General features: G+C 46.1%; 1 protein-coding gene and 1 long non-coding RNA gene across 2 annotated transcripts in view; both read left to right on the forward strand.

Annotated features, from left to right (window-relative positions):
- Positions 1–32,665: 32,665 nt before the first annotated feature.
- On the forward strand, positions 32,666–56,629 carry LOC131185366 (ATP-sensitive inward rectifier potassium channel 12). Its single transcript, XM_058157834.1, has 2 exons — positions 32,666–32,821; positions 51,940–56,629. Exon 2 carries the CDS (start codon positions 52,044–52,046, stop codon positions 53,361–53,363), a length of 1,320 nt encoding a protein of 439 aa, XP_058013817.1. The 5' UTR covers positions 32,666–32,821; positions 51,940–52,043; the 3' UTR covers positions 53,364–56,629.
- A 6,295-nt stretch (positions 56,630–62,924) lies between these two features.
- Positions 62,925–71,329, forward strand: part of LOC131185374 (uncharacterized) — a 19,333-nt gene continuing 10,928 nt past the window's right edge. The window contains exon 1 of the long non-coding RNA XR_009152122.1: positions 62,925–63,219. This is a non-coding gene — a long non-coding RNA (uncharacterized LOC131185374). The remainder of the gene's footprint in view (positions 63,220–71,329) is intronic.

The following is a 71,329-nucleotide window of genomic DNA, read 5'->3' on the forward strand; positions in this document are numbered from 1 at the left end:
AACTAATCAGTGGAACAACTTGCCTCCAGAAGTTGTGAATGCTCCAACACTGGAAGTTTTTAAGAAGATGTTGGATAACCATTTGTCTGAAATGATGTAGGGTTTCCTGCCTAACCTAAGCAGAGGGTTGGACTAGAAGACCTTCAAGGTCCCTTCCAACTCTGTTATTCTATGTAAATACATGGGAAAATCCCATTGGGGGGCAAACCCCCTGAGGGTTGACAGGGTTAGCTCCGCATGAATTTGGAGAGCAAAATTGACATCACCAACTGAGGGCGCTGACTTTTTGAGCCTGCCATATCTACGTTCCCTGGCAAAATACATGGGAAAATCCCGTGGGGAGGAGGGGGGAAATCCACTTAGGGTTACGGTTAGCTCCCCATGAATTCAGAGAACAAAATGGACATTGCCAATGATTCAGATTGCATCGGTATGCTTAGGAGGGTGCTGTCTATGTGACACCAATTTAATGGCACATAAAACGCGATGGCTCTTAAGCTGACTCTTGTCGATGGAAAGGTTGGCAGTTCGGCGGTTCGAATCCCTAGTGCCGCGTAACTCCTGTGACTTGTCCCAGCTTCTGCCAACCTAGCAGTTCGAAAACACGTAAAAAATGCAAATAGAAAAATAGGGACCACCTTTGGTGGGAAGGGAACAGCGTTCCGTGCGCCTTTGGCATTGAGTCATGCCGGCCACATAACCACGGAGACGTCTTTGGACAGCGTTGGCTCTTTGGCTTTGAAATGGAGATGAGCACCGCCCCCTAGAGTCGGGAATGCATGTGCGAGGGGAACCTTTACCTTTTTTAATCAAATAACATTGACAGTCTTAAGAATAGGGAAGGTTTGTATGTATCTTTGGGCTATAACAATCTGGTTTAATATTTCACCTGAAAAAGTAGACCTTCTAGCACACGAATTTCCATTCTAAGACACTGAGCTGTTTATCTAAATCAGGAATGTCCAACCTTGGCAATTTTATGACTTGTGGATTTTTAACTCCCAGAATTCACCCTTCTTCCACTGATTTACCCCAAGGTGGTGCTGTTGGTTTATGTTGCATTTTGCTCGGGTCAAGGATATTTCTAAAATCTAATGCAATTGCAACGTCTCTCGTTTTTTTTCAAAGCCAGTATCTCATTACTGTCTTCACAGCACTTAAGAGAGGTAGATGAGACTGAAGGAGGGAGGGAGGGAGGAGGGAGGGAGGGAGGGAAAGAGGGAGGGAGGGAGACAGAGATGGGGGTGATAACGCAAGATAATTTGGGTTTTAGAGGCGGAATTTGGTGATTGTGCATCCGAAGTGCGTGTGTACAGCTATGCACAGGGTTCATTATTTTTTCCTATTCCAGTTCAGTTAAACAGAACGTCCCTTCTTGCCTTACCTTTAAATCTACTCAGGTGGATCTCCCCTTCAAATCTGGAAGAAGAGCTAAGAATATGCCACCGTGTGCAATTTTTCTTTTTCTTGCCCTGGGTTATTATTGTGACTTCTTCTCTCTCTTCCTCTTCTTCCTTTGTCGGCCCCGTTTTCAAATCGCTCCCAATTCTCTCTCAATACAAAAGAAAGCCACCGATGCCCCCTTCTGCACAGTCAAACCGCTGAAACAAATCAACGTGCCCTCAACCCTCAATGCCCAGATTCAGCTCCAATTTTAAGAACGCCAAGTGATCTCCGGCTGCGGTAGAGGATGATAAGACGCGACAATGGTGTTTGTTTGATGGGCCACAAAATCTCCCTTGTTCATGTGAATGGAAAGGAATGTGATTGTAGGGCTAATACAATAGAGCTTTGGTCCCGAAGGAGACCAGTTTATGGTAGGAGCAGTTCCTCCAACATCACAAGACCAAAGTGAAATCATTAGGCCTCGCAAGGGATGTATCAGCTTCTCGTTGTCCTCAACTCATCCGATTTAAGTTGAAGAGTGCATTCTTTGGCTGCTGTGTTTCGCTTGCTCAGGGCTGGGCAATGATTAAAACACACAAAGCCTTAAAAAGAATTGTCAACCTTCCCAACCAGTGGTAGGATTCAATTTTTTTTTACTACCGGTTCTGTGGACGTGGCTTGGTGGCCATGGCATGGCTTGGTGTGGCCCACCAAGCCACACCCACAGAACAGGTAGTAACAGAATTTGGATTTCACCACTGGTCTACTCTAATCCACTATGCAAGGACCTCCCAGAGAAAAGACTATCTCAACCATGGCAACTTTAAGGTGGGTGGACTTCAACCTCCAGAATTCCCCCACATAGCGTGCTTCAATTCTAGGAGTTGAAGCCCACCCCACTTAAAAGTTGCTGTCAACCTAGCGAGCTAGCTCCAACAGGAATCTCAACCAGATAGATTGATTCTTTTTTTTTACTGTAAAGGTAAAGGTTCCCTTCGCACATACATGCTATTTGTTCCCGACTCTAGAGAGTGATGCTCATCTCCGTTGCAAAGCCAAAGAGCCAGCGCTGTCCAAAGACCTCTCCGTGGTCATGTGGCCGGCATGACTCAACGACAGAGGCACACGGAACGCTTTTACTTTCCCAGCAAAGGTGGTCCCTATTTTTCTACTTGCATTTTTTATGTGCTTTCGAACTGCTAGGTTGGCAGAAGCTGGGACAAGTCACGGGAGCTCACCCCGTCACACGGCAGCACTAAGGATTCGAACCGCTGAACTGCCAACCTTTCAATCGACAAGGTCAGCATTTTAGCCCCTGAGCCACTGCGTCCCCCCCCCTTTTTTTAACTGTAAGGTTACAATAAAAAAGAATCTTGCAAGCCTGAAAGTACATTTCCCACCCTCATCCCCCCCATCTTTACAGGTCACGAAACTAGGGAGGGTCCCTTCTGAGATGTTTCCTACACTCCTGATGTGGGCTAAGCTGCCTCTTATTCAGCCATTCTACTGGTGGTGTCTCTTCCTCCATCTCCCAAGTTCATTCTCATGTACCATTATACTTGCTGAGGTTGAGAAACACGGTTCTCGGCCAGCGGTGGGATTCACATATTCGTACCACCAGTTCACCCCGCATGCGCACGCTCGCTTCCACGCTTGCACCCGCCTTCTGTGCACGTGCCTGGCCTTCCGCGCATGCGCCTGGCCTCAAAAATCCACGATTTCTGCTACCGGTTTGCTTGAACCGGTATCAACCAGCTAAATACCACCACCGTTCTTGGCTAAACACACCAGTTTCCTCCTACGTTTCTTCTTTTCCACTAATCAGGAATCCCGTTTCTCTTTTTTTCTGCATGGAGAAAAACCAAAGGCAGGTTTGGGGATGGCCGAAAGCACTTTCCTCTCCTCCTCCTCCTTCTGTGTGCCCAGAACTTTTTCATCCATCGCTTTGTGGGAAGCTTCCATTCTCACATGTCCAAATAGCTGCAGCTACGACCATGAAAACCTTGAAAAGGTTTTCTCTTACGGTCTGCGAGAAATCAATAGTTCCGTGGCATTTCTCCAAGAGCTGCGGAAGGAACGGAAAGTGAGGAAGCAGACGGGAGATGTTGGACTTGGAGAGGGTATTGATCCGATCTGGTGCGATGGCTCTCTAGAGATCCACTCAAGGAGTAACAAAATGTCAGACTTCCCAGGTAAACTAGACAGGAAACATGATCAGATGAGCTAATTCTACTGTACTCTACAGATTTCCCACCATCTCTAAGAAGCTAGAGAAGGTCCCTACTGGGTGTTTTTCCTCTGATCGCTTTGCAGCTGCTGCAGGCTATGTTTTCTCTTATATGACGCTTCCCTAAGTAGTATTTCTTGGCCTAGTCTCTCAAGGTCTTTCTTGCATAGGTAAAGGTAAAGGTTCCCCTCGCACATATGTGCTAGTCGTTCCTGACTCTAGGGGGCGGTGCTCATCTACATTTCAAAGCCAAAGAGCCAGCGCTGTCCGAAGACATCTCCGTGGTCATGTGGCCGGCATGACTCAATGCCAAAGGCGCACAGAATGCTGTTCCCTTCCCACCAAAGGTGGTCCCTGTTTTTCTACTTGCATTTTTTACCTGCTTTTGAACTGCTAGGTTGGCAGAAGCTGGGACAAGTCACAGGAGCTCACCCCGTTACACGGCAGCACTAGGGATTCGAACCGCTGAACTGCCGACCTTCCGATCGACAAGCTCAGCGCCTTACCTACTAAGCCACCACGTCCCTTCTTTCTCGCATAGCATGACACAAAAGACCACAAAGCCATTCCCATCAATTTGATGTTTTCCAAATATGTTGGCCTACAGCATCCTAGCCAGACAGTTCGGATCCAGTTCGGGTGAACCGGTAGTGGCGACCTGCCCACCCGCCCCGGTGGCTATGCTGTCCTATTTAGCTACGTTTTCTAAGCCACGGGCATGCGTGCAAGCTGCGCGAGAGAGCAAAGCGCGTGGACGGAGGCCCGCGAGGAAAGCACATGCTCACATTTTCGGTGCGCGGAGAACCAGTGGTAAAATTATGCAAAACCCACCTGTCATCCTAGCCCTTGGTGCCATTGACTGAGGATAGCTGAGACTTAACAATGCTCCAACACTAGAAAATATCTGAGCTCAGGGTTGAACCGTGGGGTCCTTGGTGCTCTCTGAGCTTGGTGGCTTTCTTGCAGATGTTTCATTAACCAACTAGATAACATCACCAGTACTAGTGATGGTAGGGGGTTGCTCTCTGCTTATATACAATAGCTTGCTCTGCCAGTGTTGGGTGTGCTTTTCTCCTTGGTACTTCCTCAACGATTGTTTTCTGCTTGATTGTTTGTCCGGTGTTAACCCCTGCTTATCTGATTGCTGGAGAGGATGTGCTCTAGTCTTTTCGTTTCTTTCTTTCTTTCATGACGGTCTTCAAAGGATGCTGCCCAAGTGGAATCCCCCCCCTCTTCCCCTCCCCTAGAGAACTCAGGATATGTTCAGAAGTCTCCCTAAAAGAAAAATAAAAGTGCTTTAAATCCTCCTTCCTATAGGATCTTTCCTGTTCAGGGGTGGGTTCTACTAGCCTTTACTACCGGTTCGCATCGTGCCCACGCTCGCTCCATTTGCGCATGCGCAGAAGCTTCTGCTCATGTGCAGATCTCTTCTGATGATGTTCGGGTCAGTGGGCGGAGCTTCCCACAGGTTTTACTACCGGTTCTATAGAACCGGTCGGAACCAGGGGCAACCCACCAGTGTTCCTGTTTGGATCTTGCATTTTAAAAGCATGACTCCGTGCATCTTAGACCCAGCAAACATCTCAGGACATGCTAGCCTGGAGCCGTTACCTTGAGAAAATCAGAGGCCTCCTATTTTGCAATCCCCAGATGAGAACGTTTATCCTTCTGCTGACAGCCGAGCCTTCGACATGATCACGCCAAATGCAGGATCAATAGCAATTCAGTTATGCTGTATTTTTAACCAGGCTTTCCACAGGGCGGGTTGTTTTGTGTTAAGTCCATTTAGTTGGCGCTCAGAGGCAGCGGGATGAAGCTAGAGAGGTTGTCTTAAAGGCACAGGAGGAGCGTTGGCTGACCCCAAGAAGCCTTGATGCTGGAAGAAGCTCTGAGAACATCTGAAATTACATCTGAGGAGGCTACACATTCCAGGAGTTCTTTATTAGAAGAGCTTATATCAAAGGCAGAGAGAGAGAGAGAGAGAGAGAGAGAGAGAGAGAGAGAGAGAGAGAGAGAGAGAGAGAGAGAGAGCAACAGAAGAGCTCGCGTTGTCTTCTGTGTGAATTTAGAACATGAAAGAACAGAGTTGGAAGGGACCTCGGAGGTCTTCTAGCCCAACCCCCCCTGCTCGAGCAGGAGATCCTTTATCATTACAGACAATAGTTGTTCAGTCTCTTCTTGGAAGCCTCCGGTGATCGAGCAACCACAACCTCTGGGAGCAAGTCGATTAATTGTTCTCACTATCAAGAAATTTCTCCTTAGTTCTAGGTTGCTCTTCTCCTTGGTTAGTTTCCAACCATTGTTTCTTGCTTTTCCTTTTGGTGCTTTGCAAAATAGTTTGCTCCTACAGCTTCCTTCCTTCTTTCCTTTTCATCTTCTCAGTCTGCTATTTTTGTTGAGTTGTATACCTGTGGGGGGGATTCTGCTCCACCTTCCACAAAGTTAATTCAGGGCCTGGGGCCTGGGGCAAGCAAAGAGAAGGGGCATCCAGGGGGCAGCTTCTCGCTTGGGTCCGAAGGAGACGAGTTGATTGAAGGCAGTACCCAGGAGGACAAAGGATGATGAGATTTGAGATCCATCTGCATTGCGCCGTGCGATGGGTATCATCACTGCCAATTAAGCACCAGGTGATTTGGCTTTGTTCTCTTCTGACAACAGAGTAGAGTTTACGTCAACTGCCTGATCTTCGGACCTTTCGTCGTGAGCTTAAAAAATATTTATTCATTCAAGCAGGACTGGCATAAATAGTTGATTTTAAATTGGGGTTTTAATAATATTTTAAATTTTTAAATGTTTTAATTATCGGCCGTATAGTAATAGTTCATTTTAAATTCTTTTAATTGTATATATTCGTGTTTTTATTCTGGCTGTACACCGCCCTGAGTCCTTCGGGAGAAGGGCGGTATAGAAATTTAATAAAATAAATAAATAAATAAATAAATAAATAAATAAATAGAGTTGACAGCCGCTTTCGGGCAGGGGAAATGATCTCTTCTTCCAGACATCTGAATATTTACCTATCCTGGCCAGAAGCAAGAAGTTTAATATTTGGCTACCTCCAGTTGGTTCCTATAAGGACCAGATTGCGTAGGAAAGGGGTCGGCAACCTGCGGCTCTGGAGCCGCATGTGGCTCTTTCATCCCTCTGCTGTGGCTCCCTGTTGCCGGTTGGCGCCACGATTTTGAGAGGAGCTTCTGGTTGGGGGTGGGGAGCACGGGGTGCCAAGAGGAAACTCTATAGCAAGGGGCAGGTTTTCCGGTCGGCTCCACATTTGATAGGACTTTTGGTTAGAACAGGTAGAGGAAAAAGGACACCAAGGTAAGGAGGAGACTCTATGGTAGAGGAACCGGACTTCCGGTCAGCTCCAGAATTGAATGGGGTGCTTCCGGTTAGGACCTTTGTGGCTCTAGGAGTGTTTAAGGTTGCCGACCCCTGGTGTAGAAGAAGACCAGGTAGACCTATTTTCCAAAGCACCTGAGGGTAGGACGAGAAGCAATGGGTGGAAACTAATCCAGGAGAGATGCAACCTAGGACTAAGGAGGAAGTTCCTAACAGTGAGAACAATGAACCAGTGGAACGGCTTGCCACCAGAAGTTGTGAATTGCTCCAAAAACAGGAAGTTTTGCAAGAAGAGATCGAACTGTCATTTGTCTGGAAGGGTATAGAGTCTCCTGCTTGGGCTAGAAGACCTCCAAGGTCCCTTCCAATTCTGTTCTGATATAACTGGTCCAGAAACAGCAGATGCTGGCCCTCAGCCCAGACCTGCCAGGGAGAGGGAGAGAGAGAGTGGGAGGGAGGAGGAGGAGGAGGAGGAGAGAGAGGGTGGGAGGAGGGAGGGAGGGAGGATAGGGAGAGAGAGAGGGGAGGAGGGAGAGAGAGAGAGAGAGGGGGGGAGGAAGAGGGGGAGGAAGGGAGGGAAGGAAAGAGAGAGAGAGGGTGGGAGGGAGGGAGAGGGAAAGAGAGAATGGGAGGGAGGGAGAGGGAGAGTGGGAGGGAGGGAGGGAGGAAAAGAGAGAGAGAGGGAGAGGGAGAGTGGGAGGGAGGGAGGGAGGAGAGAGAGGGTGGGAGGGAGGGAGAGGGAAAGAGAGAATGGGAGGGAGGGAGAGGGAGAGTGGGAGGGAGGGAGGGAGGAAAAGAGAGAGAGAGGGAGAGACTCTGTGAATACTATCCAGAGAGTGGTGACTGAGGCTGGGCATGGATACGGTAATTAATAGCAAAAAGAAATCAAAGGACCAGGCAGAAATTCTCTTTCTCTCTCTCTCTCTGTGTCAGACTTTCCTTTGTTATATTTAGTAAGTTTCAAGAGGAGAAGCCGTGAGAGGCAGGCGAGGTCTGGGCTCTGCTTGCGGATGGGATTTCAAAGGGAAAAGCCAACATTTTCCTTCGAAATAGAGACCCGGCCCCTGTTGCTTTGTGCTCGACAAATAAGGCGTAAATAATTTAGCATCCTTGCTTTCTTGCTTGACAAATAAGAAACTGCAGGCCTTTCTCTCTAACCTGCCCTCCCCCAGCCCCCCCCAAAAAAGATTTTTAAATCTTTTTTTTTTCCCCTCCTCCTCCTTCTTACAATTGGATTTCAACAGTAAAAGCAAAACGTTTGACTTTGGAGTCGTAAAAATATCTCCTGTTAAGGTATCTTGGCTTTCAAGCACCGGTATCGATTAATAAATGGGTCCTTCATAGCTCTTGGCATGTCTAAACTGGTTTAATTTGAATGCCCATCATTTTATATATATATATATATTTGTTTTCTGAGGTTTTCACGGGTGTTTGTATATAGGTCTTTGGTTGTTCGGGTTTTCTCCCGTGTAAAATTGGAAGTGTCTTGGCGTGTTGACGAAACTCATTCGTCATCTTCAGGCTTCAGCTGTGCTTCTGGGAGCAATGTGTGATCGCAGCTGTTTCTTCCACATTGCTCCCAGAAGCAGAGCCTGAAGATGACGAATGAGACTGTCAAACGCCGCCAAGACACTTGGCATATATATATTTGTTTTCTGAGGTTTTCACGGGTGTTTGTATATAGGTCTTTGGTTGTTCGGGTTTTCTCCCGTGTAAAATTGGAGGTGAAGCCTGAAGATGACGAATGAGACTTCACGAACGCCGCCAAGACACCTCCAATTTTACACGGAGAAAACCCAACAACTAAAGACTATATATATATATATATATATATATATATATATATATATATATATATATATATATATATATATATATATATTCATCATCTTCAGGCTTCAGTGCTTCTGGGAGCAATGTGTGATTGCAGCTGTTTCTTCCTTTTTAACTGCTAGTGGGGGTTTGAACTGATTGGGTGGGAGCTTGGCTGTGCTCTGATTGGATGGGGGCTTGTTTGTGCTCTGATTGGATGGGGGTGTGTCCTGTTTGGGTGGGGGCTTGGTTGTGCTCAGATTAGTTTGAGTTGCAGGGGGATTTGAGCTGGTGAGCTGCATTGCTGTTGTTTGGCTTCGTGTTTGTGGTCGTGCTACATATTCATAGTGGGTGTCAATCTGCTGCATGTATGGATTGGAGGGGTTTGAAATGGCTAATGTTGCAGCTGTGGTCTGGCTTCTGGTCCTTGGTCGTGCTTCATGATCAGTGTGGGTTTGGGTCTGCTTTCTGGGTGGATGTGTGGTGGTGACATCCTGTGTGGACCTCGTGAGTGTGGGTCTGGTATCATTCCTCGTGTTAGGGACTCGTTTGTCAATAAGGGCGGGTTTCCAAATGGCTGGTAGGCGGGAGGTATCATCTCGTTTGTTCATGCTGTGTGGGCGTTTTTCTATCTTGATGGCTTCTCTGATTATTCTGTTATTAAAGTGTTCAGTTTTAGCGATAGTTCTGGTCTTTTTAAAGTCAATATCGTGTCCTGTGGCTTTAAGGTGTTGGACCAGGGAAGAAGTTGGTTCCTCTTTTTTGACTGAGTTCTTGTGTTCTTCAATGCGTGCACTTATTCTTCTGTTGGTTTGTCCAATATATGTGGTGGGGCAGGCGGTGCATGGGATTTCATATACTCCTTGATTTTCTAACTCAATTTTGACTTTGGGGTTTCTTAGGATGGTGGATATTTTTTGGTTTGTGCAGAATGCTGTCTTGATGTTGTGTTTGTGGAGGATCTTGCTGATTCTGTCTGTGGTGCCTTTTATATATGGGAGGAGGGCTGTGCCGTTTTCTTGTTCTCTGTCTTGGATTTTAGTGGGGGGTTCTTTTTGGATTAGTTTGGTAATCTTATTTCTCTGGAATCCATTGGATGTTAGTATGTTAGTGAGAGTGTGTAGTTCGGTTTTTAGGTGTTGTTCATCAGCTAAGCGTTTTGTTCTGGAGATGAGTGTCTTGGCTACGGAGTTGATCTGTGCTGGGTGGTTTGGAAACCACCCAGCCATTTGTAAACCTGCCCTTATTGACAAACGAGTCCCTAACACGAGGAATGACACCAGACCCACACTCACGAGGTCCACACAGAATGTCACCACCACACATCCACCCAGAAAGCAGACCCAAACCCACACTGATCATGAAGCACTTGATTTACTTTCAAGTGTGTATCATAACCTGGCTTTGTTTTAGCATACAGCCCATCTGTTGTGACTCGTCCTCCCTCCTCTCCTCAGCTGGGCCCCTCCCGTCTCCAACCAAACCTTTTATCAGACTCCGAGTCTGAAAATGAAGATGAATGGCCTGTCATGCCTCCAGCCCCTGGCCTTGGCCCCATGCCCGGAGAGGATTCAAGGAGTGAAAGGAGAAGCCCAATAAACCTCACTCATACAGCGTGTGTTCCTTTGGCTCAGCCTTCAGAGCAGGAAGCCAGCCAGGTGGTGGAATTACCCGGGCCTACTCCCTCTGACCCCTCCCTTTCCCAGACGCTGACAGCAGATCCAGCTGAAGACAATTCAGTGTGGGAGGACCCTAGCTTCCGGAGATCTGAGAGGCGACGCCAGTAGAGGGAAGGGTGGGGCAGGCCTGGATAAATGCTGAGTCATGGAGCCACACCCCACAGCCTATATAAAGGACCTGCTTTTGGCATTCCAACCTTGAGTCAAGCAAAGTCTTATCTAGTTTGCCGATATCGGACCCTATCGCTGAAGTCACAACTTGGACTCCTGCCTCCCCTGATAAACCTCGAAGGAACTTGGCAAGCTGCAGAGGCTTCGTTGCCAAGTTTGTTACGGACTTCCTTGACTCGTTCGTCAGAGTGGGGGTGGGACATGACACCATTAAATAGGGCGGCATAATGCCAGGGCAGGTGGGTGAGCCCACCTGCAGGCCACCACTACCGGTTTGCCTGAACCGGTCCAAACTGATCCGAATACCACCTCTGGTGAAAACCGGTCGTAACTCCCTTTTTTCAACGCCGTTGTAACTTTGGTCACTAAACGAACCGTTGTAAGTCGTGGAGTAGCGGTATAGCTGAGCTCCAAATGGCCCAGATAAAACCAAAGCTGGCGTTTTAAGAGATTTCATTTGCTAGCTGCTCTCCTCTAGAGTGAAGATGAAATGAAATTTATTAAGGGCGTGCCACTGGCATCGGAGAGAGAAAATGCTAAAAATAACATTAGTTGAATGCTAAACATAACAAGGCCCTCATTCTGGATCCCCAACATGTGGAATCATGTCTGTTCCGTTGTCCAGGTGGCAGAGGGCAGAGAGTGACAAATTGGCATCGCTCGGATTCAGTTTTAGCAGAGGGTGGCAGGAAAAGGAGGCGAAAGCTACAATGAAAACAGCCGGAGGGGGGGAAAAAAAACACCTATACAGGTAGTCCTTGATTGATGACCACAATTGAGCCTCCAATCTCTGTGTCTAAGTGAGACGTTTGTTAAGTGAATTTCACTCCACTTTACGACCTTTCGCGCTCACGTTCTTAAGCGAATCATTGTGGTTTTCCAGCTAGTTGTGGTCCGTCAGCAGCCTACGGAGCTGGCAACGGAGTCGGACAGTGATGAGGCTGAGGTGAGGCCAGGGCCATTGGGAAGAGAGGTGCGGACTCCAGAGCCTCCAGAGACTGATAGTGTGAGGCAGAGGAACAAGAGGAGCCTGAGAAGAGCTGCCAGAAGGCAAGAGCAGCTCAAGCAGAGAGGACAACTCAGGAGTAAGGCCAAGAGATGATTGGCCCCTCCCATAAGGCTTAAAACAGACCAGCGTTTCAGCTTTGCCAGAAAAAAACGTTGTAGCTGCGTCTTCTGCTTCATCCTCTACTTCGTGTACGTCTTTGTTTTTGTAGCTTCTGGACATTTGCCAGGAAGGGCCTTTGGGAGTTTGCCTAATTGCACTAAGGTTTGTGAGATAACTGAGGAATTTGTGTTGGGAGGCATTTGTTTTACTTTGAGTTGAACAACGCTGGGAATGAAGTAATTCCCAGCTGTTCAAATAAAGTTTGTTTTTCCACGGACTAAGTTTATTACCACCTACTTGGGACTGGGTCGCAACAGTAGCATGGTGGTGAAGTGCATCTAGCTTTTCCATTGTCCAAAGATCGGAAAAGGAGATTGCGTCTCTCTCTCTCTCTCTTTCTCTCTCTCTCTCACACACACACACGCAGAGGATACTGCAACTGTCATAAATAGGAGCCAGTTGCCAAGGGTCTGAATTTGGATTGCTGCCCCAGTCGTAAGCGTGGGAAATGGTCCTAAGTCAGTTTTTTCAGTGCCGTTGTTGCTTTGGGCGGTCGCTAGAATAGAATAGAATAGAATAGAATAGAATAGAATAGAATTTTATTGGCCAAGTGTGATTGGACACACAAGGAATTTGTCTTGGTGCATACGCTCTCAGTGTGCATAAAAGAAAAGATAGAATAGAATAGAATAGAATAGAATAGAATAGAATAGAATAGAATAGAATAGAATAGAATTTTATTGGCCAAGTGTGATTGGACACACAAGGAATTTGTCTTGGTGCATAGGCTCTCAGTGTGCATAAAAGAAAAGATACGTTCATCAAGGTACAACTAAATGAGCTGTTCTAAATCGAGGACGATTTGCAGTGGCTAAGATATAGGAAAATATAAGCTTGTTTGTGGCTGAGGGCGTAGCGCCAGTTTGGGCCTGTCGATCAAACCATGTTTTGATTTTGCACAAGTCCAATGTGGGACTTTTCTAAAGCAGTTCAATCGAGTTTTTTTATTTATTTTTATTTATTGTTATTTATTGTTATTTATTTTTTATTTGCATTTATATCCCGCCCTTCTCCGAAGACTCAGGGTGGCTTACACTATGTCAACCAATAGTCTTCATCCATTTGTATATTATATACAAAGACAACTTTTATTGCCCCCCCAACAATCTGGGTCGTCATTTTACCTACCTTATAAAGGATGGAAGGCTGAGTCAACCTTGGGCCTGGTGGGATTTGAACCTGCAGTAATTGCAAGCAGCTGTGTTAATAACAGACAGACTTAGTCTGCTGAGCCACCAGAGGTTCAACCAGAGTTGAACCAAAAAGGGAAAGGCCGCGCTGTCAGCATCACAGATAGAAAAGTGGGGGGATCTTACACGAAGTAATTGACAGGCACGGTTCAACGAAATCCTAAGTGACCTCAGAATGAAGCTCATAGACACCCGAGCAGGTTGTCACCACCTGGTAGGACCCTTTGCCGATGGGCGCTGGGGAACAGAGAGCTGCTCAGTTTTGTTTTTTTACTTAAAAAATTAAATTAAATTTCCTCTGAAAACTAAAGCATGAAGTTAATGAGTTTCTTCATTAGGCAAGAGATGTGCAGCTGTCTCTGGTACCAAGTGGGTGATGAAGTCATGAGATTTAATTTTAGGAGGGAGTGGGAAAGGGTGCTATGAAGTCGTCTATCCTTCCCTCCGTCTCTCCATCCATCCATCTCTATCTATCTATCTATCTATCTATCTATCTATCTATCTACCTACCTACCTACCTACCTACCTACGGTATCTGTATCTGTCTGTCTGTCTATCTATCTATCTATCTATCTATCTATCTATCTATCTATCTATCTATCTATCATCACCCTCTATCTATCTACAGTATCTATCTATCTATCTATCTATCTATCTATCTATCTATCTATCTATCTACCTACCTACTGTATCTACTGTATCTATCTACAGTATCTATCTGTCTGTCTGTCTGTCTGTCTGTCTGTCTATCTATCTATCTATCTATCTATCTATCTATCTATCTATCTATCTATCTATCTATCTATCTATCTATCTATCTATCTATCTATCTATCTATCTATCTATCTATCATCACCCTCTATCTATCTACAGTATCTATCTATCTATCTATCTATCTATCTATCTATCTATCTATCTATCTACCTACCTACGGTATCTGTATCTATCTATCTATCTATCTGTCTGCCTGTCTGTCTGTCTGTCCATCTATCTATCTATCTATCTATTTATCTATCTATCTATCTATCTATCTATCTATCTATCTATCTATCTATCTATCTATCTATCTATCTATCTATCTATCTATCTATCATCACCATCTATCTATCTATCTATCTATCTATCTATCTATCTATCTATCTATCTATCTATCTATCTATCTATCTATCTATCTATCTATCTATCACCTATCTATCTCCATCCATCCATTTCTCTCTCTCTCTCTCTCTCTCCATCCATCTATCCCTCCATCCCTCCATCCAGCCATCCACCCACCCATCCCTCATCCTATATCTCAGCTCCGAGGGTCCCCACCCCCAGCCTCATTCAACTCACAGAAGCAAAATGGTCTCAAAAGATGAGATCAAGACTTACTTTCCAACGAAGCATGAAAAGGAAATAATAAATGTGTCTCGTCACTTCAAAAATATAATTAACCCAAATAAGAGATTTTTTTCCCAAAAAAAAAAAAAATTTAGGGCCCCGCCAAGGAGCGTTTTATTCTTAGCCGAACTGGGAGATGTGTGGCAGCGCCATTAATTACAGAAGACCTCACGCTGTGACCGTCTCCCATTTCGGAGCTCACAATGGGTTTATCATCCTGACATCCTGAATTTATTTTTGGGGCAGCAAACTTTCCTGGAATATGGTGGCACACTCAGGGCTGGGCTGCTGGGGGTTCGGGAGAACCTCTAGCTAAGATTCTGTGCAGTTCGGAGAACCCCCAAATCCCGCTCCTGGCTGGCCCCACCCACCCGACCCTGCCCCTCCCAGGAGTCCCCAGGCAGCCCGTTTTGGATGCAGGTAAGTGCAGGGCGCGCACGGAGGCTCGGGGAGGGTGAAAAACGGGCCTACCGGAAGTTTGGGAAGGCCAGAAACGGGCCCATTTCCAGCCTCCAAAGAGCCTGGGGAGGCCGTTTTGACCCTCCCAGAGACTTGAGGAAAGCCTTTGGAGCCTGGGGAGGGCAAAAATGGCTCCCCCCGCTGGTGCAGGAGGCCAACTAGCCACACCCACAATGGCCACGCCCACCCAGCAACTGGGCAGAGAAAACCCCTTGCTAAAAATTTTGAAGCCCATCCTTGGGCACACTGAATATCCACCTGCACGCAGCTAAGAGAAGGGGCTCCAGGGATTATCATGGTAAAAACTTATATAATAAATCCTTTTCCCAAATCAAACTTGCCTTAAAATTTATCTCGGGCACATATGGAAAGACTCAGCCCCACCCTGCTCTTTCCAGCAACTCATGTAATCAATCAATCAGTCTCTCGAGAGGCCAACTTCAATGCAAGAGATTTCAGTCAAGGTGCAATTAAATAATCAACCCATCAATCAACCAACCAACCAACCAATCAATCAACCAATGTACCTGAGATGCCAACTTCAACGCGGGTTTTTTGGGAAGCCAATGACACAAAACGGTGACACAAAATTCTGCATAATTGCCCTATTTGTCAAGGTATACATACAGGTAGTCCTTGACTTGTCAGGGACACGGTGGCTCAGGGGCTAGGACGTTGAGCTTGTCGATCGAAAGGTCGGCAGCTCAGCAGGTCGAATCCCTAGTGCTGCCGTGTAACAGGGTGAGCTCCCGTTACTTGTCCCAGCTTCTGCCAACCTAGCAGTTTGAAATCAGGTAAAAAATGCAAGTAGAAAAATAGGGACCATCTTTGGTGGGAAAAGAACAGCGTTCCGTGCACCTTTGGCGTTGAGTCATGCCGGCCACATGACCATGGAGATGTCTCCGGACAGCGCTGGCTCTTCAGCTTTGAAATGGAGATGAGCACCGCCCCCTAGAGTCAGCAACGACTAGCACGTATGTGCGAGGGGAACCTTTACCTTTTTTTAGTTCTTGACTTATGACCACAATTGAAGCCCAAATCTCCATGTCTAAGCGAGACAGCTTTTAAAGCGAGTTTGGCCTTGTTTTACCATCTTTCTTGTCACTGTGGTTACAAGAAAGTTAGGTGAATCACTGGACTTGTTAAGTTAGTCACACGTCGTTAAGTGAATCTGGTTTCCCCACTGACTTTGCTTGTCAGAAGGTCGCAAAAGAGGAACACGTGACCCCGGGACACCGCAACTGTCATAATTATGAGTCAGTTGCCAAGCACCTGAATTCTGATCACGTGACCATCGGGAGGCTGCAGTTGGATGGGGAGAAACAGACTCAAGCTCAATCCCTCCAAGACGGAGTGGCTGTGGATGCCGGCACCCCGGTACAGTCAGCTGCATCCGCAGCTGACTGTTGGGGGCGAGTTAGTGGCCCCAAAGGAGGTGGTTCGCAACTTGGGCGTCCTCCTGGATGGACGGCTGTCCTTTGATGAACATCTGGCGGCCGTCTCCAGGAGGGCCTTTTACCAAGTCCGCTTGGTCCGCCAGTTGCGTCCCTTCCTTGACCGGGATGCCTTATGCACGGTCACCACGCCTGGTTACGCCTCGGTTGGATTACTGCAATGCTCTCTACATGGGGCTGCCTTGAGGTGCACCCGGAGGCTGCAGTTAGTCCAGAATGCGGCTGCGCGAGTAGTAATGGGAGCCGCTCGTGGCTCCCACGTAACACCACTGCTCCGTAGTCTGCACTGGCTTCCTGTGGTCTTCGGTGCGCTTCAAGATTTTGGTTACCACCTTTAAAGCGCCCATGGCTTAGGACCCGGTACTTACGAGACCGCCTGCTGTTACCCTATGCCTCCCACCGACCCGCACGCCTCATAGAGAGGGTCTCCTCAGGTGCCGTCCGCCAAACAGTGTCGGCTGGCGGCCCCAGAGTAGGGCCTTCTGTGGGAGCATCGACGCCTGGAATGAACTCCCCTGGCCTCGTCAAGTGCCTGATCTTGGACCTTCCGTCATGAGCTAAAAACATACTTATTTATTCAAGCGGGACTGGCATAATAGTTTGATTTTAAATTGGGGTTTTATTAATATTCTTAAATATTTTAAATTTAATTTTAATTATTAGCCGTTTTTGTAATTTTGCTATGTTTTAATTTGTTTTAATTGTACATATTTTGTATTTTATCTCCGGCTGTACACCGCCCTGAGTCCTTCGGGAGAAGGGCGGTATAAAAATTCAATAAATAATAATAAATAATAATAATTGTTATTAAGCATGAAAAAATGGGATTCTTTGGGATTCCTGTAAGGCAGCCTTGAACCCCACTTTAGAATTGCAGGCTATGGGGCAGGAAGGAGTGTCGATTGTCAACGAAATGAGGAATCGCACCCCAAATTGGGGCAAACAGCTGCAAGGGGAAAAAAGAAGACTTAAGCACAGGGAGAACAAGAAAAGGTTTTGGGGAATGACAGAAAGAGACACGTTTATTCTTAAACTCCACAGCAGAAAAATTGATCCCGAAAATGGGACGCGCAGCTGGCAATGAGAATGATGGCTTTAGAATAGAATAGAATAGAATAGAATTCTTTTTTAAAAAAAATAATTTTTATTAAACAGGTTTTTAAAACAGAGCAAAATTTTTTACAATTTTCTTTTTTTCCTTTTTTTAAAATAATTTTTATTCAACATTTACATCTTTAACATCTTTGTTACATTTCTAATTTACCAATTTTCTTATTTGCAGCATTTTTACATCAGTATACATCTCTTATATATCCCTTTCCCCCCCCTTACTTCAATTTACCTTTGTCTATACATTTAGTTCTATTATTCATTTATACATTTTAGTATATCACTGTACTAAAATACAATCTATTTACAATTTATTTTGACAAAATAAAATAGAATTCTTTATTGGCCAAGTGTGATTGGACGCACAAGGAATTTGTCTTTGGTGCAGATGCTCTCAGTGTACACAAGGAGAATAAAATACTTTCATCGAGAATAAAAAGATACAACACTTAGTGATAGTCATAGGTTACTAATAAGCTATCAAATCATACTAGGAAACAAATAAAAACAATATAAATTAAAAGATGGAAGCAACATGGTTATAGTCATAGGTGGGAAGAGATAGGTACTAGTAAGGAAGAGAAGAATAATAGTAATACAGTCTTAGTAAATATTTGGACAGTGTTGTGGGAATTAGTTGTTTAGCAGAGTGATGGCATTCGGGGGGGAAACTGTTCTTGAAAAATATAGCATTGTAGGATGATGTGTTGGTTTAGCTGGCACATGCGAACGTTGACCGGATCCATCCCTTCTTAGCTTTATAAAGGTTGGACAGATATTGCCACCTAACCGGGTGTCCTCAAAAGGGAAATGGGACCTCATGCACCACTCTCTAAACCAATCCACACATCTTCACCTTCCCAAGGTTGAGAAACACCAGACGTGTCTTATTTAACCTCGGGAATTTGAAGATGTGAGGATTTCAACTCCCAGGATTCCACAGGGAGCATGCGAGCTGGGAAATTAAAGGAGTGTCAGGGTTCCAAGTAACTCCCCCAGCGAAAGAAAACTCCAAGGCTTGAGGTTCCTCAAAGTTCCTTTTTATTGAAGATGCCATATTGGCACATCTGGGAAAACCCGGATCTGAAAGTTTCCAGGTTTTCCCCACCCAAGTGAAAGTTCAAGTCACTGCCCAGCACCTTCGTGTCCATCCCATGGTCCAATCATCCACCGCCCAAACTGGAGACAACCTTCCAGTCATCCGACTCCAGGTGCCGGGGCAAGGTGACCTTGACTGTCTGAGAAAAGAATGTTATTTTGACTACATATCACCCGTGCAAGGCCCAAATGTAAAAGATGGCTTCTAGGTCTGACAAGCAGTTCAAGTTACTGAGTTGGAAAAGAAAACTCGGATTTAGACAAACTTTGTTTGATTTCATCCTATCCTTCCCCTCCACCCCACTTACTGCCTGTTCTCTGGGATCCATTTTAGAAGATGCTTGATGAGTAAAGATGACCTTGACTTGGAGTGGCAATAAAAGGAGTGGGAGAGAGGACTAAAGAAAGCCAAGCCAAGAAAACGAATATTGTCCTGTGGAGGACAGATTCTTTTAACTCCCCGGGTGGCTCCTAAAGGGCCTGCTTGAAGCGAAGAGTTTGTGTGGGGGGGTCTTTTTCTGACTCTTGTGTCGCTAATGGCTCAGCGGCAGGTCAAGTGGCTTGTAAGTTCATCAACGAGAGATCTTCGTTAGTAATTGGCATTCTGCAGGAGAGAGACACCAAATGAACTCCTAAGAAGAAAAAGCAAAGAAATAAACCCACCCTCTCTCCTTTCTGTGGGACTCAGCCGAAGTGGAGAAGGGGGAGGGAAGCTGTGGATTGGTCCAAAGGAGACCCCCCCACCCCACAAGCCGTGGAATGGCTTGAGGTTCGAGCAGATGCTCAGACACCTTTTAGTTATTTCATTTCTTTTAATTTTTATTTATTTTATTTTGTCACAACAGTATACGCAAACATTGACACAAAACAACAACACATCATATAGAATAGAATAGAATTTTATTGGCCAAGTGTGATTGGACACACAAGGAATTTGTCTTGGTGCATATGCTCTCAGTGTACATAAAAGAAAAGATACGTTCATCAAGGTACAACATTTACAACACAAATGATGGTCAATATATCAATATAAATCATAAGGATTGCCAGCAACAAGTTATAGTCATACAGTCATAAGTGGAAAGAGATTGGTGATGGGAACGATGAGGCGATTAATAGTAGTGCAGATTCAGTAAATAGTGTTGAGGGAATTATTTGTTTAGCAGAGTGATGGCCTTCGGGAAAAAACTGTTCTTGTGTCTAGTTGTTCTGGTGTGCAGTGCTCTATAGCGTCGTTTTGAGGGTAGGAGTTGAAACAGTTTATGTCCAGGATGCGAGGGATCTGCAAATATTTTCACGGCCCTCTTCTTGATTCGTGCAGTATATAAACATATATATAAGCAAAAGTATGCAACAACTATATTAATTGGATATAACAAAAGGAAACAATGGGACAGGAACGGTAGGCACTTTTGTGCTCTTATGCACGCCCCTTTTAGTCCTCTTAGGAATGGGGTGAGGTCAATAGTAGACAGGTTTTGGTTGAAACTTTTAAACTTTTAAAGCAGAACGGACCGATACGGGTTAGAAAAACCGATCAGCACAACGGTTCAATGGTCTGGGTTTGGCCAAAGAGGTCCTGGTGTTGACCAGGAACACCAGGTGTTGGGGGCCTAGAATGGTTCTTCGGTTATAACAGATTAAAGCATCGGAGAAGAACCAGAAGGAGACTCAACTTCAGAAGCTGGTCTGCCCTCAGACCGACGGGGTGACCTTGATGGAGTTTTCCTGCGGTCACCCAAAGTGCCAAAGCCCCTATCCTGCATCATCTCAGATGGAGAGGAGAGTCTTGAGATGCCTCAAGCAAACCAAAGTTCTGTTTTGATCCCTCCCTCCCTCCCTTCCTTCCTCACTTCCTCCTTTCCTTTCCGTTCCTTCCTTTCCCCTTTCCTCACTCCTTCCTTCTCCTTCATCTTTCCTTCCTTCTTCCCTTTTCCTTCCTTCCTTCTTTCCATCCTTCCTTCCTTTCCTTCCCTTCCCCTTTCCTCCATTCTTCCTTCTCCTCCATCCTTCAACCTTCCTTCCTTCTTCCCTTTTCCTTCCTTCCTTCCTTTTTTTTTTAAATTTACATTTATATCCCGCCCTTCTCCGAAGACTAAGGGCGGATTACATTGTGTATTTCCTTCCTTCCTTCTTTCCTTCCCTTCCCTTCCCTTCCCTTCCCCTTTCCTCATTCCTTCCTTCTTCATCCTTCCTTCTTCCCATTTGCTTCCTTCCTTCTTTCCATCGTTCCTTCCTCACTTCATTTCCTTCCCTTCCCCTTTCCTCCATCTTTCCTTTTCCTCCATCCTCCATGCTTCCTTCCTTCTTCCCTTCTCCTTCATTCCTTCTTTCCTTTCTTCCTGCTTTCCATCATTCCTTCCTCACTTCCTCCTTCTACCCTTCCCCTTTCATCCATCCTTCCTTCTCCTTCACCCTTTATCCTTCCTCCTTTCCTTCTTCCCTTCCCTTCCCTTCCCCTTTCCTCATTCCTTCCTTCTCCTTCATCCTTCCTTCTTCCCTTTTGCTTCCTTCCTACTTTCCATTGTTCCTTCCTCACTTCCTTTCCTTCCCTTCCCCTTTCCTCCATCCTTCCTTCTCCTCCATCCTCCCTCCTTCCTTCCTTCTTCCCTTCTCCTTCATTCCTTCATTCCTTTTTTCCTTCCTTCCTCCTCCTTCCCTTCCCCTTTCCTCCATCCTTCCTTCTCCTTCACCCTTTATCCTTCCTCCTTTCCTTCCTCCCTTCTCCTTCCTCCCTTCTTTCCTTCTTTCCTTCCTTCCTTCCTCACTTCCCCCTTCCCTTCCCTCAACTGCTCATAGTAGCTAATCCAGAAGAAAATGTCTGCCTTTCTTTTGAATATCTTTCCTTCCTTTACAGAAAGAAAAAGGGACACTTTTTCCTCCTTGAACTTCCAACACCCACGAGGAGGGTTGTCCTCCCTGTTCTCAGCTGATGACTTTCCTCTTCCCTTTAAGTCCTCTTTCAATGGTCCGTCAACTCCTCTGGATGCAGCTGTCTAAGTTCCTTGAGATCCTCCCTGGGACAGAAATAAAACTCTCTCAGAGGAGATCAGCAGTTCTGGACACAACGTATTTCCTGAACAGAGTCCTGCTGGCTTTTTCCAATGGTCAGCTGGCAATGAAACGCTGGGCTTTGCCAGTATTATATATTTATGCTTGGAAACGGGCAGGGAGAAAATTCTTTGCTCACCAGGCCACACTGCTTGGCTAGAGGGTGGCCAACACCTGTCTCCTTCTGCTGGGCTGTACTGAAAGTCCAACTCCCCAAAATCATGCACAGCTTGCACTTGCCCTCGCATCCTGGACATAAACTGTTTCAACTCCTACCCTCAAAACGACGCTATAGAGCACTGCACACCAGAACAACTAGACACAAGAATAGTTTTTCCCCGAAGGCCATCACTCTACTAAACAAATAATTCCCTCAACACTGTCAAACTATTTACTGAATCTGCACTACTATTAATCGTTTCATAGTTCCCATCACCCATCTCTTTCCATTTATGACTGTATGACTATAACTTGTTGCTGGCAATCCTTATGATTTATATTGATATATTGACCATCATTTGTGTTGTAAATGTACCTTGATGAAGGTATCTTTTCTTTTATGTACACTGAGAGCATCTGCACCAAGACAAATTCCTTGTGTGTCCAATCACACTTGGCCAATAAAATAAAAAATTCTATTCTATTCTTTTATGTAAGTCTCTAAAATGGAGGAAGGGTGTGGACACAGAAGAACGGGGTGGCCATTGCTTCGTTTCCTGTCCTTTTGGAGAGAGGATAAGGAGATGTGTGTCAGTGTGCCTGTGTGTTTGTTTGTGTGTGCTTAGCATTGCCTGGAAGTGTGCAAACAGGAGCCATTCCTAATAGAAACAAGGGCTTAAAAATGTGCCCCATTCATTTTTCATGCGGGTATAGTGCAGTGGTGGGTTTCAAATTTTTTTTTACTACCGGTTCTGTGGGCGTGGCATGGTGGGCGTGGCATGGCATGGCATGGCTTGGTGGGCGTGGCTTGGTGGGCGTGGCAGGGGAGGGTGCTGTAAAATCTCCATTCCCACCCCACTCCAGGGGAAGGTTACAGCAAAATCCCCATTCCCTCTCCACTTCTGGGGGAAGGATACTGCAAGATCCCCATTCCCACCCCATTCCAGGGGAAGGATACTGCAAAATCACCATTTCCTCCTGATCAGCTGGGAATTGAGAGGCAGAGAATAGATGGGGGAGGGGCCAGTCAGAATTTTTACTACCGGTTCTCCAAACTACTCAAAATTTCTGCTACCGGTTCTCCAGAACTGGGCAGAACCTGCCTGAAACCCATCTCTGGTATAGTGGTGAAGATGCTGGCCCAAAAATCTGACTAGATTGTGAATTCTAGTCTCACCCTAGGCATGAAAGCCAGCTGGGTGACTTTGGGCCAATCACCAGGAGATGTTGAGTTCTAGTTCTGCCTTAAGCACAAAAGCCAGCTAGGTGACCTTGGGCCAATAACCAGGAGATGGTTTCTATTTAGAAAGACTGAATTTGATAGCAAGGAAACTGTCAATGCAGAAAGTTTTAATATATTATATAACGTTATATTTGTTTTGTATTTTCATGTTTGATGTATGTGTATGTCTTCTTTCACTTTTTTTCTTTTTTTCTTTTCTTTTCTCTGTTTTTGTCTTTTTTCATTAGAATAGAATAGAATAGAATAGAATAGAATAGAATAGAATAGAATAGAATAGAATAGAATAGAATAGAATTTTTTATTGGCCAAGTGTGATTGGACACACAAGGAATTTGTCTTGGTGCATATGCTCTCAGTGTACATAAAAGAAAAGATACATTCATCAAGAATCATAAGGTATGGAAGGGAAAAGAAGAGAAGAACGGAATAGAATAGAATAGAATAGAATAGAATAGAATAGAATAGAATAGAATAGAATAGAATAGAATAGAATAGAATTCTTTATTGGCCAAGTGTGATCGGACACACAAATTATTTGTCTTTGGTGCATATGCTCTCAGTGTACATAAAAGAAAAGATACCTTCATCAAGAATCCTAAGGTACAACACTTAATGATAGTCATAGGGTACAAATAAGCAATCAGGAAACAGTCAATATCATGTTTTTGGTTTAAAAAATGTAAAATAATAAATAAAAACTATTTTTTAAAAAAAAGAAAAAAGGGGAGATCTTGTATGAAGAAATTGAAATCCTAAGTGACCTCAGAACGAAGCGCAAAATTGGAAAGCAGAGAAAATACCTTTAGAAGAAGAAGTAATTAAAAATTTTTTTAGAATGTGCAGATTCTAGATTAACTTCGATAATTAAAGAAAGAGAGGATTCAGAATATTTTAAGATATGGGATCAATTTTACCATGGCTGGAAAAGAGATATAGATAAACATATAATTTTACCATCGGCTGGAAACGAGATATAGATAGACATTAATAGTTATGCAAGAGAATGGTATAGTTAGAATCATGTGTTTTTGGAGAAATGTTGTTCAATGTGAATGAAGACGGAAGAAACAACAAAAACACGAAGATACGGAGAAAACACCGAGATGTCACATGGAAGGGATGACTGATGTATTATGTGTTTGTGTATAAAATTTAAAAAAATATTTTTTTAAAAAAGAATGAAGCTCATAGACATAAATCCTATTAACAAACCAAGTTTCTTCCTGTGAGATAGTTCTCACAGGGTTGGGGACAGGGTGGGGGCTATAAACAAGACATTTCCCCCGAGAGTTAAGCTAAGGAGCAAAACAGTTGCACCCAACAAAGCTGTAGGAACAGAACGAGTTCCTTGTGAAGACATCAGGGACGTCTTCAAGTGGGCTAAATCCAGTTCTTTACTCATAGCTGAATTCCAGACTCTTCTCTCCCCGCTCTCAGATATTAGCGATAAACCTTGACGTTGTTTCGCCTGTTCTGGAATTCCTGTTAGGTTGGCTGTTCAAACACTTGAGATTTTTGGGGGCAGATTTTCGTCCCTTACACCATCACGTTTCTCTGGCTCTCACTGAGGACCGCTCCAAGTCCCCTGGGTAGCGAGATGGCTATTATTATGACTGCTGGACCCAGTTACATAAAGTATTTATGTCTCGCCCGGTAACCCAGCTGACCCCGAGCGAGCTGGATGATTTGATGAGGTTGGCACAGCCTGGGAAGGATTTCACTGGAGATCATCTGTTGTCTCTGTGGCCTTTTTTTCTTCTTTTTTTAAAAAAAAATGATTCTGGCAGGAGCTTTACGGTGATCAGTTGGTTTCTGGATCCTTGTGAAAAATCTTGCTCTGATCCTTTTTTTTTTTTTTAATACACCAAGGTTCAGTTCAAGAGGTCACTTGAATGTATGTTTCTGGGATCACCAACATTGTCCTAAAATCTGTCCATAGATGGATGTCTTTCTTGGCTCCTCCTCTTCCTCTTTCCCTCCTCCTCTTCCTCCTCCACTTCCTCCTTCTTGTCTTTCTCTTCTCCTTCTCCATCTCCTTCTCCTCTTCATCTTCATCTTTCCCTCCTCCTCTTCCTCCTCCTCCTCCTCTTCTCCTTCTCTTTCTCTTCTCCTTCTCCTCCTCCTCTTTCTCCTCTTCCTCCTCCTCTTCTCCTTTTCTTTCTCTTCTCCTTCTCCTTCTCCTCCTCCTCCTCTTCCCTTCCCTTCCTCCTCCTCCACCTCTTCCTCCTTCTCCTCTTCTCCTTCTCTTTCTCTTTCTCTTCTCCTTCTTCTCCTCCTCTTTCTCTTTCCCTCCTCCTCTTTCTCCTCTTCCTCCTCCTCTTCTCCTTTTCTTTCTCTTCTCCTTCTCCTTCTCCGTCTCCTTCTTCTCTTCCTCCTCCTCTTCCTCCTCTCCTCCTCCTCTTCTCCTTTTCTTTCTCTTCTCCTTCTCCTTCTCCGTCTCCTTCTTCTCTTCCCCTTCCCCTTTCCCTCCTCCTCCACCTCTTCCTCCTCCTCCTCTTCTCCTTCTCTTTCTCTTTCTCTTCTCCTTCTCCTCCTCCTCTTTCTCTTTCCCTCCTCCTCTTTCTCCTCTTCCTCCTCCTCTTTTCCTTTTCTTTCTCTTCTCCTTCTCCTCTTCCCCTTCCCCTTTCCCTCCTCCTCCACCTCTTCCTCCTCTTCCTCCTCCTCCCAAAAAGCCATTTTTCAAAATGAATTTCAGCTTTCCAACATTATCTTTAGTTCTGGGGCGTGGCGGGGGGGAAAGCCCACATCCTTCTAGCCAGTCATTTTGGATGGACCCTGTTAGGCCAGACAGAAATGGCCCCCAATGGGCTCTTCACACTCTAACATTGTCTGGATTTGTGCTGCTTGTCAGCACAACGGCACCCTTGGCATGGCTTTGGCCACAGACACAAGAATAGAATAGAATAGAATAGAATAGAATTTTATTGGCCAAGTGTGATTGGACACACAAGGAATTTGTCTTGGTGCATATGCTCTCAGTGTACATAAAAGAAAAGATACGTTCATCAAGGTACAACATTTACAACAAGTGTCTTGTTGTGCAGTGCTCATTTTGTTAGATGTTAGATTTATAAAGTTTACACTAAGGCAAAGTGCCAGCTTTAAGAACATATGAGACCATCTGAGGCAATAAAACCGCAGTACACAATGTATACGTTACATCTTAAAGTACGGCCTTAAGTACTATTAGTGGGAAATAGTGACAGTCCCAAACCGTAAATCCAATAGCTCACCTAATTAAATTTTCATCAGGCCCCGACAGTCTAGAAAAATGTATTCCTTCATGCCAATATTACAGGAAACACCTCCTCCTTTTTAACATTCTGCCTCCTTCTAATCAACTGGACAATTCAAGAACCTCTTCATTTGCCTTGGCACAAGCAAGAATTACTACCCTACCCAGCAGGGTTCTCCAACCTTGGAGACTTCAACTCCCAGAATTCCTCACCAGCCATGAGGAATTCTGGGAGTTGAAGTCCACCGGTTGTAAAATGGCCAAGGTTGGCGACCCATTCCTACCTTTAAGATCACCATTTTTGGAAAATAGTGCAGGGGTTCTGGAGAACCGGTAGTGGAAATTTTGAGCCGTTCGAAGAACCGGAAAACACCACCTCTGTCTGGGCCCCGGAGTGGGGTGGGAATGGAGATTTTGCAGTATCCTTCCCCTGCATTTGGGGTGGGAATAGAGATTTTGCAGTATCCTTCCCCTAGAGTGGGGTGGGAATGGAGATTTTGCAGTATCTGCCTGCCACGCCCACCAAGCCACAAGTTCACAGAACCGGTAGTAAAAAAAATTGGATTTCACTGCTGAAATAGCAGAAATCAACAACTTCAATGAACCTCAAATAGCAACTCCCATCTTCTCACTCACTTAACCCCACCACCCAGGGGTGAGCTCTATTTACCTTTACTACCGGTTTGGATTGTACCCACACTGTTCTGCGCATGCGCAGAAGAGTTTTGATGACGTTTGGGTCAATGGGCAGACCCTCCCGGCGGTTTTACTACTGGTTCTATAGAACTGGTCCGAATTGGGGGAGGGCAACCCACCACTGCCACCCCCACCCCCCCAGGCATATACAGATCTTCTAAAATGACCTTGAGATCCAAGGATCAGTGACCATGCCATCTCTAGGCCTGGTTTGGGAAGGAGATTCCAGAAAACCAACATGGGTTCCGGTAGAGATTCTCCTCAGGTGTTCCAAGGTTTTTTTTTGTTTTTTTGTTTTTATTTGCATTTATATCCCGCCCTTCTCCGAAGACTCAGGGCGGCTTACACTATGTCAAGCAATAGTCTTCATCCATTTGTATATTATATACAAAGTCAACTTTTATTGCCCCCAACAATCTGGGTCCTATTTTTACCTACCTTATAAAGGATGGAAGGCTGAGTCAACCTTGGGCCTGGTGGGGCTTGAACCTGCAGTAATTGCAAGCAGCTGCTGTTAATAACAGACTGCATTAGTCTGTTGAGCCACCAGAGGCCCTGGAAGGTTGAAACGAGGTTGAAACGAGGGCAACTAATCCAGGAAGAGACCATCTCACCTTCCACCTTGGAAGTTGGCGGAGCAAAATCTCATTTTACCAAAACAAAATAATGCAGAATGATTCTAGCAGTGGGGCTGGACAGCTCCTTAGAGAATTCTCCTTCTCTAAGTCGGGAGAATTCAACCTTGACAAAATCCATGGTAAGAACCCAGAGGGATGGCAGGAATTTGGCTCCTTTCAGTTCTGTTTTTCTAAGCGATGGAGATTCCACCTAAAACTGGTTGCGCAGATCTAACATCATCTGAACTTTATATTTCCTAACGTATCCACTTCCTGAGGGTTGGTTGCAGTGGTGAAATCCAATTTTTTTTTACTACCGGTTCTGTGGGCGTGGCTTGATGGGCGTGGCAGGGGAAGGGTACTGCAAAATCTCCTTTCCTACCCAACTCCTGGGAGAAGGATACTGCAAAATCCCCATTCCCACCCCACTGCAGGGGAAGGATACTGCAAAATCTCCATTCCCACCAGGAGAAGGATACTGCAAAATCCCCATCCTTACCCCACTGCAGGAGAAGGATACTGCAAAATCTCCATACCACCCCACTCCAAGGGAAGGATACTGCAAAATCCCCATTCCCATCCCACTCCTGGGGGAAGAATATTGCGAAATCTCCATTCCCACCCCATTCCTGGGGCCAGACAGAGGTCGTGTTTACCGGTTCTACGAATTACTCAAAATTTCCACTGCTGATTTTCCGAACTGCTCAAAATTTCCACTGCCAGTTCTCCAGAACCTGTCAGAACCTGTTGAATTTCACCCCGGTTGGTTGTCTTCTTGCAGGCGTTCCAGTACCATGCTAGGCAACATCATCAGCGCTCAAGACTGTGGTGTTCACAGCACTAAAGACCCCACTGTTCAACTCTGAGCTACAAATCTTCTCCTCTTTTAGCATCCACTTCCCTCAATGTTTTTAATCTTGGGTTTATTAACGTGGATTAACAATGGCGGCCGACAGCTTGGGATCGCACAACGGAATCAGCACCAAGAACTTTCCTCCAGCAAGAATTCCCTCCATGAAAAATATTTGACAATTGCAGAGAAGGCTCAGTTGGGCCTCAGCTGGTATCCATCGGCTTTGGCAGGAAACTATGGTAGTCTTGTTCAGCGAAAGAAAAACCTTGCATCTGTGTCCAGGCATTTTGGATAGACCATGTTAGGCCAGACTTGGATGGCCTCAAGTGGCCTCTTTGGGCTCAAATATTGTCTAGTTTTGTGCTGTTTGGCAGCACAATGGCACCCTTGGCGAGGTCTGGGCCACAAACACGACTCCCTTGACGTGCAATGTTCATTTAGTTAGATGTTACTTTAACAGATTTTAACAAATTAACAGAGTTGGAAGGGACCTTATAAGTCATCTAGTCCAACCCCCTGCCCAAGCAGGAGACCCTACGTCATTTCTGACAAATGGCAGCCCTGTCTCTTTCAGTGATGAAGCTCCCACAACTTCTGAAGGCAACTTCTGTTCCATTGGTTGTGTTCTGTTTCCCTCCCCCCAATACTCCCAGCAAAGAGTCAGTCAGAGGCCTCCTTTTCTAATTTATTTACATAGATAAAATATCCTGGCCACGTCTACCCACGGGCCTGCCAAGTTTCTGGAGATAACGAGGAAATTATAGATAAGGCCAGAATTACTCACGAATATATTCTTCCCTCCATTGATACAGATTGCCCGCGCAAATTCATTGCTTTGTCCAAGACAAAAAAACAGGAAGTCCCGCCTCCTATTTATAGTCTCTGCAGATGTCACTGCATGACAATCATTACTTGGCTTTATCCCAACGCTGCTTCTGCTGCGCGCCGGTCACGTCTGCGCAGTCTTGCATCACTCCAAAACTGTTCTTGGGGCATTGCCAAATCAGAAGAAGGCTCCAGAGAATCAGGCCTTGCCGGCCCCTCCTCCTCCCTTTGAGTGGGTGCCAGGGAGGGAGAGGGCTCAAGAGAAGCAGGGCTTGCCAGGTCTTCTCCCTCACTTTCTGAATCATCCGAGTCCAGGAGTCCAGGTCCAGGAACCTGGGTCACAACAGGTTGACTGTTCTTACTGTCAGAGAGTTCCTCCTTATTTCCAGGTTGAATCTCTCCTTGTTCAGTTTCCATCCATTATTCCTTGTCTGGCCTTCAGGGGCTTTGGAAAATAGCTTGACCCCTCCTCTCTGTGGCAGCCCCTCAAATATTGGAAGACAGCTATCCTATCTCCCCTGGTCCTTCTCTTCACTAGACTAGCCATGCCCAGTTCCTGCAACCGTTCTTCATATGTTTTAGCCTCCCCTAATCATCCTGGTTGCTCTTCTCTGCACTCTTTCTGGAGTCTCAACATCTTTTTTATGGTGTGGTGACCAAAACTGGATGCAGTACTCTAGGTGTAGTCTTACTAAGGCTTTATAGAGTGGTGTTAGTACCTCCCTTGGTATCCCTCTGTTAATGCAATTTAGGATTGCGTTGGCTTTTTTGGCTGCCGCCGCACACTGCTGGCTCCTATTTAACTGGTAGTCCACTAAGACTCTAAGATCCCTCTCTTGTCACTGCTATTAAGCCTGGTTTGGTTAAAGTTTAGAGAAAAGGACTTTTGCATCACCTTGCTCTTCTCTCCCTTCCGCTCATTCAAACAGTTTCGAAGACAAACATGAGGTCAGTCCTGGGTTCAAATCTGGTGCTGCATTTAGTTCTCCTAGTTTTACATGGAGGACCTGCTGCAGGATGAACAAGAATAATATAATATAATATAACAACAGAGTTGGAAGGGACCTTGGAGGCCTTCTAGTCCAACCCCCTGCCCAGGCAGGAAACCCTACACCATCTCAGTCAGATGGTTATCCAACATTTTCTTAAAAATTTCCAGTGTTGGAGCATTCACAACTTCTGCAGGCAAGTCGTTCCACTTATTAATTGTTCTAACTGTCAGGAAATTTTTCCTTAGTTCTAAGTTGCTTCTTTCTTTGATCAGTTTCCACCCATTGCTTCTTGTTCTACCCTCAGGTGCTTTGGAGAACAGCCCGACTCCCTCTTCTTTGGGGCAGCCCCTGAGATATTGGAAGACTGCTATCATGTCTCCCCTAGTCCTTCTTTTTATTAAACTAGACATACCCAGTTCCTGCAACCGTTCTTCATACGTTTTAGCCTCCAGTCCCCTAATCATCTTTGTTGCTCTTCTCTGCACTCTTTCTAGAGTCTCAGAACCAATGCAAGCCATTCCCAGTCAGGCCAAGAGTCAGTCCTGGGGGAAACGAAACATTTTTGGAAACGTTTTTGTAAAATCTTTTTGCCAAAAAAGAGTTTTTAAAAAGGCCTTGGCATTGTCTCTCCTGCTCTCTTAAGCGAAGGAGGAAAATCAATTCCTTCTCCTTAGCCTTTGAAATCTGTAATTGACAGTAATTGACGCTTTGTAGCTGTAATTGACTATAATTGGCATTTTGTGGCTCTGCTGCTCAGAGCTGTTATTTATTTATTTCCCCTCCTCTCTCTCTCTCCTGACAATCTGTTGATCACCTGACAATCAATGCTAGTAATCCCAAATCTGGCATTTTTTCAAATTAACGTCTTTTCAAGGATCATCCCTTAAGGGAAAAGCCACCAGCTGCGGGAACATACCACCAGATGAGCTGCCTTTGGGGAAATAAACCAGGAGGGCTAGAAACTTGATTTTTTTAAAACAACAACAACAACAACATTTTAATGACGGATGAATTTCACCCATCAAAAACTCATCTGAATGCTTTGACCAAAGGGCAAATAAACTTCTCAGTGGACAAATAAACCAGCTATAAATTCCCCATAAAAGCTATCCAGTTCTTCAAAGAACCGGAGGATGCAACATTGATTTTTATTTTTTATAGCAGAAAGCAGAGTTGAGCGTAGTATCTTACCTGTATTTGCTAGCTGTCCAGATTGTAACAATACTTAACAGCTGCCTCCATCTTTATTCTATCATCCTGGGATGGAATGAGGTCTTTCTCTAAAACATTTTGGGGAGACCAATAGAAATACAATAACCTTTTAGGACCTCTGAAGGAATTCATTGGTCAGCCAAGCTCAGCTTTAACAGCACGATGGGGCTTAATTTAATTCTCCCCCCATCTCCCGGTCGAAAAATGCTCAAGTCACACAGCTCCCCTCTGCTCCTCCTCTCTAAATGGCAGAAACTGGGCCTCCTCTGTTTTCAGCAGTAATTCTTAGAAGACGCCACACGTTAACGAAAATAGAACTCCGGAGCTGAGCAAAACCACTGGTCTTTCTGGCAGAGATCATTGGCATTTTCAGAATAGGATCCAAAAAGCATTCACAGCCAAGGCGTTTTCATAACCGAGAGAGGGGTACACTGGAATCTCCCCAATCGAGAAAAAAATAAAACGAGATCTTGCAAAAACCTGACTTCTGGGAAAAGCTAAGCTGTGTGGTTGGAGGTATGTGGGGACATCTGGAAGCAAAGCTGAAGGTGGAAGGTTAGACGGAGAAGCTAAAACAAAACCTACAATAGAGGCACCTTTAGAAGTTTCCCAGAGTTGCCTTGGAGTTGAAGAAGGAAGCTGCCTTGACTTTGAGGGGGTCTTCAAAGACCTGGAGAAGCTGCTATGCTCGCACATAAGCGGTAGGAGGGAGTGAAGGTTCGCGGGAGAAGCTTTGCTCACACTGGTTGCCGGCTCCATCAAGAGGCTTAGAAGGGAAAAAGCGATCGGCATTAAAACACAGCCTCTCTCCCCGTCTCGGTCTCTTCTCTCTCTCTTCTTGCAACAGCTTCAGTCTCCAACAGCACCAAGAGGAGAAGAAAGTGGCTACAACTCTGGAGTAGGGAGAAGCCGAGCACCGCTGCTGGGTGACAGGCTGAGATGTCCAACCACGATTGAAGTGGAATCCTGAAGGAGAGTTTTGTCCATCTCTGCTGGGCTACTTTGGCGCCTTCCCAACCTGAGACCAAGAGGGTACATACAGCAAGGAGTTTGGCATGAAAACCTTCCTCTCTAATTGGAATTCTCTTGGATCTGATCTTTTTTATTATTATTATTATTATTTTCCCAAAGCAACTGTATCGACAGCTGCTTTTTAAAAAAAATCCGTTTCTTTCCCGCTCAGGGAGGGAAAACTTGGGGGGGGGAGTGCTATTGATTTAATTTTCTTTTTCCTGCTCGCCTACCCCCCCCCACCCCCCCCCACCCCCCGGCCCGGTCTCCATTCTTCTGCTGCTTTTGGAAAATTTGGATCCTGATGTTGCTAACGGAGCGCTGGATGACCTGCCCAAAGGGCAGAGCTGAAGGCCGGGACTTATGGGACGTGAAGGAAGAGCTCGGGATCCCTTCTGGATTGGAACTTCAAGAAAGGATGGGGGGCCCCAGGAAATCTATGCAGTAAAAGGTAAGTGAGAAACGGGAGCTCAAAAGTCTTTGCTGGGGAGATCGGTCGATAGAAGCCATGTGGGGCCCGTAACTAAGGAGGCAGGGAGGAAAAAATGGTCTTTTCAGCCAATGCTTGAGAAGGAACTCCAAAACACTAGAAAAAACGCTCAAAGTAGCACCAGAATAACCAGAGTTGGAAGGGACCTTGGAGGTCTTCTAGTCCAATTCATGCTCAAACGAGAAGCCCTATAATATTTCAGACAAATGGCTGTCAGCCTCTTCTTAAATGCCTCCGGGGTTGGAGCCGCCACAACTTCTGGAGGCAAGCCGTTCCACTGATTAGTTGAGCTGGGATGACAGAATGGTAGACATTATTATTATTATTATTATTATTATTATTATACAACTTATTTGTTCATCTCGCAGGACTGGATTAGTTTTAAAATTCGTGGGTTTTAAGGGTTTTAAATGGGTTTTGAATGGGTTTTAATGGGTTTTATTATTTGCTAAATTTTAATTATTAATTTGAATAAGTTTTTTAGTGGTATTTTAATAGTATTTATTTTGTAATAGTACTGTCATTTTATCTGGCTGTAAACCGCCCTGAGTCCCTCGGGAGAAGGGCGGTATAAAAATTTAAATAATAAATAAATAAATAAATAAATAAACTAAAACACAGTAAAAAGTACAATATACAATTAAAGCCAATTTTAAAAAACCTATTCAATTTGGCCCATTAATTAAAATACACAGTAAAACCATAGAAAACCCCATTAAAATTAATAATAGATTTCTATTTTATGCCAGTCCTGCACGGAAGAACAAGTACGTCTTCAGCTCGCGGCAAAAGGTCCGGAGGTCAGGAAGTTGTCGAAGTCCTGGGGGAAGCTCATTCCAGAGGGTAGGTGCCCCCACAGAGAAGGCTCTCCCCCTGGGGGTCGCCAGCCGACATTGTTGGAAGGGACCTTGGAGGTCTTCTAGTCCAACCCCCTGGCCAGGCAGAAGACCCTCTTGAAGACCTCCAGTGTTGGAGCCCCCCACAACTCCTGGAGGCAAGCCGTTCCACTGATCGATTGTTCTCAATGTCAGGAAATATCTCCTTAGTTCTAGGATGATTCTCTCCTCTCCAAAGCGATCTGATTCGAATCTTAGGTTTGTTTAAAAGAAAAAACAGAGCGAGGATGGCCTACTGCGATGGTTCAGAGGTTGGCCTAGGACTGGAGAAGCTCAGATTTGAATTCATCTTCAACCATATCGCAGTCTGACCATCCCTCGAGCCAACCTCGTCTCGCGGAACTACGGTTAAGGCTCTAAATGTAGGTCCCCTCTAATGTCTCTTAGAATGCATCATAAATCATCTGAAACCCCACAGCCAAGCCATATGTTTTATTCTGACCAGGGCGGAGACCTCAGCTAGCTCCGTGTCTTAAAGGAAATTTCCTTTAGCCTGTGAGTTGGCGAAAAAAGAAAAAAGTCTGCCAGGAAAAAAAACAAAACCCCGAGAACTTCTGTCGTTGTCTCTGCTTATTCTGCCTCTTCAGCAAGAACCTGAAGTAGTGATGTCCTTCGTGTCCTTACGAGGAACGAGATAAGGAAAGGGGTGGGTGGCTGGGGTGGGGGGGTGATGCCTTCTCATTTTGGTTTCCTTCTTCTTAGCGAGCATCACACAGCCGTTCAGGGAAAACCAGCCAGGCGTCCGTCTCCTCCTTCGCACGTGGTGGGAGAGGACGGGGCAAGTGTGGGCAGATGCTTCAATAATGGGTTCCGGCCACCTGTCAAACTGCGGTTGATTTCTGACCAGGGTTTTCAATGTGGTCCTGAAAAGAGCACTTGATTCTACAACCTCTGGTGGCTCAGACTGTTAAGACAGTCTTTTTATTAACAGCAGCTGCTTGCAATTACTGCAGGTTCTAGTCCCACCAGGTCCAAGGTTGACTCAGCCTTCCATCCTTTATAAGGTAGGTAAAATGGGGACCCAGATTGTTGGGGGCAATAAGTTGACTTTGTATATAATATACAAATGGATGAAGACTATTGCTTGACATAGTGTAAGCCACCCTGAGTCTTCGGAGAAGGGCGGGATATAAATGCAAATTAAAAAAAATGAGGACCCAGATTGTTGGGGGCAATAAGTTGATTTTGTATATAATATACGAAAGGAATGAAGACTATTGCTTAACATAGTGTAAGCCACCCTGAGTCTTCGGAGAAGGGCAGGATATAAATGCAAATTAAAAAAAAACCCAAAATAGTCCACTGGGCGGACTGTTTTAGCCTCCGGTCCCCTAATCATCTTGGTTGCTCTTCTCTGCACTCTTTCTAGAGTCTCAACACTTTAGATTAGAAAGTTCTCCTCTGGTATTGCGCTGGCCAGTGGCTCTATAGATGTCCACTGGGAGGACTATTTGGGCTTGAAAGAAGGAAGTGAATTGAAGCCGCCATCAATGAAAGACCTGGATCCTGGAGAAGAAGGCAAGAGAACATCCAAGCTGGCAGGTAGAGGCCATGGCTAGGAGGACTTCCCTCCCAGTACTCAGAGAGTAGACAAAATGGCAACACCATCTTCTAATTAAACCCTAAGAGTACAGCCATGAGAAGTGGCTGTCTGGATGCAAAGGGATTGGAAGAGTTTAGGAAGAGGTGGGACAACCATTTGTCTGAAGGGTTTTCTGCTTGAACAGGGGGGTTGGACTAAAAGACCTCTAAGGTTCCTCCCAACTTTGTTATTCTGTTATCTTCTGTTAAGTCCTGCTCCACTCCCCTTGTAGATAGAAGCAGAGTAGAACCTATAATACCCTCAACACCGAGTAGTAGAATTCAATTTTCTTTTTCAGTTTAAATTGACCTTCCCTACAACGCGGGAATCACATCCTCAAAAAATGCTATATCTCCGTGTTAAAGGAGTCTGTGTTTTAGTACTTTAGAATAGAATAACAGAGTTGGAAGGGACCTTGGAGGTCTTCTAGTCCAACCCCCTGCTTAGGCAGGAAACCCTACACCACTTCAGACAAATGGTTATCCAACCTCGGTGGCTCAGACTGGTAAGACAGTCTATTATTAACAGCAGCTGCCTGCAATTACTGCAAGTTCAAGCCCCACCAGGCCAAAGGTTGACTCAGCCTTCCTTCCTGTATAAGGTAGGTAAAATGAGGACCCAGGTTGTTGGGGGCAATAAGTTGACTTTGTATATAATATACAAATGGATGAAGACTATTGCTTGACATAGTGTAAGCCGCCCTGAGTCTTCGGAGAAGGGCGGGATATAAATGCAAATTAAAAAAAACAACCTCTTCTTAAAAACTTCCAGCGTTGGAGCATTCACAACTTCTGGAGGCAAGTTGTTCCACTGATGAATTGTTCTAACTGTCAGGAAATTTCTCCTTAATTCTAAGTTGCTTCTCTCCTTGATTAGTTTCCACCCATTGCTTCTTGTCCTGCCGTCAGGTGCTTTGGAGAATAGTTTGACTCCCTCTTCTTTGTGGCAGCCCCTGAGATATTGGAACACGGCTATCATGTCTCCCCTAGTCCTTCTTTTCATCAAACTAGACATACCCAGTTCCTGCAACCATTCTTCATATATGTTTTAATCTCCAGTCCCCTAAATATCTTGGTTGCTCTTCTCTGCGCTCTTTCTAGAGTCTCAACTCTTTAAATTAGAAAGTTCTCCTTTGCATTGTGCTGGCCAGTGGCTCTATAGATTTCTAGTTTGTCCTAATCCCACCAACCAATAAGAGCCAAGTCAAGCCAAATCCTTGATCATATCATCAACCACATCCTTGATCAGACTGGATCAGGCGTAGGGGAAGAAGAAGAATGCTACCTAGAAAGTGGAAAGACATCTCTTAGGTGGCTCTTTATGGCCTAAGGATGAAAAAGAAACCAAAACCCTTAGAAGGACACGAGGATCAGTCCTCAACTCTTAAGTTATCTTCTCTAAAGTCATTTGCATTCTCTGTGTAACCTCACATGACCCTAAGGTTGCAAGCTTGCTAAACCATCAAAGAAATACCTCATTTTCTTCAGCAGATTACAGATTAACAGAGTTGATCTGTTCTAACCCCCCCTGCCCAAGTAGAAGACCCTAGACCATTTCTGACAAATGGCAGTCCAGTCTCTTCTTGAAAGCCTCCAGTGATGAAGTTCCCACAACTTCCAACGGAAACTTCAGTTCATTCGTTGATTGCTTTCACAGAATTTTTTCCCCTTATTTCTAGGTTGAATCTCTCCTTGTTCAGTTTCCATCCATTATTCCTTGTCTGGCCTTCAGGGGCTTTAGAAAATAGCTTGACCCCCTTCCTCCTCTCTGGGGCAGTCCCTCAAATATTGGAAGACTGCTATCCTGTCTCCCTTGGTCCTTCTCTTCACTAGACCAGCCATGTCCAGTTCCTGCAACCATTCATCCTATGTTTTAGCCTCCAGTCTCCTCATCATCCTGGTTGCTCTTCTCTGCACTCTTTCTAGAGTCTCAACATCTTTTTTATGGTATGGTGACCAAAACTGGATGCAGTATTGCAGGTGTGGTCTTACTAGGGCTTTATAGAGTGGTGTTAGTACCTCACTTGATCCTGATTGTATCCCTCTGTCAATGCAACTTAATGCAACTGAATATTTTTCAGTATCCTACTCCTGGAGTGGGGTGGGAATGGAGATTCTGCAATATCCGTCCCCTACCACACCCACCAAGCCACGCCCACAGAACCGGTAGGGAAAAATTTTGGATTTCACCCCTGCCCTATATACATTTCAGACAAATGATGCTACTATGGTCTCTTCTTAAAAACCTCCAGTGATGGACAGCCACAACGTCTGGAGGCAATTCTTTCCACTGATTATTTTTTTTCACCGTCAGGAAATTTCTCCTCAGTTCTAGGTTGCTTCTCTCCTTGATTAGCTTCCATCCGTTGCTTCTTCTCCTGCCTTCAGGTGCTTTGGACAATAGGTCAACCCCTTCTTCTTTGTGGCAGCCCCTCAAATATTGGAAGACTGCTCTCATGTCACCCCTAATCCAGAGGTGGGATTCAGCAGGTTCGGACCAGTTCTGGGGTACCGGTAGCGGAAATTTTGAGTAGTTCGGAGAACCGGTAGAAAAAAAATTCTGACTGCCCCCCCCCCATCTAGTCTCTGCCTCCCGAGTCCCAGCTGATCGGGAGGAAATGGGGATTTTGCAGTAACCTTCTCCTGGATTGGCATGGGAATGGAGATTTTACAGTATCCTTCCCCTGGATTGGCATGGGAATGGAGATTTTACAGTATCCTTTCCCTGGAGTGGAGAGGGAATGGGAATTTTGCAGTATCCTTCCCCTGGAGTGGAGAGGGAATGGGGATCTTGCAGTATCCTTCCCCTGGATTGGGAAGGAATGGAAATTTTACAGTATCCTTCCCCAGAAGTGGATAGGGAATGGGGATTTTGCAGTATCCTTCCCCTGCCACGCCCACCAAGCCATGCCATGCCACGCCCACCAAGCCACACCCACAGAACCGGTAGTAAAAAAATTTGAAACCCATCACTGCCCTAATCCTCCTTTTCATTAAACAAGGCATACCCAATTCCAATTTGACTAAAAAGCCCTCCGAGAAGAGAAAGCCACGAGGCCAATCCCGTCCCGTCCCATCCCACTTCCCCCGTTGCTCACTTCCATTCTTTAATTTGCAAGATGAAAGAATTGGGAGGGCTAATTTTAATTCAGGAGACACCCATTGCTAACCTCTGTTACAGCAATGAGGAGACCAACGGTTCTTTGGAATACTAAGCGCAGCAATTTTTTTAGAAGGGTGTCATAATAACAAGCATGAGAAATAATTTATTACATATTAGAAATTTTCTGACAGCGAGAACAATGGATCAGCGGGACAGCTTGCCTCCCAGAGTTGCCTGGGAGGTTTTCAAAAATATATTGGGCAACTATTGGACTAGGAGAGCCAAGGGCTGAGATGGCGAACCTATGGCACGCGTGGAGCCATACTGGTGGCTTCAGCTCCGGTGCACATGTGCGCGCTGCCCAGTGTCGTGTCCCACTCCTCCGCTGACGACCGGGTCAGGGAAATCCGAATCAGGCGTGCCTCTGCAGCTCTGCCAAAGTCCTAGCAAAGTTCTCAAGGCAGGCAGGAGACCAGAAAGTGACTTCAGCAAGATATGTTTAGACTTTGCCTGACTCAGAGAATGCCAGAAAGCAGATCCTTTATATAGGCCATGGGGTGTGGCTCCATGACTCAGCACTTATCCAGGCCTGCCCCTCCCTTCCTTCTGTTGACGCCGCCTATCAATTCTCCTGAAGCGAGGGTCACTCCAGTCTGCAGCTGTTGGTAATTGACCTTCCTCAGGCTCACATGCTGTGGGGGAGGGGGAGGGGTCTAGTTGCTCCATTTGCCTGGGCATGGAGCCAGAGCTGGGGATTGGAGGTACTTCTTCCTCTTCAGCCTGTCTGGGCATGGAGCCAGGGCTGGGGCCGGGAGGCATACTAGGACATTCCTCAGCGTTCGGAAGCAGATAAGAAGGCCCCGGCCGCGGTGAAAGCGGGCGAGACACAACACCCAGCTGATTTTTGGGACTTCTGGGACCATCAGAAGTAGGGAAACAGACTGTTTCCTGCATCTGGAGGGCCTGGGGTGGGTGGGGAAGGCCTGTTTTTTTGCTCTCCCCAGGCTCCAGAGCCTCTCTAGGAGCCTGGGGAGGGTGAAAACGGCTCTCCAGAGGCCGGAAAAGGCCCATTTGCTTACTTCCGGAAGTAAACCTCCCGGTGTGTGGGGGGGGAAAGCCATTTTTGCCCTCCCCAGACTCCTAGAGAGGCTCTGGAGCCTGAGGAGAGCAAAAATCGGGCCTACCGGGCCCATCATGTGCCAAAACCGTGGGGAGCATTGGGGGGGGTTGCGTGCGCATGCACAGGAGTGGGGCGCATATAATTATAGGTGTGGGCACGTGTGCGCGTGACCCCCCCCCGCTCCCCCTGCTTTTGGCACGCGATAGCAAAAAGGTTAGCCATCACTGGCATAGGGTCTCCTGCCTTGAGCAGTGGGTTGGACTAGAAGACCTCTAATGGTCCCTTCCAGCCCACAGAATCTTTACTCTAGTCTTATTAATAAGCATAGAAAACCTCACATCCTTGCCAAGCTCTCCCAAGCTTTGATATAAACTTCCCAAACTCGAAATGTGCCTTCAAAGTTGTATCCAAACCTTGCAAGTTTGCGCAAGCCTTTCAAACAAACAGTCGATGTGCCGTTCCCTTAATCATTCCAAAAATTATTTAGCCAAACTGCACGGCCGAACAGTGTATTTCTTTCCGGATCAGCCGAGTGTCGAAAAGGAGCACTAATTTTAAAAGAAGGCAGGGGAGGGGGGGTGTGGTGGTGGTGGGGAGAAGAAATCACACCCAGAAACAAAATAGCGTGCTGCAAAAATAGTAGCATATTTGCACAAATAAAGAATGTTATTTTTTTCAAAAAAAAAACAACAAACCCTACCACCCTCTTCCTTCTGAGTTATATATTTGGAAAGTGCCAATGTAATATTTTCACCCCGGCTTCCATGTTTGCAGCAGGGGCTGACAAGAATAGCTTTTATCTTTAGAAATTGGGTTCTGGGAGAGTAACACCCTGGGCGTTCATTTCAGAGCCATTAAATCAGCGAGGGTGTGATTTTTTTGCACGAAAGTTGTAAAAATTGTCTGCGCCCCCTCGCCAGCCTTGTGTTTTGATTCCGATTCTGGTTCCAGGCCCCTGCTATGTAAGGAGTGCGAGAGCTATTTTTTGCCCGTCGGTTCTTAGAAAGAAATGTGATGGGTTTATTTACGAGGTGTGTACACCGGGTGCCAACGTTGAAAAGAAATAGGTCATGTGAAAACTTGAGGCTTTTGTGCGGTTCCCAATGTTGTGTCCCGCTTCGAAGGGGTGGAAGGCCGTGGATGGAAGCCACTGAGGTCTAGAGCCTTTCTAAGTCTGAAATTTGTTGCCGGGCGAGCAGCCCCTAAGATGGAAAGTGCAGAAGTTGTAACTCCAACGATTTTAGACGTTCTGCAAAGAAAAAGCTGCTGTTTATAAGTGGTCCTTGGCTTACGACCCCAAGGGACTCCCAAGTTTCTTTTGCTAAGCGAGGCATTTGTTCTGGAAGTTTTAGCACCTTTCTCCCCCGCGGTTGTTAAGTGAATCGCTGGAGCTGTTCACTTAGTAACGCAGTTGTGAAGTGATTCCACCGTCCCCTTTGACTTTGCTTCTCCGAAGGTCGCCAACTGGGATCACGTGACCCCAAGACACTGCAACCATCATAATTACATGCCAAGCCAAGTTGCCAAGCATCTGAATTTGGATCACGTGACCCTTGCAGCTGTTGCGATGGTTGTAAGTGTGAAAAATGGTCATAAGTAACTTTTTCCAGTGCCTTGTAACTTCGACCGGTCGCTAAACGAATAGCTATGAGTCAGTGGTGAAATCCAAATTTTTTAACTACCGGTTCCGTGGGCGTGGCTTGGTGGGTGTGGTGTGGCTTGAGGGCGTGGCAGGGGAAGGATACTGCAAAATCTCCATTTCCACCCCACTCCAGGGGAAGGATACTGCAAAATCCCCATTCCCTCCCCACTCCTGGGGGAAGGATTTTGCAAAATCCCCATTCCTTCTCCACTCTGGGGCCAGCGAGAGGTGGCATTTGTCGGTTCTCAAAACTACTCAGATTTTCTGGTTCTCTGAACTGCACAAAATTTCCGCTACCGGTTCTCTAGAACCTGTCAGAACCTGCTAGATTTCAAGAACTACCTATATCACTTTCTAAGCCATTTGCAACAAGACCTATAGGTTTGCAGATCAGCTACCTGAATGCTTAGCACAGAAGTTTACTAACCAAAATAAAATGAATAATAAATTGCACCAAACAGCAGAGAGATGTCTTAAAGGCCAGCACGCTGGGGTTAATAATGCTTGAATAAATGCAGTAGGCTTTAACATTTCACAAGATCTTTTTTTTTGTGGGGAGGAGAGATTGGTTATTATTGACCACACTTTCCTCTTGTCCTTTAGCTAATTTTAGCCCAAAATCTATATATTTTAACCTGCTAGAGTAGATTAGGCCAACAGAGACTTCAAACTGTTCTGTAGCTGTGGCTTGTTACCCCACCTTTCAAAACCATCCTTAACTGGAATTGTCCGGAATGAAAACCCAGGTTACCAAATTAGCTGGAATGGGTTGTTTGCACACGACAGTTAAAAAAACAGAGCAAATTCTGCTTTATAAGTCCCGCTAGATAAGTTCATAACCGGCTAACAATCCAAGGCCTTTGGAGCAGTCAAGCTGTCAATCATCTTGATAGACCAGGAAAGAAATCAAAATGGCAAGATCCAAAATATAACTTCATCAAGGGGGAGGGGGGAGAGAATAAAGATATTAAATCTGAAGCAACAGAATAGTACGGTTTCAGTTAAACCACCTTTTCTCTTTATTAAATAAAGTTTTATCTGGTTTTTCATATTGTCCTGCTGGGAGACATTTTTCTCTCCCTAAAGATCCGCTAAAAGACACAATCACCTGTTGAAAACATGTGATGGACACAAGCTCCTGTTTCAATGCAGATCCCAGCTAATTTATTTATTAATCAAATTTATACACCAGCCATCTCACCTAAGCTACTAATGGGCTTACTGCAGTGGTGGGTTTCAAAGTTTTTTACTACCGCTTCTGTGGGTGCGGCTTCATGGGCATGGCATTGCCTGGCTTGGTGGGCGTGGCTTGGTGGGCGTGGCACGGGAAGGATACTGTAAAATCCCCATTCCCACCCCACTCCAGGGGAAGGATACTGTAAAATCCCCATTTCCTCCCGATCAGCTGGGACTCGGGAGGCAGAGAAGAGATGGGGGCGAGGCCAGTCAGAATTTTTACTACCGGTTCTCCGAACTACTCAAAATTTCCTGCTTTCTAGCGAATATGAATCGCACGGCACAGCTAATCGTCGGAAATACCGGTTCGCCAAACCGGTAGATTTTATCACTACCTGTTTGCCCGAACCGGTGTGAACCGATAGGATTTCACCACTGCTCCAAAGAGGAAAAAAAACAGTGCAGAGAGCGCTAGCCCATTACTGCTGACTCAGCAAGAAACTCCGACTTGCAATCGAGCTGCCAGTGTGCTGGAGCAGCAGGTCCGCTTTTAATGCTCCAGGAAGGAAACGCTCGTGAGGATACGGTGAAAGAGAAAAAAGCATCGGAGCTATTTTGGGGCCCCCCGGAAATGCAGACCGAGCGATCGGTGCCAAAAAAAGTTTATCCTACACCTTTGGAGGAAAACCAGGCGTAACACGAGTCAATGGCAAAGGAATTTTGCAAGACAGACCCTTTTCAAACTAACAATAGAATAACGCAGTTGGAAGGGACTTTGAAGGTCTTCTAGTCCAGGGGTCTCCAACCTTGGCAACTTTAAGACCTGTGGACTTCAACTCCCAGAGTTGGGGAGTTGAAGTCCACAGGTCTTAAAGTTGCCAAGGTTGGAGACCCCTGTTCTAGTCCAATCCCCTGCTCAAACAGGAGATCTAGACCAGCGGTTCTCAACCTGTGGGTCAGGACCCCGTTGGGGGTCGAATGACGATTTGCCAGGGGTCGCCTAAGACCATCGGAAATATGGGAAGTACACTTGCGAGTCGAAGAATCGCGCTCCAATGGTTGACTCCACAAGCCAGCTGCAGGCTCTTCAAATCGCTAGCCGAATTCGGCTTCAGGAGCGATGAATTAAAAAAGAGAGAAATCTTTGCTCTGATGTTTCCCTCTCAAGCCAGCTGCAATCACTCCCAATCGCTAGCCTAATCTGGCTTCAGGCGCGATAAACTTAATAGGGGAGGAGTCTCCGCTTTAATGCCTCCGTCCTCAAGGCAATCGCAAGCAGTTCAGATCGCTAGCCGATACGGCTTCAGGCGCGATAAATTCAAAACGAAAATAATTTTATGGTTGGGGTCGCCACATCGTGGGGAATTGTATTAAAGGGGTCGCCACATCGTGGGGAATTTTATTAAAGGGGTCGCTGCACTATAAAGGTTGAGAACCACTGATCTAGACCGTTTCAATGAATGAATGAATGAATGAATCCATCCATCCATCCATCCATCCATCCATCCATCCATCCATCCATCCATCCATCCATCAATCCATGAGAATAGAGCTGGAAGGGACCTTGGAGGTCTTCTAATCCAACACCCTATTCAAGCAGGAGACCCTAGACCATTCCAAGACAATGGCTGTCCAATCTCTTCTTAAAAACCTCCAGTGTTGGAACATTCACAACTTCTGGTGGCAAGTCGTTCCACTGATTAATCTTTTCATTGTGATACAGGTAGTCCTTGACTTACAACCATTCGCTTAGTGGCCGTTTGAAGCTGAGGAAACGGCGCTGAGGAAAGTGACTTACAACTGGTCCTCACAATTACAACAATCCTGACCATCATGTGATCAAAATGTGTGGCCGCTTGGCAACCAGCATGTATTTATCACAGTTGCAGCATCCTGCATGATCTCCATGTGGTGATCTTCCCACCTGGTCAATGGGGGGGGGGGAGGCGGGTGGAAGGAGGAGGAGGAAGATGATTCACTTAACGACTGCATGAATCACTCAACAACTGTAGGGATTTGCTTAAGAACAGTGGCCAAAAAAAAAAAGGTTGGAAAAGCACTTAACAACCGATTTGCTTAGCAATGGAAATTTTGGTCCCCTACGTGGCTGTACATCGAGGCCTCCCTACTACAGGATGGAAAGCTACATCTGGGGGTGTTTGCAATAGAAAACATCCTATTTACTTACCTCGACTTACTGTCAGGATGCCCTAATTAAATCATGAGCCTCGGGCCAAGCTTCAAAAGAAATCCAGTTATTTATTAGGAGGTTCATGTCCGCAGCTCTGACCCCACGTAATTTACGGCCCCAATCATGATCCTGTTTCCCCCCCCCCCCAGGGTGTGTCATCAATCACATTCGCCAATGGAGCAATTTCCCGGGTTGTAGAAATCACTCCTTTCTGGCCGCTGTGGGTAACCCTGGGAGACAGCCTTGAGAGAGAGATGTCTGGAATGTGCTCCTGTCTGTCTGCCCTGCTGCTTCGTCAGTTTCCCATCCCTGTTGCCTATGGACACTCGAGGGGAGGCCAGGGATGCTTTGCGAGTTGCAACAGTTCCTTTAGTGACCGTTCGAAGTTACAACGGCAGTGAAAAAAGTGACTCACAGCCGTTTTTCCACACTTACGACCGTTGCAGCATCCCCACGATCACGTGATCAAAATTCAGACCTCTGACCACTGACTCATATTTATGATGGTCGCAGTGTCCCTGAGGGTGTGCGTGTGTCACACGATGTCCTTTGGCAACCTTCTAAACAAGCAAAATCAATGGGGGAAGCCAGATTCGCTTAACAGCCATGTTACTCATGTAACAACTGCGGGGATTCACTTAACAATGTTGGCCAGAAAGGTCGTAAAACGGGGCAACGTTCACTTGACAGCTGTCTCACTTGGCAACGTCAATTTAGGGCTCCGTTGCGGTCGTAAGTCCCGAACTTCCTTTGCTTTGCTGTTTCTCCTGAGCTTCTGAAGGGTCTGTCTTCTTGTTGTTAGCTGCAAAGTCATGTCTGACCCATTGCGACCCCATGGACAACGTTCCTCCAGGCCTTCCTGTCCTCTACTATCCTCTGGAGTCCATTGAAGCTCACGCCAACTGCTTCAGTGACTCCATCCAGCCACCTTGTTCTCTGTCGTCCCCTTCTTCTTTTGCCCTCCATCGTTCCCAGCATTCGGCTCTTCTCCAGGGAGTCCTTCCTTCTCATTAGGTGGCCAAAGTATTTGAGTTTCCTCTTCAGGATCTGGCCTTCTAAAGAGCAGTCAGGGTCGATCTCCTCCAGGACTGACCGGTTGGTTGGCCTTGCAGTCCAAGGGACTCGCAGGAGTCTCCTCCAGCACCAGAGTCCAAAGGCCTCCATTCTTTGGCATTCTTCTTGGGAACTTTCAAAGCTTGCCTGGTTCCTGGGAACCTGTTGCACTGTTCTTAACCAAGGCAGCCTTCATGAAGGAGACAGCTCAGTCGGGGGGGGGTTTGTTGTCCACATTGTGCATCCTGTCCCACTGACACACAACCCTGAAAGCCCCCCCTCCCCTCCCGCTTCACAAACCCGGTGCTGCCAACCTCGAGCCCTTCATCATCTCCTCCCAGAAACCTGGTCCAACCTCCGCCAGCAGATCAGCCCTTTCAAGCGCTGTCTTTTGGGATCTGCCCCTTTCTCCTTGGAAATCCAACAAAAGAGGGGTGCCTCGTTCTCCTGAAACCCTGCAATTATGATCTCTGCCTCCCCCCACTCCCCAAGCATTTTCTGCAACACCCACCGCCAGTTTTAGATCCTGAACGCGTTGGGGTGAAGAGTGCCTCGTGTCTTCCTTCTGTTTCTTTTTCGACGGAATAATTTTTTTTTCCTTCCTGGGGGATCTTTATTTTATTTTTTATTTATTTAGTTTGTCAAACGCATACGAGGTAACAGGAATAGAATAGAATAGAATTTTATTGGCCAAGTGTGATTGGACACACGAGGAATTTGTCTTGGTGCATATGCTCTCAGTGTACATAAAAGAAAAGATACGTTCATCAAGGTACAACATTTACAACACAATTGATGGTCAATATATCAATATAAATCATAAGGATTGCCAGCAACAAGTTATAGTCATACAGTCATAAGTGGAAAGAGATTGGTGATGGGAACTATGAAACGATTAATAGTAGTGCAGATTCAGTAAATAGTCTGACAGTGTTGAGGGAATTATTTGTTTAGCAGAGTGATGGCCTTCGGGAAAAATTGTGTCTAGTTGTTCTGGTGTGCCGTGCTCTATAGCGTCGTTTTGAAGGTAGGAGTTGAAACAGTTTATGTCCTGGATGTGAGGGATCTGTAAATATTTTCACGGCCCTCTTCTTGATTCGTGCAGTATACAGGTCCTCAATGGAAGGCAGGTTGGTAGCAATTATTTTTTCTGCAGTTCTAATTATCCTCTGAAGTCTGTGTTTTTCTTGTTGGGTTGCAGAACCGAACCAGACAGTTATAGAGGTGCAAATGACAGACTCAATAATTCCTCTGTAGAATAAGTCTAAACATGATTATGAATACATGAAATGGGTACAAATAAATGGGGACAGTAGGACAGGGATGGAAGGCATGCTGGTGCGCTTATGCATGTCCCCCCTCCACCTTTACGGACCTCTTAGGAATGGGGTGTAGTCAACAGTAGACAATCTAAGGTTAAAATTTTGGGGGTTTGGGGAAGAAACCACAGAGTCGGGTAGAGCATTCCAGGCGTTGACAACTCTGTTGCTGAAGTCGTATTTTCTGCAATCGAGTTTGGAGCGGTTCACTTTAAGTTTGTATCTTTTGTGTGTTTGTGTATTATTGCAGTTGAAGCTGAAGTAGTCATTGACAGGTAGGACTTTGTAGCAGATAATTTTGTGTACTCCGCTTAGGTCAGACCGAAAGTGGCATAGTTTTAGGTTGTCCGGGCCCAAAATTTCAAGCCTGGTAGCATGAGGTATTTTGTTGTGAGCAGAGGAGTGGAGGACTCCTCTTGTGAAATATCTCTGGACTCTCTCGATTGTATTAATGTCCAATATACAGTGTGGGTTCCAGACAGATGAGCTGTATTTGAGAATTGGTCTAGCAAAGGTTTTGTATGCCCTTGTTTGCAGTACAATATTACCGGAGAAGAAGCTACGCAAGAGTAGATTAACAACTCTTAATGCCCTTACAGTGAGCTCTGGCGCTTAGATCATTTACAATGAGTACTCCAAGGTCCTTGACAGAGTGAGGGTCATCTACAAGGTCATATCCATCCAGCTTGTATTTGGTGTTTTCTCCAAGCATTTTCTGCAACACCCACCCCCAATTTTAGATCCTGAATGCGTTCAGGTGAAGGGTGCCTCGTGTCTTCCTTCTGTTTCTTTTTCGATGGAGTATACAGTATATTTTTATTTTCCTTGCTGGGGGATCTTGTGTGCAGAAGGTGCTTCTTGCTAAAGACTTTTTCATTTCTTTCTTTCTTGTGGGGGATCGATTAAACCAGATCCAAGGTCCTTGGGGGGAGAGGGAGGAAGGGAGTAATTTCCCCATGTCCCTGCTATAAGAGGAAGCCATCAAATTATACTTCAGGAATTAGAACCGATCAGATTTCAGGCTGTCCAACGATCAATGGTTTTCTAGGAATTGTTTCAATATTCATTATTTTTTTGGGGTGGGGAGGAGATCTCTGCAAACTTCCATTTAAAGGCTATGTATGCATTTCAGGGGATCCTAAAGGGAAAATTTAAGGGATTTTCCTAAAGAGAAAATTTAAAATTAAGGGATGCGGTGGCTCAGTGGCTAAGACATTGAACTTGTCGATTGAAAGGTCGGCAGTTCAACAGTTTGAATCCCCGGTGCCGCGTAACGGGGTGAGCTCCTGTTACTTGTCTCAGCTTCTGCCAACCTAGCAATTCGAAAGCAGGTAAAAAAGGCAAGTAGAAAAACAGGGACCACCTTTGGTGGGAAGGGAACAGCGTTCCGTGCGTGCGCCTTTGGCATTGAGTCATGCCAGCCACATGACCACGGAGATGTCTATAGACAGCGCTGGCTCTTCAGCTTTGAAACAGAGAGGAGTAGCGCCCCCTAGAGTCAGGAACAACTAGCACATATGTGCAAGGGGAACCTTTACCTTTAAAGGGAAAATTGGAGAACAATCTATGCAAAGAAGCCAGTGGAGGGCAAAAAAGAATTAAAAGCGAGTGTTTTCAATTAAGCCTTTTTTATTTTCTTTCGGGCCCTCTCAGAACTGTTCAAAAATGCCAATGAGAGTGTAGATCCACCCCAACCATCAAAGGGGGACAGATGTCCTAGGCAGATGGCCTTCCCGCCGAGAACAGTTTGTGAGGCAGATCTTGTGACTTTGTCTACGCCGGAGGAAAAGTGGAGTCAGGGTGCAGGGTGGAAGGAACGGAAGAAAAGCCTCGAAAAGAGATGTTCAGTTCGGTTCACGCAGGGATGGGTCACCATCAGGAAATCCCAGCAATGTAACCTGGATAGGGAAGTCCAGAAACCCAGCGGGAAGAAGCCGATTCCCAATCATGGAGACCTAATGTGGTGTGTAGTGAGGAAGGTGGTGGCTGAGAAATTGGGAGATGGTGAGTTCTAGTCCTGCTTTAGACATGAAAGACGGCTGGGTGTCTTTGTGTCAGTCACCAGGAGATGGGGAGTTCTAGTCCCGCCTTAGAAATGAAAGCCAACTGGTTGACTTTGGACCAATCACCAGGAGATGGGGAGTTCTAGTCCCGCCTTAGAAATGAAAGCCAACTGGTTGACTTTGGACCAATCACCAGGAGATGGGGAGTTCTAGTCCCGCCTTAGAAATGAAAGCCAACTGGTTGACTTTGGACCAATCACCAGGAGATGGGGAGTTCTAGTCCCGCCTTAGGCATAAAAGCCAACTGGTTGACTTTGGACCTGTCGTGTCCCCCTCCCCCTCCGACGACCGGGTCTGGGAAATCTGTATCAAGCGTGGCCACGAAGCCTCTGCAGCTTTTCCAAATTCCTGTCAGATTTCTCAGGGCAGGCAGGAATCCAAGGTGTGACTTCAGCAAACCAGATGAGACTCCGGAAGCGGGGATCCGTCTACTGTGAATTCCCTTCCTCTGGATCTGCTGCCGGCAATTCTAGCATGTGGCTGGCTTCATGCTCACACGCTGTAGGAGTGAGGTTTGTTTGTTCATTCCTGACATTCTGTCCGGGCTGGGGGCTGGAGGCATGCCAGGCCATTCCTCTTCATTATCAGACTCTGAATCTGACAGCAGGCCCGGCAGGAGGAGGGAGGGGCCCAGCTGAGGAGAGGAGGGCGGGCGAGGCACAACAGGACCGATCACCAGGAGATGGGGAGTTCTAGTCCTGCTTTAGGCATAAAAGCCAACTGGTTGACTTTGGACTGATCACCAGGAGACGGGGAATTCTAGTCCCTCCTTAGGCATGAAAGCCAGCTAGGTGACTTTGTGTCAATCAACAGGAGACAGTGAATTCTAGTCCTGCCTTAGGCATGATAGCCAACTGGTTGACTTTGGACCGATCACCAGGAGACGGGGAGTTCTAGTCCTGCCTTAGGCATGATAGCCAACTGGTTGACTTTGGACCGATCACCAGGGGACGGGGAATTCTAGTCCTGCCTTAGGCATGATAGCCAACTGGTTGACTTTGGACTGATCACCAGGAGACAGGGAGTTCTAGTCCTTGTCTAGGCACGAAAGCCATCTGGGTGATTTTTGGGTCAATCCCTCTCTCAACCCAATCCACCTCAAAGGGCTGTTGTGGCAGGAAGCAGGAGGGCGAAGGAATACGAAGTACCTTCACCCCTTGAGTTGACCCAAATGCATTAAAAAGCAGAATAAAACAACAGCAGGACCGTCAACAGCTTCTTCTATGTCTCTGCCAAAGTAACCACACGGCCCTTGAGTCAAAAGAGATTTTTACCCCCTTCTTCTCCATTTTTTTTAACCAAGGGTGACTAATGGAGGCCCTCCAGGCTCGGCCGCTTGAAAGACCCTCCATTGGCACAGGCCTTCCCCCTTTCTTCGCTTCTCTGCAGGGCGCTAAATATCAGCTTTTGTTCGGCCTCTGGAAGGAGAGCACATAAACTGCTTTGCTCCATTTAAAAAACAAACACAGTTAGGCAAAAAGAATATATATATAAATTAAAAAAAGAATTTTTAAAGGAAACCCCTCAGGAATATTTTTTGAGGCGGGAGGATGGAATCAAAAGGGCCTAAGCTCTAAGGGTAGCCGTGTGGCCTACTTTCGCCGCCTGCTTCGAAGACCTCCGCTAATGTGGGGAGGGGGGGAGCCGTCGCGAGACCCTCTCCCTCTTCCCCCCCAACCCGTCCCCATTTTTTCCCCCAGCCCCCCCCCAAAAAAATCCAACCAGCTTGAATCCCACAACTCAACCTCCCCCCCTCCCCCCGCTTCCCAAAAGCCACTGCCGGCTTGTCATTTTTTAAGGTGACAGAAGGCAAGGGTTTTTAAATAGATAGAGATAATCAGGGTTGGCTGGATGTAATTTAATGTTAATTAAAATGTAAACTCAGCAAAATCAGATTTAGCCGCCAGTCAGCTGCTTGGAAAAAAAAAAAGGCTAGGGAAGAGCATTCGGCTTGCAAAGCCTGCGGTTGCCCACCCACGAGAAAAAAACCCGGTTGGTCAATTTCAGCTTTTTCTCTCCGTTTCCTTTTTGGTTTGCGGAGGTTTGTGCCGACTGTGATGCCACAAAAGCAGAAAGGATTGGGTTAAAAGAAAAAAAGAGATGTTAATTTAATTTAAGGAAGCTTGTTTGGGTTTAAGTCAGTGGTGAAATCCAATTTTTTTTTTTACTACTGGTTCTGTGGGCGTGGCTTGGTGGGTGTGGCTTAGTGGGCATGGCAGCAGAAGGATACTGCAAAATCTCCATTCCCTCCCCACTCCTGGGGGAAGGATACTGCAAAATCCCCATTCCCTCCCCACTCCTGGGGGAAGGATACTGCAAAATCCCCATTCCCTCCCCACTCCTGGGGGAAGGATACTGCAAAATCCCCATTCCCTCCCCACTCCTGGGGGAAGGATACTGCAAAATCCCCATTCCCTCCCCACTCCTGGGGGAAGGATATTGCAAAATCTCCATTGGGTCTATCCAGAAGTGATATTTGCCAGTTATCCGAACTACTCAAAATTTCCGCTGCTGGTTCTCCAGAACCTGTCAGAACCTGCTGGATTTCACCCCTGTCGTAAGCGCGAAAAATGGTCATAAGCCACTTTTTTTTTAGTCATAACTTTTTTTTTTTATTTGAATTTATATCCCGCCCTTCTCCGAAGACTCAGGGCAGCTTACATTGTGTTAAGCAATAGTCTTCATCCATTTGTATATTATATACAAAGTCAACTTTATTGCCCCCAACAATCTGGGTCCTCATTTTACCTACCTTATAAAGGATGGAAGGCTGAGTCAACCTTGGGCCTGGTGGGGCTTGAACCTGCAGTAATTGCAAGCAGCTGCTGTTAATAACAGACTGCTTAGTCTGTTGAGCCACCAGCCACTAAGTGGACTGTTAGAAGTCGAGACCTTGCCGTAATCATCCCTCTTTCTCTTTGTTGTTTTGCTGCAGAGACTCCGCTCGGACCGACCTGCCTGTTTACACCTAAACCTTTCCCCTTAGGAGCCGAGTGAGACCTTCGTAGGCATCCAGCGTCACAACAGGCCAACTCAGGGATGAGCGCAGGCAGAGTCAACCCTTACAGCATAGTATCTTCCGAGGAAGACGGGTTGATCTTGACCACCATGCCTGGCATGAATGGCTTCGGCAACGGCAAGATCCACACGCGGAGGAAATGCCGGAACCGATTCGTGAAGAAAAACGGCCAGTGCAATGTCGAGTTCACCAACATGGATGACAAACCTCAGAGGTACATCGCCGACATGTTCACCACCTGCGTGGACATCCGTTGGAGGTACATGCTTCTGCTCTTCTCGCTCGCTTTCCTGGTCTCCTGGTTATTGTTTGGCCTCATCTTCTGGCTGATCGCCCTGGTCCACGGTGACATCGAGAAGCCCACGAAAGACGAGACCTTCACCCCTTGCCTCCTGCAGGTGAACGGCTTCGTGGCCGCGTTCCTCTTCTCCATTGAGACTCAAACGACCATCGGTTACGGCTTCCGCTGCGTAACCGAGGAGTGTCCCCTGGCTGTCTTCATGGTGGTCCTTCAGTCCATTCTCGGCTGCATCATCGACTCCTTCATGATCGGCGCCATCATGGCGAAAATGGCCAGGCCGAAGAAGAGAGCTGAAACGTTGCTGTTCAGCCACCACGCCGTGGTGGCCATGAGGGACGGCAAGCTTTGCTTGATGTGGAGAGTGGGCAACCTTCGGAAGAGTCACATCGTTGAGGCTCACGTCCGAGCTCAGCTCCTCAAGCCCAGGATCACCGAAGAAGGAGAATACATCCCTCTGGACCAGATAGACATAGACGTTGGTTTCGACAAAGGCTTGGATCGCATTTTCCTGGTCTCCCCCTTGACCATCCTTCACGAGATCAACGAGGAGAGCCCCCTGTTCGGGATTAGCCGGCAGGATTTGGAAACGGACGATTTCGAGATTGTGGTGATTCTGGAGGGCATGGTAGAGGCCACGGCCATGACCACCCAAGCTCGGAGTTCGTACTTGTCCAGCGAGATCCTCTGGGGTCACCGCTTCGAACCTGTCCTCTTTGAGGAGAAAAAACAGTACAAAGTGGACTACTCGCACTTCCACAAGACCTACGAGGTGCCCTCTACTCCCTGTTGCAGCGCCAAGGATTTGGTGGAGAACAAGTTCCTTCTCCCGAGCACCAACTCCTTCTGCTACGAGAACGAACTTGCTTTTATGAGCCGCGACGAGGAGGAGGAAGAGGAGGAGGAGGTGGAGGAAGAAGATGAAGAAGGCCGCAGAGGTTTGGACAATCCGTGCTCGGGGGACCCGCCTGAATTTGATAGGCTACCAACGACTGTAGGACCTCTCGATCAACGGTCGTACCGGAGGGAATCAGAAATATGACTCAGGGGCTTCCTCAACGTTTCTTTGAGCTTCTCTTTTCTCCCTCCCTCTCGGTAACTTCCTCCAAAAAAAAAAAAAAATTATGCAGAACAATGCAAAAGTGCCATAGGGATGCCTGAGAATTCGTGTTGGTTTGTCGGGTGTCGCGTTTTGTGGTCTTTAAAGAAAATAATTAAGTGCAATAATCGCTGAACGGCAAACGGGCTTCAGAACGCTGTCGCCCTCCGAGGTTAGGACGTCCTGCAGGGCAGGTCCCAATTGGAGGTGGCCCCGTGGGTTTTGCTGCTAGAACAGAGACACACACACAAACACACACGCACACGTTTCTGAGTTGTATGCTTTGTGGGAGAAGGACAACGCACACTGAGAGGGAGTATAGGCAGGAGCGGGCTTCAAAAATGTTAGCAAGGGGTTCTCTGCCCGGTTGCTGGGTGGGCATGGCCATGGTGGGCGTGGCCTAATTGGCCTCCTGCACCATGATGGTGGGAGGTGTTTTTGCCCTCCCCAGGCTCTGGAGGCTTTCCTCGAGCCTTCAGGAGGGAGAAAACGGGCTCCCCAGGCTCCGGACGCCCTCTGGAGTTTCCGGTCTTCCCAAACCTCCGGTAGGCCCATTTTTCACCCTCCCTGAGCCTCTGTGCATGCCCTGCACTTACCTGCATCCAAAACGGGCTGCGTGGGGACTCCTGGGAGGGGAGAAGTGGGCAGGGCCAGCCAGGAGTGGGATTTGGGGGTTCTCCGAACTGCACAGAATCTTAGCTAGAGGTTCTCCTGAACCCCTGCGAACCCCCAGCAGCCCAGCCCTTGAGTATAGGTAGTCTCTCCTTCCCTTTGTGGAAAATTAGTGGTGTTTTTTTTTAAGGCTAGTATTGTCTTAGAGTGGTTCAAAAGAGGAGAATGTCAGGAAATCAGGCGAGGTTGTTTGTCTCAGATATACCTACTGCCAAGAGAAAGGGGAATATTTTGGACCTCTCATGATTTTTACTGAGCTGGTACAGGAATGGTAAGAGGGCTACAAAGGGTCAAGTGATGGAACTTCAAGGTTGGTTCTACCGTTAGGTGGAATGAGGAAGGCCCAAATTGGCAACTGCACAAGATGTCTTCTGTAGAAAAACTTACGAACCACAGAGGGACCTTGGGTGGTCAGAAAACCTAGGCTTTCCTCATATGTGTTTCTGGTGGGGCCGTTCCACAAGTCCCAGCAGAAGCTTCCACAAGTCACGTTCAATGCCTGGTGAACATATGGAGGCTTCCATAGGAGTCTTCTTGGCAATTATATAGAAGTGATTTTGCCTGACCTTCTTCCGGGGAGTTTTCTCAAGGGTTTCTAACCTTTGTTTGGTCCTCTTGTTTTGGTAGGTTCTCCTCTATCTTCTGACCAGATCTAGATTTGCTTAGTTCTTGAGAGTCCATTTCAGTTGCCAGTTCCATCTCCAAGTGCTTTGAGATCCTGGAGATACACCCACAGATTGCAGCCCTGCAGTGAGGGTGGGGCTGGAAAATTCTGCCTCAAGAACCCGTCGTATCATCCGTTGACGATGATGCCCCCCCCCTCACCCATCGCACCATCCTTCCTCAAAGACGGATGTGCTGGTTTTAAAAACAGCAGATGCCCAAGCGAAACGAACTCGGGTGATTTTTTTTTTCCTCCAAGCAAAAGACTTTGGTTAGTCAACAAAGGAGGAAGAGTTGTAGCTCAGGGTTGACACGAGGGGTCCTTGGCGCTCCCTGAGCTTGTTTTATTTCTTGCAGACCTTTTATGACCCACACTAGGTAATATCATCAGTGCTAGAAGGAAATGGGGATGTGGACAGGAGAAAGGCAGGAGAAGGAGGAGGAGGAGGAGGAGGAGGAGGAGGAGGAGGAGGAGGAGGAGGAGGAGGAGGAGGAGGAGGAGGACTGTTGGGCCCTTGGTGCTCTCTGAGCTTGGTGGTTTTCTTGCAAACCTTTCATGACCCAAACTAGTAACATCATCAGTGCTAGAAGGAAATGGGGATGTGGACAGGAGAAAGGCAGGAGGAGGGAGAGGAGGAGGAGAAGGAGGGAGAGGAGGAGGAGGAGGAGGAGGAGAACTGTGGGGCCCTCTGAGCTTGCTTTATTTCTTGCAGACCATTCATGACCCAAACTAGTAACATCATCAGTGCTAGAAGGGAGTGGGTTTGTGAAGAGGAGGAGTGGGGAGAGGGAGGGGTAAGGTCTTTGGCACTTTCTTGGAGAGGTTTCATGACCCAAACTACGTAACATCTCAGTACTGATGATGTTATCTAGTTTGGGTATTGAAAAATCTCCAAGAAAGCGGTCCAATTCAGACAGACCAAGGGCCCCATCATTCTTTTCCTCCCCCTCGCCCCCTCCTCCTCCTCCTCTCCACAAACCAGAGTTTGTGGGTTTCAGCTGACCATTTTTCGCGCTTATGGCAGGGGTGAAATCCAGCAGGTTCTGACCAATTCTGGAGAACCGGCAGCGGAAATTTTGAGTAGTTCGGAGAACTGATAGTAAAAATTCTGACTGGCCCCACCCCCGTCTCTTCTCTGTCCCAGCTGATCGGGAGGAAATTCGGGATTTTGCAGTATCCTTCCCCCAGGAGTGGAGATTTTACAGTATCCTTCCCCTGCCACGCCCACCAAGCCACACCCAAAGAACCGGGTGTATAGTAAATAAATTTGAAGCCCAACACTGCCACAAACCCATTCCTTTCTAGCACTGATGGATGTTGCCTAGTTGCCTAGTTTGGGTATTGAAACGTCTGCAAGAAAGCAGTCAAATTCCGAGAGACCAAGGGCCCCATAATTCTCCTCCTCCTCCTCCTCCTCTCCACAAAACCCTCTTCCTTCTAGTACTGATGATGTTACCTAGTTTGAGTCACAAAATGTCTGCAAGAAAGAAAACAAGAGAGCATTAAGGACCCCCTCGGACTTTCGTTAAACCAGACCGTGTTTAATCGTCCCCTTTGTAAGTTCAGTGCAATCTTTGCCCCAAAGCAAACCTTCCCTCCTGTCCTTACACACCCCTCGCTCTGTTGGTGCCTTCTTCTTCACCCAGGCTATTTCCGAGCACCGCTCAGTCCTCATCCCACCCACCCGCCCGCCCCCGCCTTTAATCGGAGTCACATGGCCATCCATCTGGCTGCAGACATGGGCCAAACCGAGCAGCCGATCACGTCAGCAATAAATGTGAAGGATGTTGCATCGGCCGTCGGTTTCTCAGTACTCCCCATTAGCTGTTACTGTAAAAGCCAGAGATTAAAAAATACACACACATGTGTATATATATATATATATATATATATATATATATATATATATATATAAATATATATATATATATATATATATATATATATATATATATATATATATATATATATATATATATATATATAATAATCATCACAATCGTAAGTATTGCAACGGCTGAATTTGCCCTCCATAGTCACGGAAGGACATGACGTGTTCAGTGACAGCTTGCAAAGCTTTGGAAGAAACCGTCTAAAATTAGCAGCCATTCTTTCTGAAACTTAAGGGAGCCAAGGGACGTTGCCAACTGATCAGGCGGCAGATGTGCCTCTGCCATCTGACTTCTGTGGCTTTAAGGGCAACCCGCCCAACTTTCTGAGACATGTCCGAAGCTGACAGACATCTTGAAAATACATCAGTGTGAACCTGTCCTTCAAAGTGATGGCCAGTAAAGACACCAAATAAGGCAGCTGAGGAACAACTGCTAGGAAAGGATGCTATGAAACCTCGCCATAAGTTTCTCTGTCTTCTGTCTGTCTGTCTGTCTGTCTGTCTGTCTGTCTAGCTATCTAGCTATCTAGCTATCTATCTCCATCCATCCATTTCTATCTCTATCTCTATCTCTATTTCATTTCTATCTCATCTCTAGCTAGCTAGCTATCTCCATCCATTTCTATCTCTATCTCATCTCTGTCTTTCTATCTATCTATCTATCTATCTATCTATCTATCTATCTATCTATCTATCTATCTATCTACCTACCTACCTACCTACCTACCTATCTAAAATTAGCAGCCATTCTTTCTGAAACTTAAGGGAGCCAAGTGACGTTGCCAACTGATCAGGCGGCAGATGTGCCTCTGCCATCTGACTTCTGTGGCTTTAAGAGCAACCCGCTCTCCCAAAATTTCAAAAATTGGGCAGCACAGAAACTGAAAATGAAGTTTTGGGTTGCCGGCATGAAAGCTCACAATTCGTCTTCTAGGGGTAGCCCTCGACTTACGACCACAGTTGAGCCTGTTGTTAAGCAAGAGATAGGGTTAAGCCAGTTTGGCCCTGTTTTATGACCTTTCCTGCCACGGTTGTTAAGGGAATCCCCGCAGTTGTTAAATGAATCACACGGTTGTTAAGGGAATCCGGCTTCTCCCATGGACTTTGGTGGTCTATCTATTTCTCTATCATCTCTCTATCTATCTATCTCCATCTCTAGCTCTAGCTCTCCATCTCTCCATCTGTCTGTCTGTCTGTCTTATTTATTTATTTATTTATTTATTATTTAAATTTGTATACTGCCCTTCTCCCGAAGGACTCAGGGCGGTTCACAGCCAAGTAAAAATACACAATACACTATAAATACAATTAAAATACAATTAAAAAACTTATTAAATTGGCCACAATTAAAATTTGGAGATAAAACCCATTAAAAACCCATAACTTAAAAAACTAACCCAGTCCAGCGCAGATAAATAAGTAAGTTTTAAGCTCGCGGCGAAAGGTTCAGAGGTCCGGAAGTTGACGAAGTCCTGGGGGGAGGTCGTTCCAGAGGGCGGGAGCCCCCACAGAGAAGGCCCTTCCCCTGGGTGTCGCCGGACGACACTGTCGCGCCGACGGCACCCTGAGGAGTCCCTCTCTGTGAGAGCGCACGGGTCGGTGAGAGGTATTCGGTAGCAGCAGGCGGTCCCGTAAGTAACCCGGCCCTATGCCATGGAGCGCTTTAAAGACGTTCACCAACACCTTGAAGCGCACCCGGAAGGCCACAGGTAGCCAGTGCAGCCTGCGCAGGATAGGTGTCACTCGGGGGCCACGAGGGGCTCCCTCTATCACCCGCGCAGCTGCATTCTGGACTAACTGCAGCCTCCGGATGCCCTTCAAGGGGAGCCCCATGTAGAGAGCATTGCAGTAGTCCAGACGAGACGTCACAAGGGCGTGAGTGACTGTGCACAAGGCATCCCGGTCTGTCTCTCTCTCTCTCTCTGTCTCTCTCTCTCTGTCATCTATCTATCTATCTCCATCCATCTCTATCTCTCCATCTCCATCCGTCTGTCTTTCTGTCTAGCTAGCTAGCTAGCTAGCTAGCTATTCATCATCTATCTATCTATCATCTCCAACTTTCATGTTTGAGTTCAGCCTTGGAATGAGGTTAAACTATGGTTTAAAAACCTTTGACTGATTATAGAGAGGTCACCATCATTCAACTCAGTTCTGTAGCCCACCTTTACTCAGACAAGTGTTGGGTCAACACTTAGCCGACATTGCCCAACCTTATCACTGAATCATGGAAGGTCCAGAACGGTAGGCTAGAAGGGGAAATTGAAGGGGGAAAAATAAAACCTCCGGTCCAAAAAGAATGACCAACTGCTTCTATGGTGTTGCCATGAAGAGAGCATGGAAGTGACCTTCTCATCACGAGAAGTCAGGTTTAGCTCCCCGAGGATTATTATTCTTTTCCTCTTTCTTTCTCTCTTGGGACTTCCCATCTGTTGCTTCTACAACCTAACCTGCTACTTAAATTGCCTTTTTCAACCTGTTTGCTAGGGTGGTGAGCCAAAACATCTGAAAAACTCTGGAATATTTTTTTTAAAAAACACAGGAGTTAATTTAAGAACGCACGTAGGAGTATCCCCAAAAGCAACCCGTTTGCACCCCAATGCTTCATAGATGCCTTTATATTCAGGTTCCAGACCAGCCAATCTCTCTTGACCTGATGAGTTGCTTTGGAAGGGTAGAATTAGAATTCTTGTTGGTTTTCTTCTTCCAAGAAATTGGCGGTGTTTTGCCACTGTTTTTCTTAATCAGTTCTTATTGCTAATTGAGGAGGGTGGATGGACGGGGGACCTTCTGGATACGAATTTCTTAAGTGTATAGAACCATAAATATTTGTAAAAGAGGAAGAGTCAAATACTTGCTTTTTAAATTATGTTATATAATTGTACAGTCTGGTGGTCCCAGAGACTAAAATATTCTACATATATATATATGTATCTATGTATTTTTTAAACTGTTGCATAGAGCCACTTGAAAAAAATATTGTAGGTATGCAATGCAAACTTAGCAAATAACTCCTCCTCCTCCTCCTCCTCCTCCTCCTCCTCCTCCTCCTCCTCCTCCTCCTCCTCCTCCTCCTCTTCCTTCTCCTTCTCCACTCCCTCTTCCTCCTCCTTTCCTCCTCCTCCTCTACTTCCTCCTCCTCCACCTCTCCATAAATCCTATAACCACTCCCTTATAGCACTGATGATATTACATAGCTGGGTCGTGAAATGTCTACAAGAACACAACCAAGGGCACCAAGGATCCTGCAGTTGTTCCCATCCTCCTCCTCCTCTTCCTCCTCCTCCTCCTCCTTAGTTCTGCTTCTTAATCTTCTCTCTGCTTCACAACAAGCTATGGAAAATAATGTTATATAAAATGTATATCTCTAGAAACTGAATGTGTTATATAATGTATTATAATTATATGTGTATATATTTATATAGATATATAGATATATAGATATATATATATTTTCGCCTACCCCTGAGTGATTTACTGGATCTTTTTTTTTTTTTTGCAAGGTGAATGGCAAGCCAGCTAGGAATAACCCGGCTTGCTTTATTACAAGCCATGGACAAAAACTGAAGTTGACTCTTGTTTCTCTTTTTTGTGCTCCTGTATATAGAATAGCCCAATATTCTAAAACCAAAGAAATGGATCTTCTCAGATAAGGGCTAGTTAAAAAACAACAACCAGCAACCCTAAAATTAGGCAGGAAGTCAATAAACCAGGATCCATAGGTGAATGGTATCCTCCCCATCTTGGCTAACTTTTTCAAACTGAAGCTGCCCATCCTACAAAAACTAAAAGCCGTTTTCTTTGAGTGTTTCAACACTGTTGACAGGGCTGTGGAAATCCTCTCTTTGAAGGTCGCTCCTCTTTGAAGAGATAGCTGAGGACATCCCTCGGTTTCAAGGACGCAAACAAGCCATAAATGATGCTGGTTTAGAAATCATGATGGTGCTTGAAATAAACGTCCAATGCAACTCACCCCACTGGGGAAGACAGCGATTGGTTCAGCTCGTTGATCGAGAAATGCTAGCTAAGGATGGTGCCAGATCCAAATCCAAGAATGACATGTGACTGTCTTTCCAAACTGAGTTCTTTATTGTTTCATACCTATAGACAGAATCTTGCCAGACTGAAGGCTCCACTATCTGCATCTACATTTCAGATGCTAATAACTAAATAACTAAATAACTAGGAAGGAAGGAAGGAAGGAAGGAAGGAAGGAAGGAAGGAAGGAAGGAAGGAAGGAAGGATAGAGAAAAAAGGAGGATAGAGACGAGGGAGGAAGGGAGGGAGGGAAGAAGGAAGGAAGAAGAAAGGAAAAGAGAAGAAAGGTTAGACAGAAGGGAGGGAGGAAAAGAGGATAGAACGAAGAAGGAAGGATAGAGAGAAGGGAGGGAGGAAGGAAGGAAGGAAGGAAGGAAAAAGGATAGAGAAAAAAGGAGGATACAGATGAGGGAGGGAGGGAGGAAGAAGAAAGGAAGGGAGAAGAAAGGAAAGAGAGAAGGGAGGGAGGAAAAGAGGATAGAAAGAAGAAAGGATAGAGAGAAGGGAGGGAGGGAGGAAGGAAGGAAGGAAGAAAGGAAGAAAGAAAGAAAGATGGAAGGAATGAAGGAAGGAAGGAAGGAAGGAAGGAAAGAAGGAAGGAAGGAAGGGTTACATGAAACTTCTAGGTGCCCCTACAATCTTTTTTTTAAAAAAGGCCCTTAATGTTGTTTTGGAGTTGGGGGCTCAATCAAAGCCAATGATGAAGCAACCCATCCAAAAATAATACTACTACTAATAAAATGTATTTCTCAATTTGTCCATCAAACATCTGAGGCTTTGAAGGGTGCGCCCCCTGCCCCCAAGCGATGCAAAATGGGATCCCGTTTGGACTGAAAAACCCAAACAGCGACCTCACCTCCAGGGCTCAGTCGAGGTTAATCACCCAGAGGGACATTCCCGGCTCAGAGAATTTGCCAGCAGGCGCTGATAGATGGTGCCTGAAACAGGAGTGGTAAACTTGATACCCTTTTGGGTCTCGTCCAGGCTGAACGGGCAGCTCAGCTGCTGCCCTGATGAAGGGGAGGGGGAAGGGACACCGCCCACTCCCCTCCCCTCCCCTGGCAGCTTTGCCTTTCGATTTGCTTGCCGGGTATCTTAACCTTTGCAGAATCTCTGCCCACCTGACCTTGAAACTTTTGGGAAGCTGGTTTTTCTATCTTTAATAAGGCAAAACATTATTATTATTATTATTATTATTATTATTATTATTATTATTATTATTATTATTATTATTATTATTATTATTATTATTTAAAGGCAGGGTGCTGCCTTTACAGGATTTCTTTATCTCCTTGGGAGGATGATAAAAGGAGATGAAGAGAGCCAGGAAACGAGTTGGCTGAATGAGAAAAAAAGAAGGAAAGATCCGTTCTTCAAGATCCAGTAGAATAAATGGATTCAGCTACGGATGCAGATCACTTAGATCATTAAGGGAAAAAATCACCTGAATGAATGAATCAGGGCACTGAGTCTTGTCATCAGCGGGTAACACTGATGTTACTTAGTTGGGTCATGAAATTTCTGCAAGAAAACAACCAAGCTCAGAGCACCAAGGTTCTTCTCCTTCTCCTTCTTTCTCCTTCTTTCTCTTTCTTTCTTCTTCTCCTTTTCCTTCCCTTTCTCCTTCTCCTCTTTTCCCCTTCTCCTTCTTTTCCTCCTTCTCCTCCTCCTCCTCCTCTCTACAAACTCTATTCCCTTCAAGAACTGATGATGTTACCTAGTTTGGTCATGAAATGTCTGCAAGAAAACAACCAAGCTCAGAGAGCACCAAGGTCCTTCTCCTTCTCCTTCTTTCTCCTTCTCCTTCTCCTTTTTTCTCCTTCTCCTTCTCCTCTTCCTCCTCCTCATCTCTACAAACTCCACTCCTTTTCTAGCACTGATGATGTTACCTAGTTTGGTCATTAAACGTCTGCAAGAAAACAACCAAGCTCAGCGAGCACCAAGGTCCTTCTCCTTCTTCTTTCTCCTTCTCCTTCTTTCTCCTTCTCCTCTTCCTCCTCCTCATCTCTACAAACTCCACTCCTTTGTAGCACTGATGATGTTACCTAGTTTGGTCATGAAACGTCTTCAAGAAAACAAGTCAGCTGAGACCCCATCCCCATCCAATTGCGCCTTTGATGAGGGTGGGCCTCTCAGATGAAGAAGCCCCTGGAGAATTGCAAGGGATTTGTGGCCAGGGGATACGTGGACCTGGGCTCTATTTAGGGATGGTGAAAGGAAGGTCAACCAGGAAGGCCTGAAATGTAAGGAAGGAACAGGAAGGAAGCACAGAAAGGGATTGAGGGCGATGACAAAAATATTGCCCTGATGGCTCCAGAGAGGAAAATGATACCAGTGAAGGTGCGGAGAGACTGAAACCTGGGAAATATTTATTGGACCAGGACAAAAATAACCTGGTCCAGAGGAGGCCAAGGCCCTCGAGGGCCAACATCCGCCCTCTCTGCATTCACAAGGGACCTAATTCCTCCTCCACCGAACAGGTCTGAAGCCCAAGGTTTTCAATGGTGTGCCTGAAGGAGGAAACGGAGGATAATCTGGTAGGGCGTTAAAGGTGTGTGTGTATGGGGGGGGAGTTGTGTTACAATTCTTGTTTGCGCTAGAAAAGAAAGGTTGCAAGGATGGAGGCCTGGGTGGTTTGGGGGAGGGGAATAGAGACAACTGCCCTCTAAAAATTAGAACAATTTTCAAGGGTCTGAACTGATATTTATTGGAACTGGAATTTTATATGCACGAGAGAGAGAGAGAGAGAGAGAGAGAGAGAGAGAGAGAGAGAGAGAGAGAGAGACTGTGTTTGTGGGTCTGTGTAACCATTTTTATTGTTTCCTCTTTCTTTCTTCCCCCTGCTTTTTCTTCATTTGTTCCTTCCTTCTTTCCTGAATCTCTTTATTCTCCCTCCTTCCTTCCTCCCTCCCTCCCTTCTTCCTTTCCTCTATCCTTCCTTCCTCCTTCCTTCCTCCGTCCCTTCCCCTTTCTCTTTTCCTTCCTCCTTCCTTCCTCCCTCCCTCCCTCCTTCCTTCCTCCTTCCCTCTCTTCTTCCTTCCTCCTCCTCCTTCCCTTTCTCTTTCCTCCCTCCCTCCCTTTCCTCTATCCTTCCTTCCTCCGTCCCTTCCCCTTTTCATCTTTCCTTCCTTCCTTTCTTTCTCCCTCCCTCCCTCCCACCCCCTCCCCCTTTCTCTTTCCTTCCTCCCTTCCTCTTTTCCTTCTTCCTCCCTCCTCCCTCCTTCCCCTTCCTTCCTTCCTTCCTCCCTCCCTCCCTCCTTCCCTTTCATTTCTCCTTCCTTCCTTCCTTCCTTCCTTCCTTCCTTCCTTCCTTCCTTCCTTCCTTCCTCCCTCCCTCCCTCCCTCCCTCCCTCCTTCCCTCCCTCCCTTCCAAGGCCCAAAAAATTTTGCTGGTCTGCCAGTGGATTCCAGGAAGGTCAAGCTGTCTTTCTTTTGGGAGCTACTCTAGAGCACAATCCCGTGGGGAGGCCAGTGTGATGCTTTGCACAACGTAACCATAGTAACCCACCATCAGTGCTCTGGTTGCCTCTAATATCAATTTTGTGTTGTTGTTTTTTCCTGTTAGTATTCAGGGAGAACATCTTCCTCTCTGGGTCTTTATCTTAGCCAAGATGAATGAAAAAAAAAAACAACCTTCGAAGGACTAACAAAACCTCCCTTGGGGGATCTTTCCTTTAGTGATCTTCAGGGACCTCTGCCTTAGGAGAGGCCTTCAAGCTCCTGAAACCGTTCAAAGAACTTAATTCTTCAATTCCTCCTTAGAGAAGAGATGGGAGTGAAAATGAGGCTTCCCTTAGGATGGGTATTAAAGTAATTCTGTTAAGTTAACTTTTTTCACATTTTAAAACCGGGGGTCTCCAACCTTAGTAACTTTAAGGTTTGTGGACTTCAACTCCCAGAGTCCTCAGCCAGCTTTGCTGGCTGAGGACTCTGGGAGTTGAATCCTAAACCTAAAGTTACTAAGGTTGGAGACCCCGGTTTTAAAGAATGATTTCCCCTTTAAAAACAAAAACAAAATATCATCCTTGTGGAAAACCTGCTGAATTTTTCAGAGCGATGCCTAAACTAGTCTTAGCTATTCCAACAAGTCTTAACAATCCTCTCAGGTAGGCCCCGAGAAAGGAGGGAGGAATGATACGTAGGTAGGTAGCCGTGGAAAACTTGAAGCAGGACTTCTCCACAGTGGGGAAATCTAAAGCAGGAGTCTCAACCTTGGTCCCTTTAAGACTTGTGGACTTCAACTCCCAGAGTTCCTCAGCCAGCAAAGCTCAGCAAAGCAAAACTGGCTGAGGAACTCTGGAAGTTGAAGTCCACAAGTCTTAAAGGGACCAAGGTTGGAGACCCCTGAACTAGATAACATCATCAGTACTGAGATGTTACGTAGTTTGGGTCATGAAACTTCTCCAAGAAAGTGCCGAGGACTATACCCCTCCTCCTCCTCCTCCCCCTCCCCTCCTCTTCACAAACCCACTCCCTTCTAGCACTGATGATGTTACTAGTGTGGGTCATGAAAGTTCTGCAAGAAATAAAACCGAGAAGAGGTGGGGGCGGGGCCACTCAGAATTTTTACTACCGGTTCTCCGAACAACTCCAAATTTCCGCTACCGGACTGGTCCGAACCTGCTGAAACCTACCTCTGCCCTGTGGGGGGTGGGGTCTTCTGACCCTTGGGGGGGAAAATGGCAATATTGACAGATCCCCTGGTGGCCATATTGGCGCTGTTGGAAAAAAAATAGCTTTCCCAGCTCCTTCGCTCCCCAAGTTCAGGATGCAGCCCTCAACTAACCAATGCTGAATTTCTCCCTCTCCCCCACCCTCCACCCCAATTATAAATGCCAGCATTTTTGCCTTCCACCGACTAGCTCAGCAGTTTGGCTCCTCGCTGGAAAGCGAGACGGTCTCCGTGCAGCACTCTTGCTACGTGCTTCTCTCTCGTCGCTGCCGGAGAAAGAGACCGTCTTTCCAAGCCTTCGGGTCATGTAGCAAAACCATTTAAATAATTCTGCGTCCTGCCAGGGAAAGACCAGAATGTCAATGCAGGAGTTACTTCTTATTGGCAGATGCACTTGGCTGGAGAGGAGCCGCTCTGGTCAAAAATCTTGATTCATGAGGGCCTTCGGATTTGACCATCTCCCCGCTTGGAACCTTCTGGGATAGAACCAGGGTCTCTCCAACCACCTTCTGCAGCCGTGAACTCGAAGGCTGACAAGGCAGCTTTTTTGTGGGGGGGGGGTGAAAATGTTTATAGCAATTGGGCTGTCTTGAGGGCCTTTGCTTCAGGGAGACTATGTTCTACAAACCAGTAAATGGATGAACCCAGAAGTCAGAGGGCCCCATAAACTCTCCCCTCCTCCTCTCCCCTCCTCTGTCCCCTCCCTCTCCCCTCCCTCCTCTCTCTCCTCTCTTCCTCTCCTCCCTCCTTCCCCTTCCTTCCTTCCTTCCTCCCTCCTCCTCCCTTCCCCTTTCATTTCTCCTTCCTTCCTTCCTTCCTTCCTTCCTTCCTTCCTTCCTTCCTTCCTTCCTTCCTCCTCCTCCCTCCTCCTCCCTCCTCCTTCCCTCCCTCCCTTCCAAGGCCCAAAAAATTTTGCTGGTCTGCCAGTGGATTCCAGGAAGGTCAAGCTGTCTTTCTTTTGGGAGCTACTCTAGAGCACAATCCCGTGGGGAGGCCAGTGTGATGCTTTGCACAACGTAACCATAGTAACCCACCATCAGTGCTCTGGTTGCCTCTAATATCAATTTTGTGTTGTTGTTTTTTCCTGTTAGTATTCAGGGAGAACATCTTCCTCTCTGGGTCTTTATCTTAGCCAAGATGAATGAAAAAAAAAAACAACCTTCGAAGGACTAACAAAACCTCCCTTGGGGGATCTTTCCTTTAGTGATCTTCAGGGACCTCTGCCTTAGGAGAGGCCTTCAAGCTCCTGAAACCGTTCAAAGAACTTAATTCTTCAATTCCTCCTTAGAGAAGAGATGGGAGTGAAAATGAGGCTTCCCTTAGGATGGGTATTAAAGTAATTCTGTTAAGTTAACTTTTTTCACATTTTAAAACCGGGGGTCTCCAACCTTAGTAACTTTAAGGTTTGTGGACTTCAACTCCCAGAGTCCCTCAGCCAGCTTTGCTGGCTGAGGGACTCTGGGAGTTGAAGTCCACAAACCTTAAAGTTACTAAGGTTGGGGACCCCGGTTTTAAAGAATGATTTCCCCTTTAAAAACAAAAACAAAATATCATCCTTGTGGAAAACCTGCTGAATTTTTCAGAGCGATGCCTAAACTAGTCTTAGCTATTCCAACAAGTCTTAACAATCCTCTCAGGTAGGCCCCGAGAAAGGAGGGAGGAATGATACGTAGGTAGGTAGCCGTGGAAAACTTGAAGCAGGACTTCTCCACAGTGGAGAAATCTAAAGCAGGAGTCTCCAACCTTGGTCCCTTTAAGACTTGTGGACTTCAACTCCCAGAGTTCCTCAGCCAGCAAAGCTCAGCAAAGCAAAACTGGCTGAGGAACTCTGAAGTTGAAGTCCACAAGTCTTAAAGGACCAAGGTTGAGACTGAACTAGATAACATCATCAGTACTGAGATGTTACGTAGTTTGGGTCATGAAACTTCTCCAAGAAAGTGCCGAGGACTATACCCCTCCTCCTCCTCCTCCCTCCTCTTCACAAACCCACTCCCTTCTAGCACTGATGATGTTACTAGTGTGGGTCATGAAAGTTCTGCAAGAAATAAAACCGAGAAGAGGTGGGGGCGGGGCCACTCAGAATTTTTACTACCGGTTCTCCGAACAACTCCAAATTTCCGCTACCGGACTGGTCCGAACCTGCTGAAACCTACCTCTGCCCTGTGGGGGGTGGGGTCTTCTGACCCTTGGGGGGGAAAATGGCAATATTGACAGATCCCCTGGTGGCCATATTGGCGCTGTTGGAAAAAAAATAGCTTTCCCAGCTCCTTCGCTCCCCAAGTTCAGGATGCAGCCCTCAACTAACCAATGCTGAATTTCTCCCTCTCCCCCACCCTCCACCCCAATTATAAATGCCAGCATTTTTGCCTTCCACCGACTAGCTCAGCAGTTTGGCTCCTCGCTGGAAAGCGAGACGGTCTCCGTGCAGCACTCTTGCTACGTGCTTCTCTCGTCGCTGCCGGAGAAAGAGACCGTCTTTCCAAGCCTTCGGGTCATGTAGCAAAACCATTTAAATAATTCTGCGTCCTGCCAGGGAAAGACCAGAATGTCAATGCAGGAGTTACTTCTTATTGGCAGATGCACTTGGCTGGAGAGGAGCCGCTCTGGTCAAAAATCTTGATTCATGAGGGCCTTCGGATTTGACCATCTCCCCGCTTGGAACCTTCTGGGATAGAACCAGGGTCTCTCCAACCACCTTCTGCAGCCGTGAACTCGAAGGCTGACAAGGCAGCTTTTTTTTGGGGGGGGGGTGAAAATGTTTATAGCAATTGGGCTGTCTTGAGGGCCTTTGCTTCAGGGAGACTATGTTCTACAAACCAGTAAATGGATGAACCCAGAAGTCAGAGGGCCCCCATAAACTCTCCCCCTCCCTCCCTCTCCCCCTCCCTCTGTCCCCCTCCCTCTCTCCCCTCCCTCCCTCTCTCTCTCCCTCTCCTCTCTCCTCCTCCTTCCCCTTCCCCTCCTCTCTCCCTCTCTTCCTCTCCTCCTCTCCTCTCTTCCTCTCACTCTCACTCTCCCTCCTCTCTCTCTCCTCTCTTCCTCCCCTCCCTCTCCTCTCTTCCTCCCCTCCCTCTCCCTCTCTCCCTCTCCTCCCTCTCTTCCTCCCTCCTCCTTCCCCTCTCTTCCTCTCCTCCTTCCCTCTCTCTTCCTCTCACTCTCACTCTCTCCCTCTCTCTCTCTCCTCTCTCCTCCATCTCTCCTTCTCTCCCTCCATCTCTCTCTTTTACCCCTCCCCTCCGTCCCCTCCTCCCTCTCTCCCTCTTTCTCACACTTTGTCTCCCCTCCTCTCCCCTCCTCTCTCTCCTCTCCTCCTTCCTCTCTCTCTCCTTCTCCCCTCCCACTCTCTCCCCCTTTCTCTCTCCATCCCTCTCTCCCTCTCTCCCTCCTTCTCTCCCCTCCCTCTCTCTTTTACCCCTCCCCTCCCTCCTCTCCTCCCTCTCTGCCCCCTGCTGCCTTTTTCCTATCAGTTCTTCTGTTTCATGAAAAAAAAAAGATTTTGGCTTTTGGCATTTCTTTGAAAAGGAGGAGAAGAAGAAAAAAGGGGAAAAAAGGTATTTTCATACATTCTTGCATTATTTAGTGACAAGATCTCTGGTGCTATACAGCAAAAGCTATTTCATTCCCCAAATGCATTTGAATCCAGTTTTGGTCACTGCATGACAAAAAAAATTTTTTTGAGGCTTTTCAAAAAAGTGCAGAGAAGAGTAACTAAGATGATGCAAGGCCTGGAGACAAATGAAGAACGGTTTGAGGAATTGGGTCTGGCTAGTCTAAAGAAAAGGAGAATTAGGGGTGAAATGACAACAGTATTCCAGTATTTGAGGGGTTGCCACAAAGAAGAAGAGGGTCAACTTGTTTTCCAGAGCACCTGAAGGCAGGAGAAGAAGCAACAGATGGAAACCGATCAAGGAGAGAAGCAACCTAGAACCAAGGAGAAATTTCCTGACAGTCAGAACAATTAGCCAGTGGAACGACTTGCCTCCAGAAGTTGTGAATGCTCCATCAGTTGGAGGTTTTCAAGAAGAGATTCGACACAGAGGTGGCTTTCGGCAGGTTCTGACCAGTTCTGGAGAACCGGGAGCGGAAATTTTGAGTAGTTCGGAGAACCGGTAGTAAAAATTCTGACTGGCCATCTATTGTCTGCCTCCCAAGTCCCAGCTGATCAGGAAGGAATGGGGATTTTGCAGTATCTTTCCCCTGCCATGCCCACCAAGCCACGCCCACAGAAACAGTAGTAAAAAAATTTGAAACCCACCACTGATTGAAAAGCCATTTGTCCGAAAAAAATTTTTTTTTAATAAAAAAGTTTTATTTCCATTTTCCAACAACCTATTCAATATACAGTCTCTTATTCAACATTAGTCATTAACTTTCATTTGTTACTTATTCGGACCTGCCCAGCTACCACTTCCTTCCTTAACAAACCTTTCCTCCTCCCTTCTCTACTTTCTTCTACTTTCTTCATCCTTCCACTCCTTCGCTTTTCTACTTCCTCTCCTCCTTCCCCACTCTTCTCTTCCACCCTTTCTAACCCTCTCTCTTTCCCCTTTCTTCTTCCTCTCCTTTCCCCCTCTTCTACCTCTCTCTTTCCTACCTACTTTCTTCCTTCACTCTCTCCTCTCCTTTCCATTCCTTCTGAAATGGCAGCTGAGCAGCCCGATTTCATTTCAAATTATTTCTATTTCTTAATTACATATCTTCAATCATTCCTTTACATTGATCCTTCATCTCCCCTCTCCCCTCTCCCCTTCCCTCCCTCCCCCTCCCACCCCGAGACTTCCCAGAACAAAGTACAGGGTATAAAATTAACAATCATAAATTAAAATACAACATAAGTCATAATCCATAGTCACTCCTCTCTCTAAGACCTTAACTCCCTTTCCAGAAACAAAAAAGTACATTCTTCTTCCAGTCCATTATATAGCAGTCCATTCCACTCCTAAAGTCTTCAGAATCTTCCAATTAAATTAGTATTTCCAGTTCATCAATAAAATACATAGTTTTTAATATCCAATCTTCATCGATTAACACCAAATATATATCAATCCATTCCACTCCTGAAGTCTTCAGAATCTTATAGTTTTTAATATCCAAAATTTTATAGGCTCTCCTCCTTCAGCAGGAGGTTGGACTAGAAGACCTCCAAGGTCCCTTCCAACTCTGTTATCCTGATTGACCTTTAGGTTTATTAGGCCTACATAAAAAAGAGGGAAGGACAGAGGACAGATTTTAGCAGCTGATTTCCCGGAGAGCAGCGTCTTCTGAGAAAATTGGTTCTCTGTCCATGGTCCTGGCTTCGTTAAAAAAAAAAAAAAGGACCAGGATGGAAATACCACTCATCATGTATCCATACGTCTGCTGCTGCACCCCTCCACCCCCCCTGCGTCTCTTCTCTTTGCAAGATTAACCGACATGGTTCAACATTAACTTTATAGCATTCCAGGCGATCCACGTGTACGAGTGTTTGTGTGTTTTAAATCTGAAAATCCATACGAAAATCCAGTTCAGAGTCAATTTAATCATGTAAACCATCTGCTTTGCTCTGAAAAGTCAAAGGTAAAGCTACTTTTATTTCCAAGAGCTGGCAAGATTTTCTTTTAATTTAAGCAGGACCAAAAATAATTCTCTCCCTCTCTCCCTCTCCCTCTCCCTCCCTCCCTCTCTCTCTCTCTCTTATCTAGAATGAGAATGTTAAATTCAGGACAGATCCTAGTAGTTAGATTATGTTACAAGAGTATTTTTCTCTGCAAAAACAACAACAACAACAACAACCCACACGCTTTTAAATCTTGAAGGGAAAAGGATTGACTTTCCCTCAATTCAGTCAACGGGATGCCATGGAGAAGTTGTCCGATACTAGACGGTTCACACAACACTATAATCTGTGACATTTTGATGGCAGGGTTCCTATCCTTCCATTCTCAATTGCAAAATAGTTGCAATGGCTGATATAGCTATATTTAAACTGCCACATA

This window comes from Ahaetulla prasina, chromosome 14, assembly GCF_028640845.1.
Source record: "Ahaetulla prasina isolate Xishuangbanna chromosome 14, ASM2864084v1, whole genome shotgun sequence".
Classification (NCBI taxonomy): Eukaryota; Metazoa; Chordata; class Lepidosauria; order Squamata; family Colubridae; genus Ahaetulla; species Ahaetulla prasina.

Excerpts from the sequence above, each read along its gene's own strand:
- LOC131185366 (XM_058157834.1), top strand. The coding sequence starts at position 52,044 with ATGAGCGCAGGCAGAGTCAACCCTTACAGCATAGTATCTTCCGAGGAA.